This window comes from Leptosomus discolor, chromosome 14 (assembly GCF_034619465.1).
Source record: "Leptosomus discolor isolate bLepDis1 chromosome 14, bLepDis1.hap2, whole genome shotgun sequence".
In the NCBI taxonomy this organism is placed as follows: domain Eukaryota; kingdom Metazoa; phylum Chordata; class Aves; order Leptosomiformes; family Leptosomidae; genus Leptosomus; species Leptosomus discolor.
In genome coordinates, this window is record NC_141404.1 from 1,067,999 (window position 1) to 1,138,945 (window position 70,947).

The 70,947-nt window shown below is 50.4% G+C and overlaps 1 protein-coding gene across 3 annotated transcripts; it reads right to left on the reverse strand.

Moving 5' to 3' along the window:
- Positions 1-1,076: 1,076 nt before the first annotated feature.
- Positions 1,077-31,868, reverse strand: RBBP6 (RB binding protein 6, ubiquitin ligase). Of its 3 annotated transcripts, none has more exons than XM_086473235.1 (18): positions 31,666-31,868; positions 23,987-24,086; positions 22,024-22,062; positions 21,336-21,372; positions 16,473-16,517; positions 14,038-14,126; positions 13,805-13,901; positions 12,843-12,982; positions 11,773-11,945; positions 10,882-10,985; positions 10,091-10,440; positions 9,024-9,120; positions 8,856-8,934; positions 8,708-8,765; positions 7,199-7,561; positions 6,741-6,842; positions 3,569-5,317; positions 1,077-3,076 (listed from the first exon to the last, which is right to left on the reverse strand). In XM_086473235.1, the coding sequence occupies exons 1-18, from the start codon at positions 31,829-31,831 to the stop codon at positions 1,504-1,506; spliced, it is 5,361 nt and encodes a 1,786-aa protein (XP_086329361.1). In that variant the 5' UTR covers positions 31,832-31,868; the 3' UTR covers positions 1,077-1,503. The 3 variants fall into 3 exon arrangements, with proteins under 3 accessions (XP_086329361.1, XP_086329360.1, XP_086329362.1); XM_086473234.1 differs by having other exon boundaries at positions 7,199-7,564; XM_086473236.1 differs by lacking the exons at positions 13,805-13,901; positions 14,038-14,126; positions 16,473-16,517; ... (2 more) ...; positions 23,987-24,086; positions 31,666-31,868 and having other exon boundaries at positions 7,199-7,564; positions 8,856-8,952; positions 12,843-12,946.
- Between the last annotated feature and the right edge of the window lie 39,079 nt (positions 31,869-70,947).

A 70,947-nucleotide genomic window follows, 5' to 3' on the forward strand; every position in this document is an offset into this window, starting at 1 on the left:
ATGAAGAGGTACAAGCCACTGGAAGCGGAATTCAGTACTCGTGCTGGGTTGTTCTTGTTTTAACCACCGGAGTACGGGATGCTCAGTCTCTGCTCCGATATTTGAAACGTGACAGTCACCCCCACCGACAGCAGGACGAATTGCCATTTCACTACCTCGGTACCGCTGAGGACCCCAGAACAGCACCTAAACCCAACACCACACCACCAGAACAGCCTCCACAAGCAGGACACCCTGAAACGCTGCTTTAACGCAGTCCTTTCAAACACAACTCCCAGGCAAATCCCACAAAGCCGAACACTTTCACTACAGGATCCCACCGTTACCTTATGGCCCCAACGCACAGCGAGAAGCATTTCTGACCACGCCGCCTTTCCGACAGCCGAGCACCACCCACCACTGCCACCTTTTTTTTTTTTTTTTTTTTAAATTACAACTATCTTACAATTCCCAAGCTAATTCAAGTTCCATTCTCTAGATCCCTGTCCTCGCTCAAAGCAGAAGCCTGCCTTTCTAGGGGGCTTTCTTCTGCCAACCCCCCCTGCTGAAGCCCACGCTGCGCGGGAGGGCTCATTCCGTACCGCGTGGCACCACCGTATGCAAACACCACCACCAAAGCTGCTGCCTAGAGAAGCACAACCACCTCGGTGACCAGCACCGCCGAGAGAAAACACAGGCTGCGGGGCATCTGAAAGCGGGTGGGTAAGTGTTCGCTGGCCAACGACCACAGCGCTCCAGCGGACGGGGCCGATGTGACAGGTGACAGCTCCTACGCAGCGCGGCCTCGGAGCTACCAGCTGCTCGTAGGGGCCGTACCCGCCGTTCACCACAGAAAACCGACCGGCACAGGGCCCCACCGAGCCTGCCCGGCACAGCGCCCCGGCACGCCCCTTGGCAGCGCCCCTCCCCGTGGTGCCAGTTCAAAAGGCTTAAAGCCCCGCCAGTCCTCTCCGCACTCAGCCTGGGGATGCGCCGTCCAGCCCCGGTGGCTACCAGTGAGCTCCGCAGGGAGCGGCTCCCGCCACGGCTCCTCTCCGCTGGCGTTCAGCTGGCACCGGACACCTCATCACATCGGGTAGTTTACTGAAAACTTTTTATTGTAATCAAAAAGTGACATAACAGGGCTGTAATGTATTCTGCAAATCATTCTGCTGGTACTTTGTAACTGATACCAGCTTCTTCTGCCAGGCAATTAAAAAAAAAAAAATTCAAATGTGAAAATTTTCACAGTACAGTAAACTCCACCCAAACTAATTAACGGTGGTTAAAAATAAGATGCCCCAGCAAAACCTTTCATGTTACATGGTCACAACTCACAATTCTGTACAAAATGTTCACTTTTATAAAGCTCTGATGTAAAAATCAAATAATCAAGCAGCAATATTTTAAGTGCAGCACAGGGTCTTTCATGTCATTATTTACAACGCTTGAATTCGTTTACATTTTAACAAAATTTAATACAGATGACTTAGGAATTAAGTCATTTTTTTATTATCTGTCATTCTATGTAGTGACAGATTTCACTTTTTGGTCATCTTTCTCTTTATCTTTGCTCTTCTTCGATTTTTTCTTCTTGTGTTTGTGTTTTTGGCTCTTTTCCAATTCCGTTTCGTTTCCAACGTGTTTCTTATGCTTCTTGTGTTTCTTATGCTTCTTGTGCTTCTTCTTCTCTTTTTTCTTCTTCTTCTTCTTGCTGTCTTGACTCTCTCCTGAGCTGGCACTGCTGCTGTGGCTTCGGGTCTGACTCTCCGAAGGGCTCTGGCTGCGGCTGCGGCTGACGCTGGGGCTGCTCTGACTTTGACTCCTGCTCGCTTCGGGCTGCTCGGCTGCGGCCGGTGCCGCCGGCTCCTCTTTCACCTTCTCCACGGCCTTTTCTTTCACTTCTTTAGCATTTTTGCCCGCAGCTTCCTCGTCTTTCGCAGACACGTTGCTCTCGCTGTCACTCTCGTTGTAGTCTGGGACAAAGGCAGCCTCGTCGGTCTCTCGCGTCAGATCGGAGGAGAGCCGGGAGGAGCTGCTCGCCTGAGGCTTGGGCTTGGCCACGCTTTTATCGCTCTGCCCCGCCACGCTCTCCTTCTCGTTCTTCACTTCTGGCGATTCCTGTTTCAAAGGGGGTTTGTTACCGCCTGGCTCCTTCTCTTTATTGCTCTTCACTTCGGGGACGTGCTTCTCCTTCTCTTTGCCCGCGTTTTTATCGAGAGGTTTGTGCTCCTCCGGCGCACGCTTGGAGTCGTGAGCAGCTTTGTGGTCGGACTGCTTGCGCTCGCGCGGAGGGCTGTAGTTGCTCCTTTTGGCATCCCCCGCGCCCTTTTTGGACGGCTCTGCTCGTTCCTCTCTCGGCTTACTCTTCTGTACCGACGCGGGCTCTCTGGTTCGAGAGGGGGAGTCTTTTCTCCGCGCCAATTCGCTCTTTTCGTCTCTGCGCTTGGAGCTGGAGTGATCCCTGCTGCCGTCATGGTCAGATTTTTTGTCTCGGTTCGGAGTGAAGTCCTTAGCAGCAGCGGATCCACGGCCAGTATCGTGTTTCTCTGAAGACCTGCTGTCTTTGGAAGATTGAGAAACGTTTTTTGCATTTCCCTGCTCGGCTGCACGTTCCAAGTGCTCTTTTTCTGGCTGAACACTGCTCTTCCTCTTCTCAGAAGCGTCCTTGTCTGACAAAGAATGATCCCGGTCTTTGGTTTTTCCTTTTTCATTCGACGCGGAACTTTTTGAACTTTTTGCATCATGCTGGGAGCTTTCATAACTCGCCTCTTTTGTAGTTTTCTGTGTTTTCTCCAAAGGCTCCGTCTCTTTTTCACTGTGTTTTATGGGGTTTGGTGCCTTAGCACTCACATTTTTTATAACACTAGCAGGTTTCCCTACGTTTGTGGGCACCTGGGTAGATTTAATGTCTTCCTCTTCAGACTCAAAGTCATCTTTATCCCACTTTGACTGAGGGACCTGGATCATAATAATGACATCTTCGGCAGGGGCTGTTATATCATTATTATACTCCTCCATGGTCTTAATGACAGTTCGTTTCGTATCTGGCTTTTCTTCGGCCTTTCTAACGGGGCTTCCTCCCGTAGAACTCGTGCTAAGAGGGAAAAGCACACGTTAGCAACGGGTGACACACACGCGCCGCCATCTTTGTAACGTTCCCTAAACCGGCTTTTGTTTCAATCCTAAATCTTCAGCACTTTTTCAAAAGGTGTTCAATTAAGGGGACAAGAGAAAGGGCAAGTCCACTAGCTCAGATGATGAACAAACAATTAATTTAGTATCTTGCTACTATACACTTAATTAACAAAGACACAAGATTACCAGACTGGGGACTGTCTGATCTGGTAATTCCTTCATGTCCTATTTCTATCCATGGCAGATAAAGCAGATCTACGTTCTTGTTTCAACATGCAAGCAAGCAATTATGGAGAGGTATGCACAGCCCAAGCTCCATCCTCACGTCCCAGCGTTGTTCTCCAGAGAGCACAGATTCACTGTTCCCTTCACTGGTCACCGTTAAGAATTTTAAATTTTTTGGGAGGGGGAGGAAGGAGGAAAGAATAGGAAATAAGAAATGATGAGGTACCTGGTGTAATCCACAAGAGTTGAACTAGATCCATCAGCTGCTGTTACTTTTCTTCTCACTTTTCCCTTTGCTTTTTCTTGTTTAACTTTGCTGCTGCTCGGCTCAGGTTTCTCAACCGGTTCTTTTGTAGGTGGCACATTTTCTCCACTCACAATCTTTTTGCCGGTTTCTCGGTTAAGTTTAATCTTTTTTGCGGGGTTGTTAAGAAAAGCTGATTTATCCTTTTCTGGAGTTCGCTCTCCTTTTTCACCATCAGGCTCAGTCTTCCCCTTGGGGGATGTTTTCGATTCAGCAGTTTCTGGTTTAGAGGCCTTTGCAGAAGCGGCTTCATGTTCTTTATCCACCTTTTCATCTGCTTTTCTTTTTCTTTTTTCAGGTTTCGCATCAGAAGGTTTGCTTTTTTCAGCAGGCTTTTTTGACTTGTCCTCTTTGTTGGAGGGCTTCTCTGACTTGGTTTCTTTTGGATGGTCTTTCTTTGCCTTTTCCTCCTTGGCTGGTCTGGCTTCCGGGTGATCTTTTGTCGCTTTCGGGTGAACTTTCCGCGGGGTACCAAGAGCCTTCTCATCCTTTTGCGAGGAAGATGTTTTAACACTGTCTGTCTTTGGCAACTCTTCCTTCACTTTTTTCACAGGAGGTTCTGTTCGGGGAGATTTTTCACGGTCGGCGTCCACCTTCTCTTGGGAAGCCTTAGCTGGCTTTACCGTATTGTCCTTCTTGGGAGGAACAGCCACTTCGACCTTCCGCTTTGTCTTGTCAACTTTTGCTTTCGGCTTATCCTTCTCTTTTTTCTCCTTTTCAGAGACTGGTTTGAAAGCAATAGAATCTGCTTCCATAGGCTCATCTCTCACAGGGGTGGCATCATCTCTGCTTGGGAGCATGAACAGAGAGTCTGCTTTAACGTCTTCTGTCGTAACGGGCTCCCTCGGTTTTCTCGCACCTTCTAACAGCTCCGCACTGGGAAACCCTTCATTCTCATCCCCTTTCCTTCTCTTCCGGTGCTTTTTATGTTTATTTCCTTTGCCATCTCCCAGTGGATTTTCCACCTCCTTCTCTTTTGATTTTGTAGGATCTTTGATGCCATGGCTCTCCCTTCCAGAAGGTTTTTCAGGGTAATTTCCAGCTATATTACGATTTCGGTGGCTCTGTCCACCAGGATAATCCTCCCTGCGGCCTCGAGCATACGGCGAATTCTCCCGTCTGGTCCCAGGCGGGCCAAACCTATCTGGAGAAAAGTTCTCTCTGTTTACCGGAGGCCGAGGCTGAGCGCCAACAGCATAGCCCTTGTAAAACTTTTCATACCATTCCCTGTAGTTCCTTTCCCATTCTCTGTACCTCTCCTTTTCAAACGGGTCTCTAAAGTCAACAGATCGGCCATAGTAAGCTTTTATATCGTATGGTGGAACTTCTCTGTATCTGTTGAAATACTCCCTCTCTCCTTCCCCTTGAGGTATAGTCCGCTTAGTGGGAGACTGGCCTCTAAATACCGGAGACCTTGACCGTGAATGGTATCTCCTGTACGGGGGTGACCTTGACCTTGACCGGTGGTAACCATGTGACCTTGACCTAGAGCGATAGTTACGACTCTTCCCTTTGCCTCTCCTGGGGTACGGCGGCGATCGCGAGTAGGAACGAGAATGGGAACGACTGAAGGATCGAGAGTAGGAGCGAGAGCGGGAAGAACCTGATCTTGACTTGGAGTAGGTATATGAACTTCTAGAGTAAGATGAAGCACTATAGGGAGACTTGGACCTTAAAAAAGAAAAACAACACAAAAAAAAAAAGAAAGAACTTAATTCAAAACGGTCACTCTCCTCAATTTTTTTTCCTCCCAAATTTGGTTTGGGTTTTTTTTTTTTTCCTCTCCATATGCTTATGTCAAAGCTTCTTTCAGCTGCTGACATAATGCTACTGCAAATTGAAGAACTTGATAACAGGTAAAAGTTTCTGCTTACAAGACAGAACAGCCGCTGCTTTGTTAGTGTAAAAACATACAGGAAGGGTAAGTCTATTTCCACTCACTTCTATCACATCAACTACCGTAGCTATGGATTGATTTAAGGTGGTGTATACTGGCCTCTACTGGTACACAAAACACGCGCATTTTTCTCTAGTCAGCAACTACATGCAGTGCAAATCATTTTTGTTGCAGTAAGATGCAAAAAAAGCAAGTCTTAATGGCTACAGTGCAGTATCAAACATCAAGAAAGCACGATTTAGGCTGAAGACAGCAAAGCTCCACTATAAACTGCCAGCCTAGTCTGTCTAACTTCACTACGGATTTGGCAATTTGCACGGGATGCAAAGTCCTCGTACTGCGATCTTACGTGCAGCCCCGTTAGTCAGCTCTTCTAGCCACATGCCCTAGCAGAATTTTGCACGTACCTCTAGTTCTAACCGATGGTAGCGACTGCATTTCAAGAAAAATCCTATCTAAAAGCTTCTGAACTCAGCCTCTAGTAATACAACTCAACGCCGTTTCTCTGGGAAAGACACTGACAGCGTTACTAAGAGCTACTCAGACTCCTGCCCAGGTGATTTTTTGGGACATCAACTACCCTGAAGTCTTTTTCTTCACAAGTTTTTATTATTTTTTAAAGAACCATTCCACATCATTCTGTGTATGTTCATTAGCATCATTCCTCCTCTCAAAGTCCTTCACCAACTTAAGATTTCCTTAAAAACATGTCTGATCTTTTAATTCCTAAGAAAAATTTAACAATGTCAACAAATACTAGCAAAAGCCACCGGTTTGCAGTCCAGGTTAAAATCTCTCCGTGTACCCACGTGAGATACCCAGAAGAGGAAAGGAAGACCATGTCTCTCCCAGATCTCATCCGAAGCGCTCTGAGGTAACAGTTACAATCAGAATGGGGAGACGCAGAAAACCCAGCAACTGCACCTACCCTGGCCTCCTCACGGCTGGCAGGGGGGCGGGATGTCGCTGCAGAGGCTTTAGCAACAGCAACGCCCGCTCCTCAACAACTGCTGCCCAGTGGTGACTACCCGTCACCTGTAACCTCTGCCACGTGCGAGCTAGTAACCTGCACATGAAACTCCTGTCGCTGCTAATCCCTGGAATCATCCAATCCATCTAACGATAGAGGTGGAGTGGAACTCCTCCTGATTCTTCTAGACAATCTGCTTCTCCATTACGGACATGTAAAGCAGTTACCTGGAAAACGAACGCCTACGCTCCTTTTGAATCTTTTTATATTCCATCAATTCCTTAGCAAAATCATTTGTAAACTCATCAAGTTTGGACTTTTTCTTTTCCCTGTTAAAATAAGTTTGACCTTTATTACAATTATAGTTTGACCTTTATTACAAAAAGACATCAAGAAACAAAACATGGCCAATATGAGAAAATGTATACTGCATGCAATGCAAAAGGTGAACATCCTATTTAAGCAAAAACAGTTCAGAATTCCTACAAGTTTTAGGGAAAGTTTTAGAATTACATTTCTCCCGGTTTCGTTTTGCATGTTTACCATCTGCAACGAAAAAGTATATCGGAAGAAACACTACGTCACTTTTGCTTATGTCAGATGCACTTTACTGTAATCGCAGTCCAACACGCGATCGAAATACAAAACCGAAAAACAGCGCCACTGCATCGAGCCAAATACTTACTCCTCTTTAAGTCTCCGTTGTTCTCTGTAAAACTCCTCCCTAGATAAAGGAGGTGCTTGTGTCGTTGGGATGGTATTTGAATGAGCCGTTGGTACTGCTGTTGGCACCCAAGCCGATGACATGTTTGCAGGAGCTGGGGGATATCCTGGAGGGGGGACAGTGTACCCAGCAGATGGAGGCTGACCAGGTGGAAACTGAGGAGGAAACTGTGGTGGTGGTACCCCCGGAGGAAGAGGAAGTGCATGGGGTGGTGGAGGATACAGGGGAGGTGGAGGCACAGGCACAAAGACCGGTGTCGATGCTGGTAGTGTTGGGGCCTGAGTCCTTTGGGCACGTTCACTGTGCGGGCGTCCTCGATTTGAACTTCTAAAGAAACCCAAAAATACGCGTCACCGTTTGTTACGCTCTGCCCTGACTGCAAAGAGGAAAGCGAAGGCAGCGGGAGCATGGTGGCGAGCACTTTTGTTCCCAACTCAAGCATTTCTCTCCCTGCTTTCTGTTCATCTGAGGCTACACCGACTCCTTGATCCTCACACTCGCCTTCCACATGCCCACCCCCAACCGTTCCGTCCCCTCAGCCTTCTCTCCTCGGACTCAGCTTTGCGCCTGCGGACGGGGGCTGCCCGCGCTCGAGAGATCTCCCACGTGCCCAGCGCCCACCGCTCCTCTGCCGCTCCTGGGTACGCTTCGTACGTCCCACTTCTGATCTTCAACGCACTGCACGGACAGTAACTAATCTTCTCTCAAACTTCTTCGAACTCTCCCACATACATGGGCTTGTTGCCTCATGGCGACGTACTTGGCCTGTTCTTGTCCCTGAATTGTTATCTCTTGCTTACGGAATTTGAGATTTTAGATAATCTGTGGGATGGATCCTCGTTTTTGTTTTATCTTAAAGGTTTTATAAACACAACGCACCCTTACAATCTATTTGTAACAAGTATGTACCAAAAGGAAGGACTAACTTGATACTGCAATAATTCCCACTGAGAGAAAGCAGCTTGGCTGTTTGAGGTGACTGAACTGAAGAAATTAAAAACTATCATAAAATAACAGCATTGACTTCTCCAATAATCTGCTCCATCAGGATCAACTAAGTTTTTAAGGAAAGAATGCTGGAGGCTAATTTCTATTGGGAAATCAATTTCTTCAGCCCTATTCAGCCAGTAATCAGAAGGGTGGCTTTCCATCTGATCTTTTAATTATGTTTCATTTTTGTATGTAATTATGGTGCCCTCAAGAAGTGTTCATTTTTCAGAGTCCTCTTTTCAATTATGTACCGGAGTTTTATTTATATATATTTATTATATATAATCTTACTGTAAACACAGATCCCTTTGTTAAAGCTAATTTGAATTAAGCCAGCTAAAAATTAATTACCACTTGTATTCTCCACAACTATCTGTGCATACTTACTTCATTACAAATCAGCTGTTGTGCGAGTTATGCGTAACAGCCTAATTAACAGGTTACAAGCAGTAATCTACTGAATTTCTGTAGAATACTTACAGCTCCCAGCCTGGTCTGCCACCTGCGGAGCGAATGGTACCGGCTCTCATTGGGTGACCTTTTGGAGTGGGGAAAGGAAAAACCAAAAACAATTTGGTTTATCTGAAGGTAACTTTTTAGAAGAAATTCTAAAGTTACAGTCACTTACCAGTTGTGGGTATTGATTGTCCTTGAGGGCCCAGAAGACTTGGTAATGCTGGCTGTCTCAGGACAGGAACCTGATAGCCCTTGCGGATAAACGCAAACTGTTAGAAAATAAGCTTTGCTGCATTACAAGAAGCACCGCATTAGGTCGATACCTTGAATTAAAACTTACTTTCTCTTCCAATAAACTGCTGATTGACAGAGGGGAAGATTTAGAAAGTTCAGCGGCAGTCACCAGAGCAGCAGGAGGTATAACAGCATCGGCGTCACTACAAAAGAATCGAATTTCTATTATTCAGTGGTTTGAAATGCTATTTTGAAATACAGAGTCCAAGGTGAGAAAAGGCTCATTACTGTAAACGGGAAATTTTTTTCTTAAAAAAAAAAAAAAAAAAAAAGGATCTTCACCAGAATTACAAATGTGAAGTTGGCCGATTCCAAAGGAAGCATGACGAGAAGTCTACTGGGACTACTGGCGTTTAAAGAGAAAGTCATGGGAAAAATGTCTATGGGCTAATTCAGAGGCTGCCCGAGAGGCGCTTTTGAACTGTGATCCTTTGTACCCAACGGCCCAGCTGAGCCCGACAGCCTGCGGACGGAGCGGCTGCTTCCACTCCAGGCACAAAGCTGAAGGGTATAAGCCCTATACGGGGTTTTAATGCGCTTTCATATAACTTCACTGGCTTGCAAACTCAAGACTTTCATGTTTGTAAAGACTTCAGCTGTACAGTGTTTCAGTGTTCGTAACGCATCCCTGACCACACGTGTATTACTGAGGATGACGTTGACCTATCGTAATATCAATGACGGAGATACTGGAGAAAAACCTAATGTGAAAACACCCCATCAATTTTACCTATAATCATGCTTTTACACTTTTCACGAGAATATTATTTCCTCAGTACTGAAGAGAAATTCATGCACCCAAGAGGGTTTGACAACTGCATCATTCCTTCAGGAATTGCTAGCCGCTTAAAGGGATCCTGGGGAAAAAAGTTCCTCTTTCAGGGTGAACCTGTCCTGAATGACTGCTACTTCTGAGAAAACTCCTGCACGAGGCACACTTCCAACTTATCAAAGTGTCCTCATTCAAAGTAAAAACAAAACCCAGAACTTCCACAGTTACCTCAAACTGTCACTAATGATATATAAATCGCGAGCTGAGGAGCTCAAGAAGAAGAATCTCACTTAAGCATTTTGGGGTTTTCAACATTCATGTGGCTCTACAGATTTACTCACCGAAAAGGTCCATCTGGCTTTTCACCACGGAGAGACAAGGACACTGCTGGAGGGAGCTCAGAGACGATGACAGAAGATGGATTTACTGGCAGCCCAGCTGCCTGACCAGGGGCCAAGGATGACAAAGCAGCAGCAGAACGAGAAGCCAGAGAAGCCAATGGAATCATTAGTGGATCCTGCTGTCTGGAAATCGCTGGCCGGAGCAGGGGCTGCAGGTTGCGTGTTATTGTTTGTCTCATGAGGGGTGGTGGCGGTGGAGGTGGCGGTGGCGGCTGCTGCTGCTGTTGCTGCTGAATCTGCTTACGGAGCCTTTTTGTGTAGCCAGTTTCATTTTTGAAGTTGTTCACAGCCTTCAGGCAGAAAAACATTCGCAAAAACGTAACATGAAACTTCAGCAGATAAATGAGCAAAAGCCTCCACAGAATAGAACTACTTGTGTATTCCTGTCAATGCCATTAATCCTAAAATAAATCAGCATCCAGCTAAATGAACACACCACATTTAACATACTAATGACCGGTAACTCAGGGTATCTGCATATAAAGTACTTCAGTGTTAACACCGAGTCTGAAAGCCAGGTGATTGTACTGAACACAAGTGTGACCTGAATTTGCCAGACTGCCTCTGAAGATTTGTAAGCTTCTGAAACAACAGGTAATGTATTTGAAAAGTAAATTTGGCCTTATTCAATTCAGCCTTACTTAAGGAGATGTAAATTAATATTTTCTTCCTTTAGCTTTTTACAAATAGACTTTTGTCACAAACAGTTCAGATAAAAGTAGTTGTGTTACCTGGCGCAGGAACTTGTTGGCAATTAAAGCGTCAGGCGAAACATCCGTCTGATGACAGGTCGGACATGTATGTTCCTCAGATTCCAGTAACGCTGTTCTAATACCTGTGATTAATTAGAATCATCAAGATAGTTTTTAGGTAAACTAAGGAAATTTTTTGGGCTCTAATCAATTATAAAAAACACATATATGTTTCAAAAACCAATCATACATGATTGATAGGTGAATATGGTCTTGAATTGCAAGCATGAAGCTAAGCTATAAACGTTCAATAGGGTAAAAAATTGCTAGCAGACAGCAAATAACTATATAGTTTTGATATTTCACTACTGTAACATCTGAAGATGCAGAGTAGGCTGGGTCCTGATGCTTCAACTGGTCTTTCTTCCACTGTCTAGTACAGTGAGAAGTCACCAACCTTAAAGTTAATGAGTAAAACACATTCCAAAAAACCATCAGCAGGTTTGAGTTCTGAAGGTTTTAACCAGCTCTCCCGTGGAGAACAACGTGGAGGAAATGCCCAGCTATGTGTTTGTTGCAGAGGGCAGTGAGTCACCAGAGCTGGCTGTGGCATTTTGTGTGAGAAAGGGCTGTGGGCCAACGAAACGCTCTCAATATTCGATGCTGTAACACCTGCACGACGACTCTTCTCATACTCGTCCTTCCACGTGTAAAGAGGATTTCACTAGACACGTAAGAAGGGAAAAAAGCTTTCTGCCCTTTTCGTTGTTTCTTTTCTTTTTTCCTTTCTACAAGAGCCGTCCTTTCCTATTCAGGGTACACTGAAGTATTAAACAGAACTGGTAACCAAGTAATTCCGTTATCTCCTACTTCTGCTTTCAGAAAATCAGACGGGATGTTTGAATTGACAAACACGGGAGCCACACTTACATTCGTCACAATAACTGTTGCCACAGCAGGGAATAACAACTGCATCAGTCATTATATCTTTACAAATGAGACATAACAACTCATCTGGAATAGGATCATCTTCTTCTGAGGAGGAGGACGGCTCCTCTGGTAAAAAGGGAGGCTTTTCCTTCTTTCCTATAGCATAAGCTTCCCTGGAAGGAGGGTGGGGAAAGAAAGAGAAGTTAAAGATGAGTAAATGGAAACTTTTCCCAGCTTTGGATTTTATCAGAGGAAGATAATAGATGGAATTCTTCTCACTCCACATCAGCCTTCTAAAACACAGGCACTTAGTTTGAACTACTTTTCTAAAGCCACACAGTAGAAGAGGGAGGGAGGAACAACCTTCCTTCTGCAGAACTCTCCCATTCACTAGATCAACTAAGAAATTAGCTCAGACTAGAGAAATATTTTTTTGACAGCTAGAAATCAGATGAAATTAATCCAATCTCTCCTTTGCCGGAGGGTAAATGTAATTGCAGGCTCAGGACAAAGCTAGTCTCTGAGTAATTACATTTTATAAGTGAAAGCAGCCCATGTTACAGCTTCTACAAAAGATCCAAGACAGAAAACCAGAAGTGCTGCCGAGCACGTTTTAAACCAGCCGCTGCTGTCCGCACGCAGCAGTATTTTCTTAGTTTATAGCCACAGGAAAACTTCAGCCTGTTTCACACATGAGATTTGATAAAACTCGGGGGCGGGGGGGAATATCTCAGCCCAACAGCCATTCGCCAAGACTCAAGCCTTTGAAACAAAATGGAAGCAAACCAAGCTTTCAAAGAGAACGATTCCAACTGTAAATACTACTGAAACGTTGTGCAGAAATAGATTCTTAGGATCCACAAGTTCAACCAACCTCCAGAGGCACGAACAGTAGGACCACCCCGGTTTAGTACCAGAAAGCGCCACAGATTCTAAGGCTGAGACACACCGACAACGCCTCCTCCCCTGCACTGACAGACGCTGGCCAACCTGGCTGCACGGCCGCTCAGGCATTTACACGTGTTTTCCCTCGCTCCCTTTCCGGTCACTCCGCCTAACTCCGTACTTACGCATCAATAGTGGGTATGGCGTACTTCCCGGTGTTAGTCAGCATAGCGCCCTTTGTATTGGGATCTTTCACCTCCATCATGAAACTCCTTGGAATTCCTGTGCTCTTTTTAATTCTGGGAACAGACTCAAAATTTTTGTCCTGTTCAGAAAAGAAATGCAGACACGCCTCATCTTAAGACCCACACTTAAAATGACAGTTCAGTGACTCCTTTAAGCAGCAAAAGCCTTTAACCCTTCCCTTTTACCCAGCACAAGGGTTGCTCCACTAAATACCTATTTCCCTAAAAGACTCTAGCCAGGATGCTCCAAGGGCTTGAGCTGTGTTTTGCAGTCAGTCACCATTCTTTGGCTTAACTTCGGGTTCCCTAAGGGCGAGATACCCCTTTAGCTCACCGTCCACTCCGGGAAGAGACACAAACCTGCTCCTCCTCGGAAGCACAGTTCGGAGGGAGAGCTTAATTCATGAATCAGTGAATCAGTCACCAGAGAAACTGATATTCACCACCTACGTAGGGAGACTGAACGCATACCTCGCACACACGCGTTCAGGGACTAACATCAGATGGCATGAACCCTCACCAGACTCGTGTAATTAAAACATGCAAATACTCAATAGATGAGCTCAACAGAAACATCTTCTTTTTACATGAAATACTAAAAACTGAATGCTGTTAGAAAGAATTAAAACCAGAAAAATTCCCAGTAATATTGAAATAAATAAAATATGCACAGAAGTTCACCGAGAAAGATCTACGGACATAATTAATGTCTGTGACCTAGAAAAAAGAAAATGTCACATTTGTAATTTCACCTTTCCCTTGCATTTTGAAGGGCTTCGCAACATTGCCAGATAACCTCTGTATTTCAGCCCAAGAAAAACAATTCTTAACATGAATATTCATATAGTTGTCACGTAACTGCCCAGGTAAAAAAAAAGAAAAACTAAGTAACACAATCTTACCCCATTTGTTGGGCAGTTCTTTATATAGTGCCCAGGTTTTCCGCAACGAAAGCACGTATACGATGGTGGAGGTGGACCCAAGGGTTTCTTCATGTAACTAAAAGTTTTTTGGGAAAGAAAAACAAAACAAAACAAAAAGAAACAGGTATGCACGTGTCTGTCTTGTTCAAACACACATCTCTACAACGTTTTCATAATCGTCAAAGAACAGATTTGACATTAGCAACACTTACTTGATTGGATCATATTCATGGCCAGACTGTGTCATCATAGCTTTTATTTTATCTTCTTCGGAAGCATTGGCTTCAGCCAGATTGGCAGTCTGTTTAACAGGTAATTATTTGACACACACATTAGAAACACATTTAAGCCCACACAGCCAAAGACAACACCACTCATCCAATCCTGTAAAGAGCAGCACAGCGCTAGCTGAGGTTGCATGAAAACAGCTGCTTATACAAAATACATTTGTCCTGAAGATGTTCTGGGGAGTCCTTACGCCATTACATGATGTTTATGTGCCTGTTCGCCTCCTTGCAAAGAGCACTCTTGGGCACTCAAAACCTTAGGCTCTGTTTGTACCTTACAGGAAGACTTGTGTAACCAATCCAATTTTCTTCAAAGTGGACTGAAGCTACGTGTAGAAAAAAATGCAGTCTTTTTAAACTGATTTTTAAGCTCCAGACTATTTGAAGTAGAAGATAGTCACTGAACATTTAATTGAGAAGTATGCATGCAAGTATCATTATTTACATTTTGCAGCATTAAAAGGACACACAACATAAGAGTCGGGGCAGCTGGTTTTGCTTGCTGAAATTCAGCTTCAGACACAGAAGCCTGAAAAGGAATCAAGCTTTCCGTAATCCCTCAGCAAGACAAGAGAGTCTTTTCAGTAGAAATTTGACCACCATGTGCTGCATGTTCCCCCTAACTTCCTCAGATTAAGTGATTCAACTACAATAAGCAGAACCTGCAGGTTTTTTCCAGTTGACTGTGTCCTTTTAACATACAAATTGTAATATAAACCTTCTGCAGAACTAAATCTTCAAATTATTGAAGCCAGCTGATTTTTTTTAAGAAATATTTGTTAAAATATTTGTATTACACACTAGTCCAGATACAAGCAGGGTCTAAGGGAGTGACTGTAAATCACTTGGGCCTTCAAGCACCTATCATTCAGATCAACCACTCACGTTTCTGGTTTGATATGCATTCATTCACAAAAGCAACCAACTAGTTTCAACATTTTATTAAATGGTTGTTTCATATACACAGTTTTTTCTCAACAGTAACATAATCCAGATCGACATCTATGAAATCATTTCCATTAACAATTACAGAAAACTTTACAGATACTTGACTAATTTGTTTGAACCCAAACGGTTTACAAAACACATCCAAAACCCACAAAACATTAGTAGGAATAGACCAAAATTCAAATATGGCATTTCATACATAGTAATAATAAACCAGAAAACTGTTCACACATTGCCTCCACGCTAAGCCAGTCTGCACTAAAGAGGGTAAAGTAACAGTTTTGAGCTGCTTTATGTTATGTTCCTGCATTTTTCCGAAATACTTAAATTTTCTCGGAAGTGTACACCACTTGGACAGTTTTTTGCATTTTGAAGTAAAACTTCACATGAGGTTACAGAACCAAGGACACGGTTAGGGACAGCACTAATGGAGACAACTTCTTTTGGTGCCACCTTCCAAACTTTTTTTTTTTGCCAAATGTACACAATTTAATTTCTGCAGTGAGAGTGGGAAGAAGTTACCAGTGGGAAGAGATTTCTCTTTCTCAGAAACGAACTCCAGCCTGTATTTTCAGAAGCAAGAACTAGCTACTCTGCGTTAGGCCCTGCCTGCTCTAATCTTCGTAGCTTTAAAAGACTAGTAATTTAATCGGCTAGCACTAGCCTTTTCTCCAAGTGCACTCACTAGTGCTTTCCCAGACAAAGTTACACATTGTTGAGCAAAAAATGCAAGCAGTTCCATAGCAAAACAGGGCATTACAACAGTTTCAGAAGGTCACAGCTGCTAATATGCCACACACACACATTGGTATATTCCTATAAACAATTAGGTACATTTACACAATTTACACAGTCTGCGTTCAAACAAATTAGATCGTGTTGTCCACTGTATAGACACTACAGCTTATGAAATTGTGCAGCATTCAGAGAATAGGTCTGTAACTGTAACGACTAGGCATTCAAAGAGAGCCATGCAATTGTCCATGTTACAGAAACGCTTCTATTTTGGCTGTGGCAAACCCCCCTGAAATGTCCATAACTTACAGCCAATTAAATTCTTCTGTAAAAATTGTGTTAGTTTCCAACGCAAAATTAACGAAACGTATGAAAAACGGTAAACAGCTGCTGAAGTGCTTCTTCTTTGTGTCTTGAAGATGAGTAATACTGCAACATTATGTTGAGGCTGATAAGGTACTCCCCTTCTATCTTCCCAAACTGGGAACTACTCTTTACAGGATAGTATCGAAATATACACACATTTTAAAGTTAAAATAAATACTTTAAAGTATAAAAAATTAAATTAAAAGTTTTGTTCAAATTACAACAGTTATCCAGCTATAGATCACAGTATAAATTTAAAAATAGGAAGCAAACACTTTTTTTTAAAGTATTTGACAAGAATATATATATACCTTAGTAAGCTGGGCCAGAGAAATAGATGCAGAAGAGTCATCAATCTGTTCACAAAAAATTAAACACATATTCAAGTTCTACAATCAAAACATTGCAACAGTTAACCTCTACTGTAGTCTGAAACCCTGCTCTATATCCTGCGAGTGCCACCGCCAGGCATTTCCAACCCAGGGCAATTTGATGTAATTATTCAAAGCAAAGTCCAAATCTATGCCGGCTTACGAGTGCCCGCGTGGTTAATGAGAAGAAACTAAAACAACCAAACCCGCCGAGATTAACTCACTGCTCCAGGGTGCCTCAGAGAGGGACCCCGGTAAATGCTCACGACTGCTTAAAAGTCGAAGGGGTAAGGAAGCTGCCAAGTTTCAACTAAAAAGGATTTTAGAAACATTTATTTGAGAAGGAAGCATCACTACAGGGAACTTATTTTCAGTGGTTTGTAAATGAATCAGCTGACGTCTCATTTGTAAATGCACAGTTTATGCTTTTACGAACACAGCAGCTGCCTGTCAGAATGAAGCACAGGCTTACCCGCCCTGAAACATGAACTCTGCCCCTCCTGTCAGTACGTTTAAAAATGCCAAACTCGCTATACCCTGCAAAACCTAAGTGAGAACATCAGTCCCACCACTTTGTCTAGAGAAAAAACCTGCTTTAAATAAAGGTGTTTATCATGATGGAGTAGCCTATAAAGACTGAGAAAAGAGATTTCTTGTATTTTCTTAGACCACAGGCTACAGTATCCAAATTGGTTTGGGAATGTGAGAATTTAACCTTTTCCTTGCTGTCAGACCAAACCCAATTTTTAATAGTAGCCCAGTACTAAATGAATAAAAGCAAGAAAGTGCCATTAATACTCTTGATGATGAAAACATGGATTCAGACCACAACCCTGTATCTTTTTTTCTCCATTGCAACCACGCTCTTCCCTCCCAGCTGCCCACTGGAGGAGCTTGCAGCAATGAAGTCCCCAGGCCCCTAGCTCGTGACGGACAGCAGCGTTACTGAGAAGTAACACTGAAGCGCAGGTTTTCCCAAGAAGAAGGGTGACTTCTCTAGCTCCTTTTCCAGTATATGGAACTATATTATGCTACAAGCAGCCGTGAAGCTTACACTACCAAAACATTGGCAGAAAGACACTCGAACCACTGCTTACTATGTCTTGGGTTGCTCAAAAAATTAGAATAAAATGTCACAATGTAAACTGAACAGCTCTCTTCAAGAGGTCACTAAACTGATCAGAGGAGAGATTAAAACCCTTCCTTGGAAAAAGCTCTTGCCCTTTATTACCTAAGGGAGTGCGAGAATTCAAGGGAGCAGTTTTAGCAGACTCGGGGGTGGGGGGGTGGGGTGAATAACTACACATGAAAGACGATTCCTCACTCCGGTCAATCATTCCTTCTCTGTATGTTTAGGAAAGCAACACACAACATTACTGTATTACTAAGAAGTTCCTAAAAATGTGCATTTGGAGAGGAACACCCAGATCTGAAGAGAGACCTTCTCTCCATTGCAAGTTATGGAACAGCAGGCTGGAAGGGACCTCAAGGATCATCTAGTCTTAACAGAAGATTCATTTCACCAAAAGATTCATTTTCCTTCTTTTCAGAACATTTTGTAACTAGTTCTGTTAAAAAGCAAGTCTGATCAAGTATTTTGAAGCTTCATGCTCCATATGCCACTTTTTTCATGTGCGGAAAAACAGCCCTATGCTCCCTCACGGCAGGCACAACCACCATCATTCTGTGGGTTCTGAGAAGCAAACAAGAAATTAGGAAAGCTCTCTACTGGAGGCTGGCGTTAAATAGGCTAGTATTGACGAGTAACTGAAACATAACAGTTAACCTATTAATTAGCTCTTGTATTTTTTTTTTTTTTTAGGAAGCAGTTATTACATGGCCTGCAGGCAAGTCTAATTTTTTCAAGGAGGTGATGGCACTCCTTTCTGCTAAAGTTATCAAAAGCAGCGAACAGATAATTAACGTACTACTTAGTACGTCTGCCCAACGGCCATCTTCCAGTGATCCTACATCCTTCTGTCTCTTTTTCCCTTTAAATGTCTACAGAAGTACTTCCTGCTAGTCCCTCCAATCAGTCAAGTAGAAATATCTCCATGAAACCTGTATACCACCCCAAGATAATACTGCGGAGGAATTGGAAAAAAAAAACCCAAACCAGAATCAGCAGCCAACGTACTAACTCGCATTTCATGCAGAAGACTACACAGCAACTCACATACAGCAAGTGGGAAAGGGGGCAGCAACAAGGGGAAAAGGCTGACCTCACTGCCGGAGCGCCAGCTTTAAATTACAGCCGTTCCAAGAGCCACCAGCCTGGCTAAACGAAAAATGCAGCCAGGAGGGATCACGGCTCTCCTCGACGGCCTGACAACAATGGGCATGACTCCCTGCATTTCTGCAGCCTCTACGGACACAGACCAACTAGAGATCCTTGAAACAGTAACACCAAACCAAAAAGGATCCCCTTCCTTGCTTGGGCCACAGTAACAGCAGGACAGCAGCACAAATTTGCAGGTGCAGGATGACAGCTAACGTAAGAGCAAGACAATGAAGAAATATTTGAAGTATAAGCTTTGTGAATCCTGTTTGAAAAAAAATATCTTAACTGATTTTAATTTTGCTGCTTTCCTGTTCAACAACAATGGGCAGCTTTCCAGTGATTTATTCCTACCACACTAAGATCCAGGTTCTGCTTGAAATACGTATAGAAATACGTGTATTTAAAAAACCACAACAAAATCCCCACAGTTTAGACCAAGAGCTGGGTTAGCTTTAAGAATAAAGCAAATTGTGCCTCCAGCACCAGAAGCACCTGAGGCTGCACTGCTTCCACAGCGAGAGGCAGGACTTGTACAGCTACGAGACGCAAGGCTTCCGCACTGCCTATGGCCACCCACAACCCAAATCAGGTACCGTCAGAGCCAACAAGAAGGGAATGTCTTGCTTTGCCTTTCATTTACTTTCATCAGTTCTAACTAACACTAAGTCTTCCCTCCCACTCCAGGATTTTCTTTTTCTTTTTCAAGACATCTATGTTAGCTTATGGTAAGATGCTACTTAGAAATGTAATACAGACATGCCAGGGAACACACGAGGCTAAAAGAATGTTAACTTTATTTATGAACATGTGATTTGTGTTTATACACATGCTAGTAAACAAAAAGAAAAATAACTGTTTTCAAGAAATAAAAACCCATCTGAATTAGATCCAATACTATAAACGTGGTTTACAAAAATGCATTACATTAACTACTAGGGTCACTGGGCCAGTTAAACTAACTCAAAACTCACAATGAGAGGCATTCATGTCCAAAAAGGAATTTGAATCAGTATCAGCAATTGAATTACAGATGCAGATTTAGACTTAGTGCTTTTAGACCTACACACAAAATGTTCTCAATTTTAAGTTGATTGTGTACCATTCCATGAGAATCAGAGGCTGCATTCTTCACAGAACACAGACCCAGAGTTCAGGAATTTCTAGATTAAGTTACCCTAACAGCTTATCAGGTGATCAGATCCAATGATCCAGGGTTAGTGTAATGCCTCACACCATTCTAGTGAAGAAAAAGCAGTTATACTTAAAATAAAGATGAAAAATAAAAAAACACCACATAGTAATTTTTGTACTATAAGGACTACTTTGAAATGCGTAGTTACACACAGCATTTGACCCAAGTGGCAAATCAAGATCTAGACCATTACCAGTCAAGTATTTCCGTGTGTCATTTGTATTTCAGCAGCAGAACGACAGCATTTTCCAACCTGAAGAAAAATGCCGCCCCTTTTCCAAATGTAAATTCAAAGCGGTGGTATACTAAAGAGAGGCTTAACCTTTGGGAAATTAAAGCAGCATCCAACCCTGAAGTCACCGAGATCCAAAAATGCACTGCAGGCAGAAGTTAAGGAAAATGACAGGGATTCTACCCACAAATGCACCAGGCTCTAATCTCGTGCCAAAATTTGTACTAAGATATTTTCATTGCGGACAAACTATTAAACTAAACCACTTCATCAGATAAAGTGGGAAGATTAAATGCAGAACTTTAGAATACCACTTGGTGTAGCAACGATACTTAAATTCAGGGCAATCTATTAAAAGACATTGATGTACTCAGAGGGGCCCAAACAATATCACTTCAATTATACAGCTTTGGGAACAAACACCCAAGTATTTAAGGGCATGAAGGAATCATTCAGCTGCACAGAACTGTCCTCAGAGTGTGTGGGATATGCTGGTTTTGGTATTTGTTTGAACCCCCAAGTCAAAAGTAAGAAACAGTACCAAGTTTAACAATAATGGTTTCTCAGTGGTTTTTGATAACATTTTCAAAAACCATTCGGCAAAAAAAAAAAAAGGTATTTAAAAACAAAAGCTAAGTGATACAATGTGAAAATGGCAAAAAATACACTCCAAACAATTTTTATTGCAAGAAACAAAAAGCACACAACAACCTATACAAACATACATATTACTAGCTATAGACAGACAGATGTAGAACATGGCACCATGTTCAGTTGTGCAAACCTTCAACCTACAGGATCTAAAAACGACCGTACATTATCTGTACAACACAGAGTCATACAGGAAATATTCTAGCATATTCAATATGAAATACAACGCATCACTACGCACAAATACCAGTATTCACATTAGAACTGTGCAAACGATGGCATCACTCAGTTTTTACTATGCTGAATCAAATACATTGTATTTACAACATACACTATGTTTTACTGGAAAACGTATTAAGTTAATGCTTAGAAAGTTAATAAAAGGCTACATTGTTTAGAATTAAGTGCAGTGTGTAGAAAAAAGTGTGAGATTGTGTTTTTACATACTGCTTTTGATGTTCCACTCACTGGCTCAGTTCGACTTCTAGAAGAAGAAATAGAGGTGATCAGAATTCAAAGTAAAGCACTTGTACCCAACACAAAGCAGTGAAAACAGATTATAAACCTGAACACGAAAACATTACGTTCTGACAGTCTAGTAAATGCAGAGTTCATTCGTATACATAAACTGTTCTCTCTTGGTACATACAGTGCGAACAGAAAAACCCCCAAAAAATCACATTTCTACTTTGTCACAAATCACTCTAAGACTTACAGATCTAGAACACAACAGTGCAAGAGGAAGTCCTCAGGTATTTTGTCTCTGCTATGTAAATATCAAAAAGCTGAAGTCTGTACCACAGAAACAATCAACCACCAAAATACAAAGGCAGCTTTAGCCAAGATGTGTACCCCCTGGTATTACAGAGAGGTACGAGATACAGCACTTGAATTTCTAGGACAGAACAGTGATAGCCTGGACACTCTGACGTGCCAGTTTACTTAAGTGAAAAGAATCAGTCATCTGACAAAGGAGTAACATAACAATGTCAGCAGCATAGTCTTTAGAACAGTGTTTCTTTGTGGAAGCCCAAGCACTGTGTTCAGATATCTACTATATTTAGCCATGAACGTGCCAAAATACTAAACGTGTTACATATGCTATATTGACTAAAAATAGTAGTAGAAATGTCACCTGAAAGCAGTTTCTAGGATTTTGTGCGATTTAGGAGTCCTGTGACAGAAAAAAAGTCTTAATTGCCAGAATTTGCTATAAGATAATCTTGAAAATGCTACGATATTTTAGCAATATTTATTACATTTGAAAATGCTGAGATTTGCTGAGATTCCACATACTCATTGATCTGTATCTGCGTGCTACTCATCACGAATCAGACATGCAACCGCTGATAGAGTTAACAGACAACGCATACATCATCCAACATGTCCTGTGAGCAGAGGCAATTCCAAGGCTGCTGTGGAATTTAGGTACAACCAGAAAGGCTCGCGCTTCCTGCCCCTGCTAGGACACCACCCGGCTTGCCATTACAGCCACGTACCTCCTGATGACGAGGAAGTACAGGGAAATACTTTAGATTACCACACAGTGGTTTCTTCCCCCATTTACCTTGGAAGAACAGGCTACAAGGCGAGTAAGGCGTTTCTGAAGCCCCTCCACCATCCCAGCACACATCCAGCGCTCCCAAACACCACCCACTCTACCAGCTGCTTCTGCAGCGCCTCCCGCTGAAGGAGCAGAAAGCGACCGTGCCTGGTTCGTCTTCGGCACCAGAACAGCAGGGCCAGTCTGCCCTTATCCCCACCGAAGGCACCGACCTCACTTTTGATGCCAGCAGCACCTACCCCTCTCCTTTTAGGGCAGCGTTACACACTAGGAGAGGTGCCATCCCACCAGACACGGAGGAGGCACTGACAAGCCAGCACTAAGCACAAGGCCACGTTTATAACCACAACACTGTGGCGTGCAGAGCTACTAGGCAGTGCCTGCAAACAACTACTGCAGTAACATGTCCAAAGTTTATGGACAGAGCCACATAATTTCAGGGGGTTTTGCTTGCAAATGCTTCGTGGGTACCAGGATGCTGCTGTACGTTTGTTTGAGACACACTAACTCACCAGTATCCTTCATTTATCGAGAACCACCGTGAGGAAGACATGGCCAAACCACATGCTAATAATATCTACTAACAGCAGTGGAGAGGCCTCTTTGAGAAGGGTGGAAACTACAGCCAGTCAAACAACACTAACGTAGCTGATCTAGAACTGGACAGTATGAATACACAAGCGACAGCAACAATCCTGGTACTCGGGATTGCATCTGAACATCCATCATTTTAGTCAATACATCCGATTCTGTCCTCCACAAATCTTAGGAATACAGAATTAAAACCTGTAGCACAGGTATCAGCTTCGGGTAAAACCAGTCTTAGCTAACTAGTAACATCTGATAACGTGCTCAACTGCTTACTCGGTTTCCGGTGTGGAAAGGATTAACCATTCCTTCATCGAACTCACACAAAAGGCAACATGCTTTAGTATATTGTTCTTTTCGCCTTGCTTGAAACGGATACTGTCTTTAGGAACCGAACAGGAATCGCTTATGAATGGGACCTCTTGTTTGCATGGTTTGCCAGCTGGCAACCCTTGGCCTTGCCTCTGCAGCTAGCATGCAAAACAAAACCAGGTTTGGGGCATGAGAATACCTGCCACATCCCACCCACCCCCAAATGCAAGAAACAGTCAAACACTGAGAATCAGACTCTTCTGACACGGGAAGAAATCACAAGTTTACACTGCAATGCATATATGTCTTACAAGCAAACACATATAATAAGGAATCTCCCCACACAGAGGAAACAGGATCTACAACTTGGGTCTCAGAAAAATGAACCCCAAGAACAAACTCCACAGAAACACCTTAAAAGTTACCATTGTTGGAGTTTGAACCCCACGTCCCAGCACGCCTACAAGGCTAAGTCGTTGGCACAGATACATTAAAATCTACCCCACTACAACAAAAAACCAAAGCAGCTTTAACAAGACAGACACAACCTGAATGCCTCTGCAAACTAATATCCATTAAGAAGTTCACCCACAGAAACCCCTCACAGAGAATACAATGCTCTATGGATACTCACATAACATATGTTTTGCTGGTAGCTTTAACTCCTCCAATAGGGATTCTTCTAACGATCACAGACGAGTTCTTGGGAATCAGGGCATTATCATCTGTGTATTCTGAAAACAACAGAAATACAGAAAAAAAACATTAGTCAATTTGTAAAAAAACCCCCACAACATTAATATCTAATTACATAGCGCTTCAGAGAATCCCTTTACAGATAGAAGAGCAAAATCTTCTACGTAACATCGCGCTTTTATCATCTCAACACACTAACAGTACATCTCAAGAAATCTTCAGGTTTGATAATCAAAACACAAGCAGCAAAATCTTTTAGTTTTTTAAAATCGTTTGAATGCCAACAGCAAAATGGTCTCACAGGTCACTAAAGGAGAATCTGCTAATGCATGAAGTTCTTTTCTGATGTAGCTTAAGTTGCTTCTGCTTCTATTAGGCTACAAAACCAAGAGATCTTTGGAGAAAAACAAACCACATCAAAGTCTCAGCTGCATAAACCAGATGTTGAAGTCTGACTAGCCCTGGAACACGCAGCTAAAGCACCAAGACCCCACGCCATGCTTCCATCGCTGGTTCCTGAACATCTTCACCTCTGCTGCTCGTGCCCAGGGCTGGCAGAGCACAGGAGAGAGCCCACCATCTCCCTTTCTTGGAGCTCACCCCTCAACAACCACTCTTCTCAGCTGCTCAGTGCTCCACAGTTAAATGGAAACAAAACTGGCAGTGCTAGAATTTGGATCACAGAAACGTGAGGTTTTTTCTGAGCTTGCTTTCACAAGCAGGCAGAATTAGCTCCAACTGAAGCGGTATCTCCTCCCTTAAGCTAATCATCTAGTTTGAATTAACCACAGGGATGTGAATTCTTTTGATTCACTTTTTGCAGAGCAGAGTCTCAAACAAAATTACTTATGAAAATAGCCTTGAGAAGCCTTTCAAAAACTGTGTGTGTCTGAAGCTGTCCATGCTTTGCCTTGGCTTACACCATGTCAGCCTTCTGAAGAGGAAAGCCTTCTGACCTTTTATGTAAGGCCCCAACACACACACCCACACACCCACACACCCCCCACTACGTGGGACACTTTGACCAAGCTTAAAATATAAAGATCTTGCCCTGAAAATGGTTTTTATACTGTACTTAGACAAGCTGGACACGACTGAATATTTTTTAAGCACTATCAGCAGCCATTCCCTGTAATCTGCCCACAGTTTTACATATTAAGAGCCCTTGCCTTTGCAGACTGAATCAGAATGACGGTCTGAAACCCAAAGATGCTGTATATCTAGTCAAGCTCTGTCAGGCTGGTTTGGCTCCGTGATCACACACAAAACAAATATTTCACAATTTATGCTCCGTTTTTTAGTATATTATTCCTACAGGCAGGAACCTCCTTTAGACCAAAACCTGCCTACCAGAAGACATCATTTCAACAGTGTCAGGAAAATATTATTGCTATTTCCAAATGACGGACTGCTTCAGAAAACTAAGAAATCACTTCGCTGAAAGGAATTCCTGACCTTCCCTCCTAGGGGGGAGCAAGGAAGCTTCCTCTGGACTTCAGAATAGCTTCAAACTGTAGGAGAAAGGACTACTACTGACACAACAGAATCTTTTACAGCAGTCGCATATCCTGAAACCAACTCCTAGAGCTCTTCTCAAAAGGCCAATCTAGCCCTTAGACAGGCACCTGCCAAGGGAGGCTGGCACTGGAACCTTTTGGCGGAGAAGGAGCTCCAGCAGCACTGAGGCCCAGGCAAGCACCGGGGAGATCACGCAGCTGCAGTTCCAGCAGCCCACAGCAGCTGTTTCTGCCTGCTGTGCGAGTCGCACAATGTGCTTTCTGCTCCAGGCCACAGAGCCCCGGGCTGAGATGTCAGAGCTGCAGGATAAGCAACAGCAGCTCCACAAAAAGGCAGGAGTTCGCTGCGCCTGTGCCGAACTGAGGACTCTGGTAGTTCTGCAGGAGATCACAAGCGGCAGCACCTGCCTAGAAAGAGACTGCCCGTGTGAGGACAGCAATGATACGGGCCTGCCGAGGTCAATCTGAACAGGGACAACAGGCCCATGACGCAAGAAGAGGAATAAATCCTCTTTCCGTATTTTGTGACAATTCACTGACTGTTAGAAGCACGGACACCTGCCTCCCGAACAGCCTACCCTTGCGTGTACACATACAGAGGTGTTACAGGCCTCTTTTCAGTCCACTTGCTAAGTGCACGGTGAAGGGAGCTCCAGCCACCTAATCACAGGCTGATGCCGAAATGAATTCACCTTAAAAGTCGATCACTACACATTTAAATGGATCAACAGAAGAGCGACGACAGCTTGGTGAAGTAAAGGCTTTATCTGTATAGGACGCTTATCACAGCCCGTATTTGTATTTGGTACTGAAGTGTCCCACCAGCTTGGTCACCGTGCCAGAGAACTTGTGCAAGAGTGTCTACATACAGCAGAGCACATTGCTAAGTTCGCTCTGTGAAGGGACCTGGTATCAGTTGCCTTTAGTGTCTTCATTTTTCCTTTGCCTCAATTAATTGAATTCATTTTGGTGATGAAATTTTATTAAAGTTGAAGTGAAACAATGTAAAACTAAAAAGTTCTGTTTTCTTTTTTTTTAAAATAAGAAAGGATTAAAGCTGCAGTACTCCTCCTGAAGCCCCTGGAAATTTTTGTTTGATCAATTTGAATTTCACGGATGCCAGCTCAGTCTAACAGCTCTCAGACTAAACTGGCATCTCCCAGCAGGAACCTGCTCCCAGCGGGCAGCAACATCCCCAGCAGAGACTCTGCAACCGCCAGGACCTGCAAAGCACCGCAGGGCTCCCCAGCTGCAGAGGGAGCAGTGACATCGCGCTCAACACGGCTACTAGTCACCCGTGTCCAAGCAGAGCTCCCACAGCAAAGCCCAACAAAGCCTGAGGTAACAACGGTGTCCATTCCCGCTCCCTTACAGCACAGAACTTGTTTTACTGCCAGCGATGGCCAGCACGTGGCTGCTGGGCTTTTGCCAACCTGACCTGCGATTAAAAATAAGGATTCCATTAACTCAGAAAGCTTCCAAAAGCAAAAGATTTGAACATCACATTAAAGTCAAGAGCAGAAGAGGCACAACAGTCTAAAACTTGCCATCTATTCTACAAGACAATAGTATGGTTGAATGAGTGAAGGGAAGGAAGTATTCCAGGGAACGGATGAAGGCGGGCAGGCAAACAACAGCCACTCTGCCTGCTGCCTCATACTGACTCAGAAACCCGAAGTCAACAATTGCATTAGCGTCCATGACCTTCTTCCTGCAAAAATGTACAAACAGCTCAAATTATGCTCTGAAGTTCCTACTGCTTTACATCTAATGCACAATTTAAAAATCCCACTTTTAAATGCACCTGTACTTCTGGAAATCTGCTAGTTTTAGTAACTTGTGTGTCATATGTATGCTATACAGAAGTTACTGAAAAAAGCTCCTACTTTATTTGATGGCCTGCTTTAATCCACCATTTTGAGTCGGACAGGGCTGCGAGAGCATCCCTCTGAGCACTACCCAAGAAGTATTTCCACCCAGATGCAACACAGAAGCTCATCAGAACAGAAGTCATTGGAAGTCCAGCCCAGATGTGAAGCTACCCAGAAAAGCCTTTATTAGGCCGAGATGCCTTGGTAACCCGCTGCTGGGGGAAGGACTTACAGCGCAAGAGATGAACATGACTCCTAACTGCCAGACTGTCTCTACCAAAAAACAAAGTAACTCCCAAAAACACATCTTCTCCCTAGCGCGTAACAATATGCTCTCTCATTAGGTGATTATTTCAACCCTGTTCTAATCAACACCACTTGTGCACTTGTGACAAACCAACCATCTCTGTAGCTGGCACTGGAAGCACTGCCTCGAAACATCCCGATTAAGGACTCTGGATTTTCAGCTTCCACCAAAACAGGCATCAATGATCTCACCTACAACTGGTATATCATATTTTCTCAAATTACGTAGTTCAGTAGGCCAAACAGGTCATGGAACTTCCATTTGCACTATTATTATACAGCACTGTGCTCCAAAGGAGCACCTACCTTGTTTTGAAAGGATGAGTCAATAAAAGCTAACACACTTTCAATCATTAATCTGATTACACACCCCACCTGATGCCTCAACATCTTACTGGCACCGCTTGCCATTTCAGCGTGTGTCTGGGCAAGCAAAAGCCATGCTGGAGACAACGTGGTGACAAACCCAACAGAGCCCGCCCCAAGCATCGCCCCGAGGGACATTCACGGAGCCGGCAGCACAGCCCCGAGAGGGCCCAAACCTGCTGGTGGCACAGCCCGAGCAGCTGACTCCCCGACAGGCAGCGCATGAGGAGCTTCACCGTGACAGAACGTTTTCTGAATGGGTACGTGACCTACCCTCGACTCAACCACGGAGACAGGGAACTCCCCATCCCTTCCGAAAGCTCAACAGAACAGCCCTGCACGGCAGCCCAAGAACTAACCGCACCCCGAGGTGTAACCAAAGTAATCCCCCAACCAGCATCGCAACACGAAATGGCCCAGCGAAGGGCGAGGTTTAACAGCTCTTCAACGTCTCCTCTAAAACGTGACATTTGCACAGTGTTGATGACATTCCAGTCGGCAGACAGACGTCAGCCGCGAGGCCAGAGGATTTCATTCAGAGTTGTGTTGAGTTTGTTTTGAAGGCACTGCATCGCGGCAAGTGCGTGCTGCCACACTGAACCCAAGTACCTCCTGAGTTCAAGGGACAGTCTTACAAGAGCACTACTCTGCCTTAAAACTAGTCATCTAGGACCAGTCCAGAGTCCCATTTTGGGGTTTTCTGTTTGGTTGGTTGGGTGGGGTTTTTTTCTATTTTTCCTGGTAAGTCAAACAGCACATTCTCCAAGTATTGCGAGTGGGAATGTCACAGGGCAGGAAAGAGTGCTCCAGAAATCTCAGTTCAGGAGTCTGCAGTGCTTCCACAATATTGCGAAAACATCTGACAGAAAAGACAGCTCAAGAAATTCAGACGAAATTGAAAGGAGGCAAGTTTAAATCATTCTTGAGCACCGGCTTTTTGAAGGGAATCCTGCCTTTCTAGAGCATGCCTCTAGAGGAAGCATGGAAGAGGACACACCCCTCCCCTTTTAAAGCAGGTCCCAACCATCCATTTTGCTTTCCCAGCATCTCGAACAGAGTCCATAATTTTTTCCCGCTGATATTTAAAATCCTGTTTAGTTTCCGCTTAGATTAGCATTGCTTCTATTACTAGATTTCCATCATGAAAAGTGGCAGTTACTGAGCTGCAGAAGGTTAGAGCACTTGGAAAAACCTGAACAAGCAGGCTACCTTCACGCACGGGACACTTCGCTCTTTCCAAGACCATTTTAACATGTAATCGGGGTTCCTGCACAAAGTTACAACCACCCAGTACTTATGTCCACACGTAAGAATTCCAGACATTCCATTTAGGCAGAATATCCTGCTCTAGTTTTTTCCTTTATCTTCTGAAGGTGAGTTTAAGCATCTACAGCTGATTAATAAAAACTGAAATTCACAGTTATGCACATAAACCAAAAACTTGTGGTACATATTACACCAAAATCTATTCTCTAGCTTTGCTCTCAAAACCACTGAGGGATTTTTGTGTTTTCACGCGGAAAACACCCTTATGAAAACTTCCACAAGCGTCTGTGTCATCAATATGCAATTTAAAATTTTGTACCTATTTTACAAAGGTCAAAGTGCAATACGACCTGCCTAGAGGAGGTTCCTGCACCCGTTAAACAAGAGCGATGCTCCTTAAAGTGTGAAAGATGCTCCTTTTTCACTCCACCTTTAGCAGCCCCACAGGTAACGTCATCAAGCAAACCGAACGCTTCACTGCATTCTGACTGGGGGAAAACAAAGCACCGCGCTTGGTAAAACTCGTTACGTGCATCAGAGTAACACTTTATGGGACAACAGATTTATGAGCATCATTTTTTCTTCTAAAGTCTTTGCTTTCTGTTCCTCACCTGCTACAACAGTACCCATGTGTTCGGCCTATTTCAAAACATTTTTTCTTCTGGTGATAACAATCGGGCTCCATCACCATTTGTGACCATCCAACATTCTGGTTTTAAGGCTGCTTTGAACAGACCCAGCCATCACAGGAGTGACATCAGCCAGGTGCCCATTCACCCTGACGGCATTTGTGAAGCCGAAAGCACACTGGCAACTCAAGACTAAACTCAGAGACCCTTTTGCAGCAAAGCCCTTCAAGCAAATTAAACATTTCTCCAAAGCTGTTGATAATTTTATTCAGCGCTACTAGAAAAATTCAAGACTTCTGAAATCTATCTCTAGCTACATACGTCACGCAATGCAATGGCATCCCCAAGAGCCCCAACGTTGTGCTGTTGAGCCTCTTCACAGACATTCTCCTGAAAATAGTTTAAATACCTGTAGATAAACACCAAGCTTTAGGTCCCACCACTTCAAAGGCCAGAGCTGAAGTGAGTTACCGCAGCGTATGTACCATTCTGTTTGTTTTAATATACGAAATAGGAAGAGAAAAAACCACTAGTGCTCATTTTAAAGAAAAGACTGTTGCAAGAGTGTCACAGAACAAAAAAAAAAAAAAAAAAGAAATTAATGTTTGAAGAGAAAACAATGCTTTCTATTTCTGAAAAGTCACATCCCGAAGTCTTTAATCACAGTCAAATTTACCACAGAGGGCAGATTACCAAACTGAAATATTATACTAAGTAATACAAAACCGTTATCATCTCTGAGGATCGAGCACCATTTATCAGAACTAAAAGAATTTATGACTTCTCTAAGAACGCTTCTGATGTGCAGTCACCATCAATGTTCCGCCATAAACCTTCAGGATTGCCCCAATATGGTTAACACGTAGCATCAGGAAAAAAAAACCCGTTAGAAACGAAAGCTGAAGTGATGCTCAATAGCATCTGAATGACATTGTCACTGGTGTACAAAAGAAGTTACATTAACAAGAAATTCCACGTATAAAATTTCGATACAGAGCACACTCGTGTGCAAGACAGCTTCAAAGGGTCTGCCCAGATTACAACTCACAGACACGCTCCTGATGCACAATGTTGCTAGTGAGCAATTTCTGCAATGGGCACACCACCAGTTTTCCAACGACGCGGGGCAAAAGAAGCCCTAAGACAGAATTAAGTCACAAAAGCCACGTTCTTCAAATTAGCCATCTGTTCTATTTCTACCACTTTCAGCTCCCTCCGCCAGATTTCAAAGAAATCTGGCAAGTTTGCCGTTGTAAGATATCCTCCCACATTTCCTTATCATTCTACCTAGAAGAATTCCAGGAAACCAAAACTTTTGTAAGCACTGTATGTCACACACCAACCACACGCTCTTCTACACCCAGCTCCGCGCCTAACGCACAGACCCGAAGGCAGCTATCACAACAGAGGAACAGCTTTGTGAGGCCCCCAACACAAGCCACAGCTACCGACCGCGACCGAAGCGCCCTCTCGCTTCCCTGCCCGCCTCCTCCCCGGCGCCGCCTGCCCTCCCGGTCCCCCCGCACGGCGACGGGACGGACCCTGGGCTGACTCACGCTACGCGGGGACAGCCACAAAGAGCAGGCCGCGGCGGGCACGGCGTGCGCCGCCGCCAGCCGGGCGGGCGGTCCCCGAGGCCCCGCGCCCGCCGCCCCCACGCACCTTCTTTGGTCTGGGCGTTGGTGATCTGCAGGTCGCAGTCGGCCGCCTTCAGCTTCTCGCGGCCCATGATCTGGCGCTTGAGGTCGCACAGGGAGATGTGGAGGCCGTCGAAGGTGACCGTATCATAGTTCAGCTTGGAGGAGAACTTGTAATGGACGCACGACATGGTCGGGGTCAGGCGGTACCCGCTCCGCGCCGGGGCCTACCGCGGCAGGCGGCGTCGCGTCCTCCGCGCCGGGTTAGGGCCCGCGGCGCCGCGGGGAAGGGCCCGCCGAGGGGCCGAGGCAAGCGGCGCGGGCTGAGCTCGAAAGGGCCGGCGGCGCTCAGAGGCCGCGGCGCTCCGCCATGGCCAGGCCCCGCGGCCTCAGGCAGACTGGGCTGGCGAAGGCCTCAGGACTCCATCGCGGCGGCGCTGCGAGGCCCCGGCCCCCGCCCCCGCAACGACTCCGGCCCGCGGCCCTCAGCGATCGAGTTGGGCCGCGGCGGCGCTCGCCCGGCTCCTCCTCGCAGCCCGAGAGGACGATGGGGAGAGGCCCCCCGCGGCCCCCGCCTCGGCCTCCGCTCGCTCTCCCACCCGCCGCGCTCCCAGGCCCGGCCGCTCGCTATGGCGACTCGGGCGCCCCTGCCTCAGCCTGCCGCCGAGGGGTTTCCCGGCCGCCAACCGCACGGGCCACCGCGAGCGCCTCACTGCGCAGGCGCAACGGCACGCCGCGCCCACGCCCCCGTGCCTCACGTGACCCAGCGCAGTATGACAAAAGGCCCCGCGTCACGTGGGCGCGGCGGCGCCGCCCTCCCCGTCCTAACGTCGAGCGCCCCCTATGGGGGAGCGACGGGTACCGGGACGCGTCACCGACCGTCAGCTGAGGGCCCGTCACCCGCGGGCCGCCGGTGTCCCCGCTGCGCCCCGGCCTGTCACCCCCCGAGGGCCTGTCACCCCCCGAGGGCCTGTCACTCCCCGAGGGCCTGTCACCCCCGGGCCGCTGATGTCCCCGCTGCGCCCCAGCCCATCACCCCCTGAGGGCCTGTCACCCCCCCCGGGCCGCCGGTGTCCCTGACTGCCCGGGGTCTGTGGTCGTCGTTTCACCCGAGCTCCCGAAAGGCAGAACCGAGGCCGCGTTCAGCAGCAGACACGGCTTTAGGCGCTCGGGCGCAGGATCGGACCCTCGGGGAAAGTTCCCAGAGCGAGTGGGAAGTTCAGCAGAACCCTCCGCGCGGGGACGTGCCAGGGTTTGCAGAGCTTTGCTTTCGTGGCACCTACGTCGTTATTCGCCCCCTCAACTCCGCCTTTCCTCCACATTTGCATAGCGCTGGCGTCGCAGAGCGGCGCTTGGCGGGCGCGGGGGGCTCGGGTGGTCCTCGGTGGTCGTTCGGGTGAGCACCCCCTGCTCGTTCGGAGGCAAAGCTCACCTCACAGGGCACGGCTGGAGCTGTTGTCCTTGCAGAAAGGCTTTGTGAGCCTCTGTGCATCCTGGACCGCTTCGTTAGCGCGAGTCCTTGCGGCCGTTACCTTAAGAGAAGTTCCTGGGTTGTTCTACAGAGTTTCACCCTCGGTCCCACCAGTGCTCCGGGTGGTGTTTAAAGCTACAAAAGCACACAGGGATGGCTAGGAAATACTTACAGAAGGCAATGTCCGAACACTCTCAGTATCACCCCACTTTGGAAGCCCTGTAGCTGCACTACCAGTCATCTTCAGGGCTACTATTATTTTACATCATCATTATTTCACTGTTAAACAAAGCTTTCATTACAGCTCGGTTCAAACACACAAACAGCGTACTCACTATGATAATGATCACAATTATAATACTTTGCGCCAAACTTGCTAATCATCCTGCTAGAGACCATCTGGTGATTCCTTGAAGAATTTGATTCAGCCAGCTGATTTTGGCCGTTTCTCTTGGGTCTCTCGAGCTGCGTGCCACTGCTTTTATCTTATCCAGTTGCTTAGTCAAATCCTCAGTTACATTGGGGATGTGTATACAGCAATGCTCTTTGTCAAGATTCAAGTATCCACATAACCCGTGTTCCCTGGCCAGTGATAAATCTAAAGCTAATCTGTTTTGCATTGCCATTTCACTATTGGTCTGCACTTGCTTGTTTTCTGTCAGGAGTCCTCTACTAGTTGCATTTGCTAAAGATTCCATCTGCCAGGTCAGATTGTCCGACAACAATCCATTTTGTAAAGCCATTACTCCAGGAGCAAATAGCGCCTCGAGGAACCACGCTGCCTGGGTGGAAGGTGAAGGTCCTTGCCACTGATCCTCAGAATCTCTCTTCACTTTTCCCCAATATACTGGAGTAAGAGGATTCTTTCTCCACAGTGGACATAGAGTTAACACCCCTAAAGTGATTTGATTTACCATCCCCGCAACCGGTAACCGATTGGTCCACGTGCCGTCACTCGCTACCCATACTGTGTATCCTGGGGAAGGTATCGTGACGAGGTTGCACTGGATGGGGTTACCAGGACCCGGAGCAAGGCCTGCTTCTGTTGATAAATTCTTACACAGGCAGCCTATGGTAAATACGTCAAAAACTTGGGAGATATTTTGTAGGAGCCCAAGGTGGGAACAGTTAAACACCTGAGTACAATTCCAATCTTGTCTTATTTTGCCAAACTCTACTTGGGGATTTATCCCCTTATAATTTTGAGTTTCTACTGGGTCAGCTGGTTTATTTCCTGTCCATTGAAAACACCATGAAGTTCCATCAAAATATTGCCAATTATCAGCCATAGGATTCTTCCATAAAGTTTTATCGGGGTTTTGTGGACACTTAACACTTGTACCGTTTACAAAGCCTTGACCTGTTCCGTTCCTTCCCTTTGTACTCCAGCATAGTTTTTCCCCAGTTGGCAGGGACATACCATTTTGACACTCCTCTACAGTCCATTGCAGTTCTTCTCCCCCATCCGGAGCTGTGGTTATTTGGCAAGAGTTATTTTCAGTGGCTTTTTCCAAATCAGATATGGTCCGACTTAGGTTTTGTAATTTTTGTAAATCTAAAGCTAAAATGCCCCATTCGATTGGATTTTTACTAGATTTTGGCAAAGGCAGGCACGTAGTTATACTGGTGGTATTTTGTAATCTACCAAAACCTTGCAGCAATTTTAAAATCAGATTCTCTTCTAAAGGCTGTACCATCGTTCCTAGACTGAGCATTCCCCAAAGAATCAGAACCTTGGTCTCCATGTGACTACAAGATGACAAACAGAACACACACTGTAACAAACAATATTATCCCTCGTGGACAACCTAAATCTGTGTAAGGTGGTCCTTGGTTCCAAGAACAGTTCCTTTGCTATTCTTTTTAATTTTTATTTGTAGTGGTTTGTCCTGTAGAGGAGTTATTGTCCACCTATCTTCAGGTGCGGCTTTCTTGACTCTCATGTAATGAATCCAAGGTCGACTCCTTCAAGCTGTACAGCGAAGTGTGTGGTCAGTAGAACCCGAAAAGGCCCTTCTCACTTTTCTCTTAAAGGTTCATTGTTCCATGTCCACAGATAAACGTAATCCCCGGGTTGGAAAGGATGAACCAGCGAGTTGAGTCCTAGAGGAGCTCTCAGCTGTAAATACCTGTCAAGAGAACATAACACTTTTCCTAAAGATAGTAAATATTCTTTAACAATTTGATTTCCAACTATGGTCCCAGCCATAGGTTCAACACTGTTTACCATGTAAGGTTTCCCATACACGATTTCAAAAGGACTGACCTTTGCTTTTGACCTTGGCGTTACCCTGAACAGCGCTAAGGGTGGGGCATCTAACGACTTCACGTGTGTTTCCTGACAAATGTTGCTAATGTGCAACTTTTTAAAGTCTGATTCATCCTCTCTGCTTTTCCTCTGGATTGTGGCCTCCGAGGGGTGTGTAAGTCCCACTTCATACCCAATCCTTTCACTAATTCTTGTACCACTTTTGCTATGAAATGAGGCTCTCTATCTGATGACATCCCTAAAGATACACCAGGTCTCAAAATGATTTCCTTCTTTCGCCTGGTTGGTACGACACGGCAAGGCCTCAGGCCAGCCCGAGAATGGATCCACCAGCACCAGCAGATACCTGCACCCATTTTGCCACAGTAATTCTGAAAAATCTATTTGCCAACAGTCTCCTGGCATCTCTAGGCAGTGGCCTTGGTTGTATCTTAGGGTTGTTCTTTAAACACAGTTCACATTTTCTGGTAATATTTTTAGCTATACCTAACATTCTGACCCCAAGAATATCAGGTTTTAGCAAGTCCACTAGGGCTTCTGCTCCCACATGCATTTGTTGATGCGTCCTCTGGATAATTTCTTTCATTATTGCTGCTGACACAGTGAGTCGTTTGGCAGGAGTCACCCACCATCCACTTTCTGGTTTAGTTCCTTCAACAGTTGGGCTAACTTGTTGTCTTCTTGCCCATAAGAGAGGGTGACTCCCGTTTCCTGATACTTACCTGGCACCAAAGCTAGTCATTCCTCTGTCTCTGCTGCTCTTTTCGCAGCTTGATCTGCCTTCCGATTTCCAACTGCTTCAGGTGCGTTCTGAAACCTATGGGCTTTACAACGCGTGATTGCTTCCTGGTTGGGTAAATTTATTACTTGTAAGAATTTCAGAATAAGCTCCCCATATTTTATTTAAGTCCTGTCTCTCTCTGAATTGCCCCATATGCGTGTACCACTCCAAATGTGTATTTTGAATCTGTCCAAATGCTTGCAGTCTTTCCTTCAGCAGTGTCCAGGGCTCGGATTAGGGTACAACCTCTGCCTTTTGAGCAGGTCTATTTGCTGGAAGGCATTTTGTTTCTATCTCAGAATTCATGATGACAATTTCATATCTAGCTTTCTGATGCCCCTTTGATATAAAACTACTGCCATCCCCAAACAGCTCCAATTCAGCTTTTCCAAAGGAGTACCTGGCAGATCCAGCCGACCGGAGTACACCTACCTGTTCAGCTGTCTGCAGACAATCATGTGTTGGCGCTTCTTCCCCCAAAACAGGTAACAACGCAGCAGGGTTTAAGGTGTTGGTTATTTTTAATTTAACATCCTGTTGTTCCAAGAGGATGGCCTGATACTGCATCACCCTGCTGGGTGATAACCAATAATGTGCCCTTTGCTCTAGCAGAGTAGTCGCTGCACGAGGCACACATGCCATGATATGTTGACCCAAACTCGATTTCTGAGCTTCCTGGGTTAACCATACTGTTGCCACCACCGCTCGCAGATGGGCAGCCCGTCCTTTACCAACTCGATCAAGCTGTTTAGAGAAATATCTCGCCGGCCTCTTCCATGACCCCGTCTGTTGGGTTACAGCCCCCAAAGCCTGATGGCTCCTTTCACGTACCATAATTCAAAAGGCTTCGCCAGGTTAGGAGCCCTAAGGCGGGGGCGGTCATCAGCTTTTCCTGGAGTTCATCAAAGGCTGATCGACACTGCGGAGTCCAATCCAAAAGTTCTTCTTTAACAGCCTCATGCAAGGGTTTTGCTATCAGTCCAAAATTTGGAATCCCCAGGCGACACCACCCGGCCGTCTTAGAAAGGCCCTCAGTTCCCTTCTGGATGCCGGTGGGGGGATCTGGCAGATCGCCTCTTTGCGATCTGTTCCCAGTTTTCTTTTGGGATTTCAAATCCTAAATAAATGATGCTTTGCCTTGCAACCTGCGCCTTCCCCTGGGACGCTCGCTACCCTGCATTAGTCAAGACATCCAAAAGGCTGGTTGTGAGAGCTTTAGACTGCTCCAGCTCCTCCGTTGCCAAGAGGATGCCGTTCACATACTCCAACAGCGTTATTCCTGGGTGCCCCCTTGCGAATTTTCTAACTCTTTAGCTAGAACATTTCCAAATACGGCAGGGCTATTTTTAAACCAGTGGAAGCACAGTCCAACACTTGAGGTTTTCTCCCTGGTTGTGAGCTTTTCCGTTCAAAGGCGAACAGCTTCTGGCTGCTTTCTTCTAAGAGAATGCGAAAGAAGGCATCTTTCAAATCTGAAACTGTAAACCATTGGTCCGTTTCTTTTATAGCTGTTAATAAGGTATACGGATCGGCCACTACGGGGTGCACATCTTCTACTGTTTGATTTATAACTCTCAGGTCTTGCACTAATTGATATTCATTTGAATGAGGCTTTTTTACAGGTAATATTGGAGTACCGAACTCAGACTGACATTCCTGTAGCAGTCCATATTGCAAACATTTATTTATGAGGGGCTCCAAACCTTTTCGTGCTTCTGTTTTAACGGAGTAGTGTTTTCTCCTTACCGGTTTGGCTCCTGGCTTGAGAGATATCTTTACCGGTTGCACAGCCTTTGCTCTTTCTGGTATCCCTGTAGCCCGTGCAAGAGCGTTGACTGCATTCGTTATGTCCTCAGAGATGGTGTGCGGGCTTTCTTTGTGGTTTTGACTCTGTAAAACAAACACTTGCACCTCCAAGGCGCTTTCCTCTGGAATATGGACACATACATTTTTCCTTTTGGAAACGTAATCCGAGCTCTCAGTTTAGTCAACAAGTCTCTCCCCAATAACGGCAGCAGGCATTCAAGTAGATATAATAATTCACGGGTAATTTCATTTTCCCACCTCACACTGAATGGTTGGAAAAAGGGCTTCACTTCCCGTTGCCCTGTCGTACCAACAACTGGCAATTTGAATTTGCTTAGAGGCCCTTTACAAGAATTTTAAACAGAGTACGTGGCTCCTGTACCTACCAGAAAATCAATTTTCTCATTCCCCAGCTTTATGGTAACCAGGAGCTCTGCTGGGGAGTTTTAATCTGTCCCCAGTCCCCATCAACCTGAGTCTCTATCTTGATCAATCACCAACAAATTGGTGACTTCCAGGATGGAGTTTAATTTTGACCTAGGAGGTCCTGTCTTATTAGGGGACATTCCCTTTTCCAGTGCCCTTCCTGATTCAGTAGGCACACGGGTTCTTCCCTAAGGTGGCTCTAGCTGACCACCCCGGGGATCCTCGGCAGTCCCTGGGCTGTAGACCCTGTGGTCTGGGAGCTGATCTCTGATTCTCCTGAGCCACCACTGCCACTAAGAACTGTGCCTTCCTGGAGTCTTTCTTTACTTCTCCTTTTTCCTGCTTCTTTTTTTTAACTACTTCCTCCCTGTTATTATACACTCTCCAAGCAACCTCTAACAAGTACTTGATCGATCAACTGTTCAGTCCCTCAATCTTCTGGAGTTTCCTTCTGATTTGACTGTCCTATAAACAAGGTAAAACCAAAGATTATCTGATTCCTTTTCTGGATTCAGATCTGTCCATTGTCTAGCTGCTTTACATAATCCTTCAGAAAAGGCCAAAGGAGTCTCTTCTTTTCCGTGTACCACCTGATATAGCTTGGACAAGTTTTTAGGCTTTGGGATCCCATTTTTAATCCCAAACAAGATCAATTGCTGATATCCTGAAATTAATCTCTGGGTGGTATCATTTGGGTTCCAACCCAGATCATTAGCAGGCAAGAGCTCCTCTAATGCTCCATGTTGCTCATGCGACTTTCATTTTCTTCCTTAGCTTTTGCCAGCACTGTTCTCCTTTCTTCATAAGAAAAGAGAGTATTTGTTACTACCTGCAGACCCTGCCAATCAGGATTATGATTCTCAACTACGATTTCAACGGTCCTGGCTACCTTATATCCAGATCTTCCCGATAAGACCCTGCCATTTCTTTCCGGTTCTTAAGGTCTGCTGTAGAAAACGGCACTTTCACGTACACTGGGACCTCTTCTGGCCCCACCACCTATCTAAGGGGGGGCTTCATGATTTTATCCCTCGTTCGTCCAGCAGTTGGACTTACAGGGTTGCTGCTTGCCCTGCTTTCCGTGTTCCTTTCGCTTTCCTCCTCCTCAGATTCTGACTTAGGCATTTCATCCTCTCGGCTGTACCATTTTTTCCTACCCTGGCCGATCCTTTTCTGAGGGGCAACTAACAATTCCACATCCTCTTCCTCCTCCTTCTTAAGCTTTTTACACCTCAACCTGACACTACAAGCTGAGCAACCTTGTGACAATCCTTTCTGCTCTTTCTGATTTTTCTCCATTAATAACACGTTCAAATCTTTCAAAGCTAACCCGCACTTCTTCCAAATTTCATAATTATTTTGTAGTGTGAAAAACTGAACATATGGCACTTCATCCCATTTCCTTTCCCACTTGCAAAACAACATTAATTGCTGGATGGTGTTACAATTAACAGTCCCAAGCTGTGGCCATTTTTCCCCATCATCAGGGTATAAAATGGCCACCAATCATAAATACAGAATCTTTTTATGTCCGAGTAAGGGGATCACCTCCAAACCTATCCCAGTTTCCTAGAATACATCCTAATGGTGAACATTTGGTAATACCACCTTCTGCTGAGGGTGTATTACCCATTTTAACAACACAAATACGAGACACAAGTGAAATAAAAGGTTTTTAACAAGTATCAAAACTACCAAGGGACGCGCCCCCAGCCAGACTCCCTGCACTCTGGGTGTCACCGTAATAGCGTATGAGGAGATTTTCCAAAACACTTTTATTCCTCCAACTTGTGCTAATAAGTACAAATTACTCAAGGAAACCAAAGCTCTTAGTTGCAGTGTCTCTAAGGACTTTGGTCCGTTACTCACCCTCCGGCGGGGACATCACAGCTGGAGTCCCTGGAAAATCCTCTGGTGCGTGCTGGAGTGCAAGCAGGAGAGCTCCCCTGCGGCGGTCTGCAGCGAGTCAAAGTCCGAGCCAAAGAGAGGGTCCCATGTGGGTCATCAGAAAACTGTCGTCGTTTCACCCGAGCTCCCGAAAGGCAGAACCGAGGCCGCGTTCAGCAGCAGACACGGCTTTAGGCGCTCGGGCGCAGAATCGGACCCTCGGGGAAAGTTCCCAGAGCGAGTGGGAAGTTCAGCAGAACCCTCCGCGCGGGGACGTGCCAGGGTTTGCAGAGCTTTGCTTTCGTGGCACCTACGTCGTTATTCGCCCCCTCAACTCCGCCTTTCCTCCACATTTGCATAGCGCTGGCGTCGCAGAGCGGCGCTTGGCGGGCGCGGGGGGCTCGGGTGGTCCTCGGTGGTCGTTCGGGTGAGCACCCCCTGCTCGTTCGGAGGCAAAGCTCACCTCACAGGGCACGGCTGGAGCTGTTGTCCTTGCAGAAAGGCTTTGTGAGCCTCTGTGCATCCTGGACCGCTTCGTTAGCGCGAGTCCTTGCGGCCGTTACCTTAAGAGAAGTTCCTGGGTTGTTCTACAGAGTTTCACCCTCGGTCCCACCAGTGCTCCGGGTGGTGTTTAAAGCTACAAAAGCACACAGGGATGGCTAGGAAATACTTACAGAAGGCAATGTCCGAACACTCTCGGTATCACTGGCACCCCGCCGTGCCGCTGGTGTTCCTGCTGTGCCCCTGGCCTGTAACCACCCAGGGCAGCGAGCTGGCACTCATGAACGGGACACAAACACACCAGAAGAAAATAATACTGTTACGTCTTTGTGTCTGCATCCCCAAATGTCCCATGAAAACATAAATGACTGAATTTACAAAGCAGTTATGCTGCTGACACGCAGCCAAGCATCACCCTGGTATCACAGACCTGGCTGACAGGGTGACTGACAAAACAAATAACAGCAGATTTCAAACGGGCTCGATATGTTCTCTTTTTCAAAGGGAAGAACGGTTAGTCTGGGCTGGAAATGAGAAAGGATTAATTAGAACAGGGAACAGAACTTCAGAGGCAGGAATAAGGAAATTAAATGCTGTGTGTAAACAGCAAAATAAACTGCATGAGGACTGAAAAATCATTATAATTTTGTAGTTTTCATTATGCAGGCAGTCACTGCAACTTAAAATATCTGTTCATGTTTTATTATGCAGATTATTGCTTTTTAGTAAAGGAGCTATTTGTTATTTCCACAAAGCTATGACGCACACTTTACTTTCTTTCCAGGCATCTAAGCTTTTTACAAGATCAATTTATACTGTGCTCATTTCTGTATGAATCCTCATTTTTCCTTTACTAGTTATTTGCTTGCTAATGTACGGCAGAAAATTAAATTATACAATTACTATTAGTCACCTTCCTGTGGATTTCGTGTTTTTATTAATGTCATGATTAAACCCCCAAACGTTTGAAGTTATGTACAGGTTGCACGTCCAACCCATTTATTCAAATTTACAAAGTACAGTCTTTCTCTCTAAAAATAGTTATTTTCTAATCCTCTGGCTGCAAGTCTTTACAGTGAAACCTTCTGAACATCAGCTGGTGCAGCGCTAGCTCAAGCGAACCCATCTGGATACAAGCACATTTTTAAAGCAAAAACAGTGAAAAACCACTTCTCATCTAAAATTTTAGTCTAGGAGGCTTCTGACGGCTGAACCCTTGTTGTGGGTCGGACCCCGCCGGGGACAGGCACCACGGGCGCTCGCTCACCCTGGGTGGGTAGGGAGGAGAGTCGGGAGAAAAGGGTCGGACCCAGCGGGGCGAGGTAAGGACAGTCGAGGGGAAGAGCACGAGGAGAGAAGAAACATCGGGCAGGACAACAGAGCTCGTGAGGTGACGGACACAGCGAGGGATGCAGAACCCACCGCCTGCACCTCGCGCCTTCCCCCCCTCCCGTTACACACTGAGCGCGACGTCAGCACGGTGTGGGGTACCCCGGGCTACTTCGGTTTGGCTGTCCCGGCTCAGCCCCCTCCCAGCTTCTGGAGAAAGTTAGTCCTCGCCTGGCCAAACCCGGGACAACACTACGACTAATGCGTAAGGGTTTCATCCGCCCCAGGGGAAAAAGGATCCGCGTGAACCAGGGGCCCGTCAGGTACTTGGGGTCTCCAAACTGCTCAGGGTCTGCGTACGACAATTTGTCTCCATTAGGGAGCGGGGAAGAGATTGTCCTTGGTCTGGTTTTCAATGATTAGAGAACATCAGCATACCCAGATTGCCGGTTTTTAAACCAGCTCCCACATTGAGCACCAGGTCTGCGCCCTGCGGCTCACCGGCCGTGCCCACTCGTGCCGAATCGGCTGCGGGCACAGCCGTGCCCGTGGGTCAGGCAGGACCCGCCAGGCTGTGTTCACGCTGCCCTTGGGCTTTGCCAGCTGCTGGGCGGCAGAGGATACCTGATCTGGGCAAGGTCTGCTGGGACAAACTTAGGTCTCCAATAACCTTCGGAACAAATTTGTATCAGCAGAGTTTGTGCCGGGTCAGCACATTGCACCGCCTAGTCCCAGCCCTTTTGATCTGGCATTACGTGTCCTAAAAGGAAGGCAATGGCTGCTGAAGCCCGGCCTTGGGATCTGCTCCTGCAGCCAGGAGATAACGTATCCGATGGCTTTACGCCTCCCAGCTCTCCATGGCTCTGCCCAGCCCTGCCCTGCTCAAGATTAATCCCCCTCCAGAGCCCAGCAGAACCTGCTTGGTGGCTCCCTCAAGCGTTTCAGCCAACACGGCCCGACCCGGTGATGATCTGCAGCTCAGGCTGTTCGAGCCGATGCTGCTCGTTTGGACTGAAGCAGGACAGGCTTGCTACCACGAGCATCTGAGCTGCGAGGAGTAGCCTCTGGCAGGAGGGTGCTGAGAGCGGCCAAAGCCGGCAATCCGGGCGGCAGCCACCCGGCTGCACCCAGAGGAGGGCGTGTGACCAGACCCTGACTGCCTGGGAAAGCTGCCGGATCCTTAGACCTCTTACACACGAGGTTTGACGTGCCTGTTCAGTGATGTTTACCGCACTCAATAGAAACGCTCATGTCGTAACAAACAATTAACTTGCTGTTGCAGCACTGAGTATTCGCAGTTACTCACATTCATAACTTGAAAAAACAAATTGGGAACCTCCTAGGGAGGTGAGGAAATACCCTGTGGCTTTCAGGGGCAGCTGGGTTACGTTCTGAAAGTCATTTGAAAAGGAGAGCAGCGTTGAGGCTGGGTGTTCTCTGCACACCTGTTGGCATCAAGATTATTTCTGCAGCTTTAAGTTAGTTCTGTAAGTTTTAACTCTTTTGCTTCCAAACGCATTCAGCAGTAAATCGTTCTCTAAGTTCTGCAAAGCAACCCGAAATGTAAGTTGCCTGAGTTTCGTTGCCACGTTTTTAGGTCACACTCACACATTAGCTAAAAAGGAACAATAAACAGAAAGTATTTGCTTTAAAATGTCATTTCAGCGTTTTACCGTTACAGATTACTAGGAGCTGTGTAGGGAACTTCATCTCATTTACCACTTTATGGCTTTAGGAGCAGTTTATCTGCGCACAGTTCTGCTGTGCTGTACTGAGCCCTTTCGCTGAGCGGGGCTGTCCGTCCTGCTTCGATTCTGAACTACATGAGCGCTTGGACCAAGGGCTGAGACAGAAATGTCCCTGAGCACGTGCAAAGTACCCAGTGCACAACTGAACAGCAGAATAACACCACATACCCCCCAAAACCAGGAAAGTTTTGCATTGCCATGAGCACTCGGGGCTGGAGCTATCCAGAGCCCAGAGCACCTCCCGCAGAGCCGAGGGCCCCCGTGGCCAGCTCTGCCGGAACACCCACAGTGCTCTCTAAGTCACGGTGCCACAGCTTGGTGTCACCAGTCCAGCTTCTGAGGCAGCACAGCTGCTGTGGGCAGGCACTGGTTAAAGCTGAGCTTTAATTAGGAACGACAATGTCATTAATACACTTGAAAAAACCAAACCAAAACCAACGCCAAAACTCTGATTCTCGTCTGCTCCTTCTCTCCGAGCTCCTCTGCGCCCCACGTGCGATCACTGCAGACGCACCAAACCGTGTCTCATCACCACATCGCACCGACTTATTACCACTGATAAATTATTACATTTTGAGCACAACGATCAAAATTTGGAGCCTAGAGAGTGGTAAACGAAGGCATCTAATTGGACAAGAGGAATATCATGCAAATGCCTGCACATTTGCATCGCTGAATGAAGGAAGAAAGCAGATCTTGGAACCAGCACGCCGACATCTGTACACAGTCAGCAAGCACATTAGGGATGGCAACACATCACGTTCACCACATTTCTGTTGTAGTCTTTACATCCACAGACCATTTATGTTTATTACCATAAACAAATGTACCTCCCAAGCGCGGCACACCCACAGCTGCCTGAACTCTCGCTGTCTTCACTCAAAAGTTCACAGACTTCAAGAACAAGCAGCAGATCGTCATAATTTAGCATAAGGCTCTGCTCACCGCATTAAAGCTCAGAGCGGTGGGTGAATCGTGGATGATCTTGACCACATTCCTCCACCTCCGAGTCCGGTCCCTTGGGCGTGATGAGGACACTTCAAAGGCTCCACAAGGTTTCGGCGCTGCTGCTGTCTGCCACCAAAGCCAGCACTGGGATATGGTGCTGTGGTCTTGTGTGAGGAGGTCCTCACTTGAGCTGTGTCCGCCCGTTGCTGGTTCCAGTTCCGTATTGTAGCTGTGGGATTTGGTTTCTGAACAATTCTGTTGGTTTTCCCTCTCACCCACAAGCTTAAACGCCTGATCACTCTGGATCTAAGCCAGCCTCGGGCAGCCAGGATCTCCCCCAGGCAGCAGGAGTCGCCAGCTGGCCGTGCAGCACACCTTTCCAGCTACAGAGCATCCAGGCAGGCAGAATTGGATCTTTCTGGGTTTGTTCAGGACTTTTAAAAACTATTTTTTGAACGGAGAAAGGGAAGGGGATTTTGTCCAATAAAAGACAAACAACTGGGTCACGCTTTGCTGATGAGAGCAGCAGGAAGGGTAAGCTATTTGCAGAGGGCTCCGAGCACGGCAGAGCCCCTATCACCCTCTTGCACTTCGTTTGGGCACCTTTCTGGGTTAGAAAGGAGGGCGAGATTCTCAATGGGCATTTTTTAACCCTTAAGAAGTTTTCCAGGAGGAGTGGCTGAAGCTTTCTAACTTCTGGCTTCGTGATTCCCAAAGCTTCCCAAGAGAGAATTGCCTTTGCGAGGGCAGAAGAAGAATCCCAAGTGCCAGTGCAGCATGCAGGAGATGGGGGTGCACGCCTCGTGAGAGCACCCCTGGGCTACCCACCCCTCCGGATAGCTTGCCTTAGGGGATAATATCAGCTGAGAAAGAAATCCAGACTTTTCCTTATCTTTGCCACCTTAGCTAGAAGGAGCTTTGTCAGAAACAGACCAAAGCTAATCGGAGCACATCCTCTTGTTTCTATTAAATAGCCTGAGCCATTGTTCTGATTCAAGACTGAAAAATAGAGTTTTGGGCACCGCCTGGCAAATGCATGTGACATGTTCTGGCCTGATAGCCCAGCTGGGGAGCTGTGAATCCTCCAGTTATTCTCAGAACAATACAGAATAATTATGGGATGAAGAAGTAGAATTCTCTTATTTTGTGCTCTGCCAACATCCCTAATTGAATCATTGGCCCTTCTGCTGGGAGAGTGAAGAAGGAGCTTGGTTGGGACATTTGTACCCGTGCCTGGGAACCAGAGAAAGCCCGCCAGCTCCTTTTATCCCATGGCTGCCCAGTCAATTACCCAGTTTGGCCATTATCCGCTTGTCTGAGTTTAAACTAGTTACCCAGATGTGGAAGCTGGTTTTGTTAAAGCTCCTCAGAGCCTTCTCACCCACCAGTATCTGCCTGCCCTCACGTAAACTGTCCAGTCACTTTTTCATGAAAAAACCCATTACAGTTCCAGGACGATCCATTAAAGATTAGGATCCACCTGACTCGTTCGTCATGGTCAGGGCTGCACCACCAGGCGGCCATCTATAACCGGAGCGATGGCCCCGCGCGGAGCTCTGCATCAGGGCGCCAGCGCTCGGGTGATGTATCGGCCTCGTACACCGTCGCCCTACCAGTGCTCTGCTGATGGATGGCTTCTGGGGTGGCACTGGCCGGGACGAATGGGCCCAGGGGCCCAAGCAAGGTGTTATATATTATCTTAAATGCTAATAAATATTACAGATGTCTGTGAGGAACCGTTCTGCCGTTTATGAAGTGAAAGGGGGAAGAAATAATTAACAGGCGGAGGAGAAGGACCTAGAGATCCCAAGACACTGAATAGCAGTTTGATGTCGCAAGACGGTCTTTGGTCTTTTTGGCAACGCCACATGTATTTCCCGAGATTAATGAGGGACTCAACTCTCCCCTGGTACTGCTTTTGCAGATCATCAAAAGTGCTCAGATGTTTCAGGATCGCTTGTCCATTAACCTCCTTTGCAATGTAGCGTGGGAACAAATACACAACGCCTCTGGGAAGAAAGCGTCGTGTGGGTGTCGTCCTGTCAGCGCGGAGGCACACGGGAGCTGGACGGCAGCAGACCCTCATTTCAGCCCTGCTGTGTTTGCACGGGCAGACCACAGCCCTGCTGCAGCCTCTGCCCTTGCCCAACACCCCCCTGCGGCAGGAGCTTGCACTCTAATGCAAGAGTGCCACCAGAACGCATCCAGCAAGGCACCGGTGCGGGTCAGGCCTCTTCCTGACCACCCTGGTCATTGGCATCGTTACACATTTGCGCTTTTCATCTGTAAACTGCTTCTACAAACATTAATTAAGCCTTGAAGGGCAGCCGAAGACAGGAAAGTCTGTCACTCCAGAGCTGCTGAGGGCACGGGTGTAAGATGGCAGCCCCAGACAGTTTCAGAGGGTTCCAGGCTCCAGATCGTGCCTCCCTCAGCCTATAAACTGGGGCTCCCAGTTCCCTGCCACCCTGCACGGCACTGGTACCTTATATCTGTGCAAAACAGCCCCTGGATGCAGAGGAAACGACACCTTTCATCCCCCTGCTGCTCCCGCTTGGCTTCCCCAGGACTCGCCTCGGCAGCCTCTCCCTTCCCAGCCCCGACCCCTTTCATCCAGGCAGCGTTAACGGCTGAAAGGAAACCCACCAGCTGGAGGGTGCAGTGAGCAAGTGGCCCAGTCTCCATCCCCAGCTGGGCACAGGTTGACCAGCGGTGGAAACCTGACCACAACAGCCATCTGGGTGGTAGTGTCCTGGCACACTGGGAAATTCAGCACAATTCTGCAAGCGCTGGCACAGCCCATCTGCTTTGTTTCCTCAGTCATTTGCCAAGGACCTCTTGCAATTTGCAGCCCACTTCAAGTGTCTGTTTGCCAGCTCCCTTAGGTTTGAGGGACTCAGACTCGAGGGAAGCTGCAAAAGCTGTGCTGAAATACAGAAAGCGAATCCAGAAACCTGCTTTTACGTCATGGTAAACAAACAAACAAGGAAGTAAACAAGCAAAACCCCAGCCTGTAATTACCAGGAGAGCCTTTAGGTCCTGGGAGCCGCTCCCTCCGACACGCCACAAATCCTACACGCCCGTGTAGAACACCAGTGGAGTTGTGTTGACCCAGTTTTCAATGGATCTCGAAGCTGGGCAGCCCTGCTGCAGGCGGGAGGAGCGGTGGTGCAGCTGCCTGGGCAGACGATGCCATCGCTCAGCCCCGGGTACCAGCACAGCCCCGCTCCCCCGCACCCTGCCAGTTCTGGGCCAAGCCTGCCTGAGCCCAGGCGAGCCCTGGGGGAACGATGCCTCTGTGTTCACAGGAATACAGGAGCATAAAAGCCCTAAATGTGAGCCATGACAGATCAAAGTGAAACGGTGCATCTCTGCGGTGCAAGGGCCAGCAGTTTTCGATCTGGGCATCCTTTGTCATGAATTTACACGGGTGTCTGAATTCATTACCCTTTGCACCAAGGAGAAGAAAATTGACCCGATCAACTAGTCAGAAAGAAGATGACAGCTTGTTCCTTGGCAGGGTTTTGCCATCGTCACAAAATGAGTCAGGAGAGGTATAGCAGGACAAACAATTCCTCCCTGCATGACCAGTATTCTGAAGTAAAAGTAACTCTTTCTATAATAGCCAGAGGTAATTTATCCAAGAAGTCACAAAGACCATATAAAGAACCTCATCAGTAAGTTTCCCCCTAATGAGCCTGCCCTGGGACCGCTGCCGCTCACGCCTGCAAGACTCACAGTCACCCCACAACAGAGCCCGTCCTCTTGGGGACAGTGCTCTCCCCGGGTTGTGACCCCAACTTTGAGTGAGATCTCCTCTGCAGAGGTTTTTCCTTTGATCCTACCCCGAAATGACGCCATGGGATGAGCCCACCTCTGGGTCTGGCGTTGCAGCACAGACCTCTGCGACCTGACCACCAGACAAGCAGCAGAGCAGAGGACTCCGACTGGAAGCAAGCACACCAGGAGGCTGGCAGAGTCCAGCCCTCCCACCAGCTCGTTACACCCGGGATCGCGGGCGCAGAGAGGGCTCACGCTGCTGGCAGGGTCACCTCCCCCTCCTCCAGGGAATCCACTGGCTCCTGGGGAGACACCGGCTCATTATCTTGCCATCACTGACACTGCTCAGCACCACCCCCGAATCCATCCCTCCTCTCAGCGTGGAGAACGCCAGGGGCGACCTTGCTGCTGGATGAATCTCAAGTCACTAATTTATTCTGCCCAGAGGAAGAAAAAACTAACTCGCCATTGCTACCTCGTGAAAGAAGGAGCCCGACGCCTTTCAGCAATGGCAGCAGCACAAAAAGGGTCTGGGGGCTCGCAGCCCCACTGAGCCCAGAGGATGGTGGCCCACAACCAGGAGGAGAGGACCTTCGCTCCGGGTCTGCCCCTGCTCCAAACGCTGGCAGCAGCAGAAGGGGAATGTCTCTGGACCCTCCATGGGCTGGGGTTTGGGTTTACCTCTCACTCCAGGGTTTTGCCCACCTACCTCCTCTTTGCCCTGGTGCAGGACCTCTGCCTCTTCAGCTGCACATGGAGCTTTGCCGTGGCTCTGGCAGGGGGGAACCCCCACCGGGTGGGCAGTGGTGTGCTAATGAAGGTCTCTCCTGGGCATGCAGGAGCCTAGAGGTCCAGAGTGCGGGTTCCTGGGCTCCTCCCATAAAGGACCATTACAATGTGCCGTTCAGAGATGGAGACAGACACCCAGAGTGTCCTCAGCGTGAGCTGGCCAGACCTGCTGCCTTCAGCCCCATAGCCGTGGTGGCAACCCAGAGCCCTCGGTTCAGTCTGAGACTCAGGGCTGCCGTGATGCTGGGAAGAGGGACAGGCAAAGGGGTCGGCACTTCCACGGTGATCACGGAGTAACGCGAAATATCCGACACCCTTCAGTTCAGAGTCTGCACTCTTGAGCAGGGGCTCTTGCCTGCCTCCTGCATGGACAAAGTCCCTTCTGCCCCCAGTGAGGGCGGCGGTGGAGGCACCAGAGGAAGGACGGAGCTGTGCCGCCACCACGCTGCTGGGCAATACGGCTCTTGTGGCACTCGTGCCTGCGCTGGGACACGTGGCAGCTCTTCCCTTCACCTCATCTTTGCTGGCATCTCAGCAGTCTTGGGCAAGGACTTTTGCAACCGCCCGAAGCCAAGTTTGGGGAATACCAGGCAGGCCCCAGAGGAGATGGTGCCTAACCGCCTCCTTCTCCTGCCGCCCTGCCTGCCAGGGGCCTGGCTGGCAGGAGGGAGCCGGGCAGTCTTACCCAGAACAGGCTGATGCTAGCCCAGCAGATAAATGTACGCCACAATGCTCCTCAGCAAAGCAACCAACAGCCAGCCCCCACCGCTGACAGCGCCATCAGTAGGCTCCAGAGTCACCACGGGGCAAAGATGAGCCATGGTTTACACAGCTGGTGTTTCTGTAGGTCCCAAACCTGGGCAGCGGGAGAATTCCTACAGCAGTGGAGAAGGGGGTGGCGCTTGGCTTTTTTTTTTTTTAAAAAAAAAAAAAAAAAAAAGAAAACGGACCTTCCTTCCCCGCCGCCACTCCAGCCTCCCCCTCTCCGGGGCCACCTCACCGCGGGCCGGCTCCGGTCCCGCCTGCCACTAGAGGTCATTTTAGCACCGGGAGAGGGACCGGCGGCGGCAGCTCCGGTGCCCCGGGCCCCACCGCAGGGGCTCAGGGGCTCAGCATCCAGCGAAGCGCCGTTTCCAGCCGCAGGAGCCCCCAGGCTCCGGGTGGGAGTTTGCCCCTGGGTGACCCACGGGGTCTCAGTTTGCTGGAGACCCGCATCCCTCGGCGAACGCCGCTGATGGCACCAAGCGTGGGGCGAGGGCAGGGGGTCGGCAGCCACCGGTGGTCCCTGCAGCGGCCGCCCTTGCGATCACGGCTGCGAGACGCCCCGCTGCCTGCTGCGGGTGGCTGTTCCCCTCAGGAAGGGCAGGGATCGTCCCCTTGGGAACACACAGAGTCACATCCATCAGCAAAATCGATAACGGTTTGTGCGCAACGCAGCCCCCCACACGCGGCCTTTCCCAGTGCCCTCGTCCCAGCGAGCGCAGCGGGCGCCAGAGTCCCGGAGGCACGGAGCAGCCGGCGCCTCGCCACATCGGAGCCCCCTGCACAGGGAGCAAACGCCGCTGGGCCACGACCGACCGGGGACTCGGCAGCTTCTGCACCGTTCCCCAGTGCCACCGCGCTCCTCTCCAGTGGGAGCACCCACAGCCCTGTCCCCGTCGGTGCTCATCAGCCCCTTCTGCTCCCAAGTCCTTGCCTCAAAACTTTCCTGCCTCCCTGTGTGCAGGATCTCGGTCACATCCACCCATGCACATCAAAGCAACCCCAGCTTTCCTCCTAATTCTTAGCTTCATAATACATTTTCAATCAGAGTTAATTAGAGGGATCAAAGGCCCCTTCTCTATATCCTCTCAGCTCTCCTTTCCCAGCCCCGGCCGGGCCTGGCTGCCCGGGCACAGCCGCTATCACAAGATGCAGGCACCAAGTTTCAGGAGATGGAGAGCCAAACAGAGCACTTTTCCTCTGCAAACTCCCTGCACGGCTGTGCTAATCACTCAGGAGACGGTGCTGAGTTTGTGGAATTGGCTGATGATGGGACCGTGGTGGTTGACTTTATCCCTCGGATGCTGCCTCTCTTTGAGTCATCTCAGTCCTGAGTCACCAGCAGCCGTTAATCCCTTAGAGATAACGGCCTCATCCAGCTCTTTCTACGCAGGTACTTTTCCCTCTGCGCTTACACTTCAAAAAAAGGAATAAACATGTGCGAGCCGAGGTCCTGGCGGGAGCACTCCAGGACACGTGGCAGGGTCGCCCGTCACACCAGCACCCGTGTCACCTTGTGGAGCCAGCACCGCCAGAGCCCTGCTCCCCCCAGACACGCGGGTCTCCTCCTCCCCCAGCACGGCTCTGCACCACCAGAAGCAGGACGGCTCCGCGCGGCCCCACGAGCCTCGCCCGCGGTTGCTACACCAGCCTCAGTAAGGGTGAGCCGAAATCAAGTGTTATTTGTGGCCTTCACTTTAAAACCTTCAGTAGGTTGTCCCCAGATTAGTTTAACCCTTTGTTAAAGTGCTTCAATCTGTGAAATGGCTTGTTTTGCCACCCGTTGTCGAAAATTTCCACAGACAACAGTTACTGGGAGACCACAATCGAGCGATCTTTTGACCCCCTCTTTGACAAGCTGCATAGGCTCACCTCTTTCATCTTTCACTCCGTGGCAGATTTTCAGACCTTGAGCCACACTCATAGCTCCTGCCAGGACTCTGCAGCTCCTTAACACCTTGCTGGGAGCGTGGACACCAGCACCGGCCACGCGACGTTACTGGTCTGACTGATGCTGTACAGAGACGACAGCCTCTCCGTGGATGTGGCTTCGGTGTTTCCCTGTTGGTACCCAGGAATCCCACTAGCCGCCGCATCTCACTGGGATCATGCACAGCTGGTACCTGCCCTGTGCCCCAGGGCCGTTCGCAGTCACCCCTCTCCGGGACATGCTCCCCTGGCCACATGGCCTCACCCCTCCGCTGCACCGACCGCAGAGCACAGCCTGCGAGGCAGCCCCTGCCTTGCACCCAGCGTGGGTGCAGGGGCTGCTGACCCCTGGGAGATGCTCCTCGGCTCCCTCTTTTTTTGTACCTGCAGTTGTAACGAAGCTTCTGCTCTTTCCAGGAGAAGCATCTCTCTTTCCCGTCTCACCCGTGACCCAGCTGCAGGAGAAAGGGCTGCAGCCTCTGTTGCAGTAAGGCACGTCTGAGCATCGAGCGCTGTCTGATCTGATCCCAGCCCGCCTGCGCTCCCCTCACACCCCAGCGATGCTGCTCGGCCAGTCCCCAGCCTGGCGGCGCAGCCTGGAGGGTGGCAGAGCCTCCCTTGCTGGGGCTGCTCTGCACCAGCCTCCCTGGAGCTCAGCCAGGCTGCGTTGGCCTCACCCGTTCTCAGGGATGGCTTCTCCTCCTGTGTCACTCTCTAATCCAGGGAGCAGAAGCCACATTTGTATGCAGAGTTTAAGAGCTACTGGGCAATTAAATTGAATTCTAATTATTGTATATCACATATTAGCAATTTCTACTATGCTAATATTAATTGCTAACAAGACGATAAGACGTATCAGGCAGTCACGTTGGAGCAGGCATTTGCTTGCTCGGGAGAGATGTGGGGAAGCAGAGTGGAGCGAGGTGCACAAATCGCTGCAGACGTGGACAACCCACAGCTGGAAGCCGTTGCCTGGCCTGGAAGTGCCAGGGTTTGGCACAAGCCTTCAGCCTCCCCAGGGCTGGAGCTCAAAGCAGGCTGAGATTTCCAGTTCTCAGGCTTGACTTCCTCAGGAAACAGGAACCTTTGCAAGGCCACACCACATGCAGCTACAGACGGGTTCTGTTGAAGATGTGCACGGGCCCTCCCCCCCGTCTCAGGGTGTTTGAGTGTATCTTGTGGCAATTATGGGAAGTTCAGTCAAAGAAGCTGATGACCAGTTGGTTCTTGAGATGCAGCTCCCTCATCCCTGTCTGGAGCCGCTCTCTCAAGCCCCCACAGAGATGTTCTTCCAGACAGTGACAGGGGGGTGGCAGGATGGGTATGGGGCAGGAGACCGAGCTCTTTGCTGTGCCTATCACATTTGAGGCACTCGCTGTAGCGACCTTCACCTCTGTGTCACAATTAAAATGCCACCAGTGGCCATGGGGGTGGGCACAGATGCCCAGCTTCAGCCGAGTGGTTGGGCTGCTGTTCTGGTTTAGCAGGACCTGCTCTGAGCTTGCCACAGACGTCCTGGCAGGCGTGGGGCTGCCAGAAACTCCTCGCCCTGTCATGTCCGACGAGCTACATCACGCAGGAGAACCAAAGAGACCAAAGCCGAGGCAGCTGGAACAGCCTCTGTGGATAAGTCCATCCCTTGGGAGAGCTGCTCAAGGACAGGATGAGCCCCAGCAGCTGTGAACAACCCAAACGAGTCTTGAAAGGGCCTGTGGGAGCTGGGAGCTGCTGGCTTGGCAGGGAAACCCTTCCCAAGGAGACAGGCTTGGCTGCTGCCGGTCCCTCGGTGCCCCGGGCAGTGGTCAGCCCCGGGGCTGGGCTCATGGGGGCTTCGGGGAGGAAAGCCAGCCAGCCGGGAGCACGGGGATGGCCCCGATGGCCAGAGCAGCGTCTGCTTTAAATTCCTCAGCATGTTTCTGTGCCAGGAGGGAGGAGCTGCTCTGGAGGCAGATGGAGAGGGCTGTTGTGCAGGGGATGGTGCCAGGGCGAGGGTCGGCGGGCAGGAGAAGGGCACGGGCTCCTCCGAGCATCCCCTCCAGGACCTGCATTTCCATGTCACTCAGCCTGGGCCCTTCCTGCCCGGAGGGGGCTGCCGAGGGCAGGGTCTGTCCACCTGGAACAATAACAATTTAGTATCAGTTTCCTTTCAATGAGGTAATTTTGTCCCGAGGGTTATTCATCTGTCTATTAAAAAAAAAAAAAAAGCCCTGTGTGAGTCAGACAGTCTGCACTACAAACCCATGATAAATTACACTTGGACATATGCTAAATGACATTTACCAATAAATTTATGCAGATTTCTCCTGTAATCCTTCTCCTCCATCAAAAGTAGTAATACTTTCTCTGATGCAAATGCAGTGCTAGAGCCTCGCCACATCAAACAGGAGCTGTGCTGAATTGTTAAGAATTCTAAGTGATAATCTTCATTGTGCTCATGAATAACCATGTCCTATAGATGATTATTTAACAATGCCTTGGAAGAGCCTGATGGCTCACGCCTGAGCCTCCTTCAAGGTACGGCTGCTCCGGCTGCCCAGCCCCATCAGCTCTGACGAACCTCACAACCAGATTTCACGCTCGTTTCCCTTCTCGCTTTGTGCGTTACTTGTGGGCAGGACGTTTAACGGGCTCCACTAACGAGCCCAGGAGGGAGCAGAGCAGTGTGCTCCGGGCTGCCGCAGCAGATCCACGGTCGTGCTGGGTCTTGGGCCAACCTCTCCTCTCCCTCCAGCCACAGCTGCAGCCCCCGCTACCGAACCTTCCCTCGCAAACCCAGCCCAGCTCGCGGGGCTCCGTGTGGGCTCCATCACGGGATCAATTAAGGCTGAGAGGCTCCAACACCCGGCTCAAACCACAGCCACCGCCTCCGTGTTCTTGACCAAAACTTCTGACTTTTTCTGAAGACGCTGCAAAAAACGCAGCAGCAGCTGCTTCAGCCTCTAACTCCATCGCGTGCGCGTCGGTTGTGTTACAAGGAAAGGCTCCCGCTCCCCAGTCCCTTCTCGGAGCTGCTTTTCCAGAGAGGGCAGGTGGAAAGGTCAGAGCACCAGACAGGGTCTGGAGGCTCGGTGACATCTCAAGCATCCAGGCTTGAAAGCAACTACCCCGTCAAGAGACAGGGTGTCTGTGGGTTGGACAGCCCAGGCATCACAGTGAAAGCCACAGGGTGCCGGTGGGTGGCACGCTGGAAGCGCAAAGCCCTTTGCCACTTCTTATCAGTGGGGTTTATATTTTTCATCATTTTTAAAGATGATTACATTTTGAGCAGCAATGATCTAAGCTAATGAGCAGCCTGCCACTTTGCGGCTCGGCAGGAAAAGTCATGTTGCTGGAGCTGTGGGTTTTTTCCCTTCAATCCGAAACACAGACATTATGGAAATAAATGATTTCTTTTCACAGTTGTTTAATATAGTTTTCTCTGTGCTGGGTTTTATGAGATGCTGCAGCTCATTAAAATAATGATCAGACCTAGGAATAGGACGCAGACGCTGAACAGCAGCTGCAGCAAGTCCTGTGCGTGTCACATCGGTTTTACAGAGAGGCTTTGGCTCTCGCTGCTCAGCGCTTCTGTCACCGGAGCTCTCCTGCCCCTGGGACACGGGACGCTGGGCCGGGCACGGAGGCATCCCTGCCGCACGGGGAGCGGGGGAGCAGCCCCAGCTCTGAGCGGGGTGCATGCAGGACCAGCCACCCCGCACGCACTGGTGTGGGGGGCTGTAACTCCTGCCAGTCCACAGCTCAGCCCCCTGCCTTGGGCTCTGGTGCCAGTCAGTGGGTGACTTGGCTCTTGGAAAGAACAGAATAAGCTGCTGCTCTGTCATGCTGGTGGTGGAAGGAACCAGGACTCTCCTGTTTCCTTGGTGCCCATGTTTAGCCTGTACCTGGGGCAAAACTCTAACAGTCCCTTTATCACCTGACAACCCCTCACCAGCCAGGGAGGGGAACTGGGAAAAAGGAGAGCAGACCCATGGGTGGAAGTGAAACAGATTCAGTGAAATCCCACCAGGACCAACAGAGACATAGAGAGTTATACTCAGCCAAACGAATAGCCAGACATCACAACCGACCAGAGAGCAGTCCTCAGGAGAAACCAAAGGCAGAGCAGCAGGAACAGCAGCAGCAGGAACCCCACAGGAGCTCCTGCTCCTCAGCAAACCTCCCCCCTTTATAACAACCATGACACTATGGTGTGGGCTGCACCTGTAGCTCACTCAGCTCAGCTGCCCTGGCTGGCTTGAGCCTGCCCAGCATGACTGGGCTGTGGTTCTATCCCAGCCAAACCAGGACACTTGGTCTCTTTCTTGTCTTGTTTCCCCGAGAAACTGTTCTTTGTGGGAGAGCTCAGGGACCAACCCAGGAGCAGCAACGTGCAGGACAGCGGTGTGCCCAGCCCCTGGGAAAAGCGCTAACAGAACAACTAGACTGAAACCACGGCAAACGTCCGGGCTGCAGCACAGCAGCAGAGACACCTCTCTCAGGCAACAAACATTAATTGTGGGCCATAAAGACACAATTCATTGTTATCCACAGAAGTTTCAGAGTCAGTCTCTGCTGCCAGAACAGCCTAAGGAGCACCGCTGGGGGGGTGCTGCCGGTGGAGGGGCTGGGGGTGCTGAGCCAGGCTGGGCTCACGCGCTCGAGGAGCTCCTCCTCGGGCTCTCTGTGCAACCCCTCCGCTCCCCCGGGCTGCAGACCCTGAGGTTTGCAGCCTCTTGGTCTCTGCCAGTTCTGTCCCAAGGGGTGAAGACAAGTGGTGCTCGTTGCAGAGGCTGAAGGCTGATAACTGCCATCACTATGGGTGGCTTTTCATGGCTTTGCGTCCGAGCTTCGCAGCCAGAGCCCCAGAGCCTCTGTGGCACGTGTCCCTCGGGTGCCAGCGCTCCTGGACCATGCTGTGACTCCAGCCAGAGGGGACCGGGAGGGCGAGGGGCTGCTGCGCTCAGCGGGACCCAGCTATCGCCCGTAAGGATGGGTGCCGAGGGAGGCTCTGCCACAGAGGCAGCACAATAGTCAGTCTTCCCAAATTTGCCTTTTTCTCTGAAGCAGCAGCCTAAATACACCCAGCCTGGGAAATCAGCCTCGTGCTTTAGGAGCACGTAAGTTAAGGACATGACAGGATTTGCAAAGAGCACCTCCTCCTCCCACTGCAGGCAAAGCCAGACGCCTGCCTGCTCGGCACGGCGCTCTGCCTGCTCGCTGCCCCGACGTGGCCGCTTTGGTATCCCTGTATGGCTGCAAGCACCGTCGTGGCATGTCCTCACCGTCCTGGCATCCAGGGGGTCTCAGTTAACCCAGGGCAAGGGGCAGCTCCAGCACCTCGGAAAGGCTCCTGATGCCCGAACCAGCGGGGAGGAACGTTTCTCCCCTGGTACGGCGCGGCTGCAGCAGAGGATGCTGAAGGGACCGGCTGGGTCCTGGGCAGAGGTGCCTGGGCAGAGTGACTGCAGCCTCGCCAGTGGGCACCCCCTTCCTCTTTCCTTCCTAGGCTGAGAAAAACTGCCCAAAAAGCGCCTTTTCGAGCCCAGAGGCACAGGCTGCAGATCTGACCTGCTGCTCAATGCCTGTTCCCATCTGTAGGGGAACTGGGACTTTTACCTTCCTTGGTGTCTAAAAAGAACATGCTTTATAAAATGCACTTCATCCCTCCTTTCAGGATGCTTAACCAGCACCAAAGGTGATGCTGTGTTCCCCAGGCAGCCTACATTGAGGGTTTGCAGCTTGGTTTTGGCCTGTGAAACACTTGAAGACCTCACGATAGCAAGGCAGAGAGTTCCTGCAGGGTTTCCGTGATCCGAGAGGTTAAAAGGCACTTGAACCCCGAGGTGAGAGCCTCTGGGATGCACTCTGAGAGTGATTTATAGCTTCTCCACCTGCCCAGAGCCAGCTCGCTTCCCTTCTTCTGCTTCTATTTATTTTTCTTGTTACTGCTGTGAAATAAATATGAAGAGGATTTAAAATTCAGACTCCTGCCCCAGATCTTGCTGCCGCAGGGCACGCCACAATGCCTGGGCTGGCTTAGAGGCCTGTGATTTTACAGCTTCCCAAATCAGGAGATGTTTTCATATTACCTGCTCTGCAAGGTAAGCTCCCACCTGCCGTAATTGGATGAAAAATAAGCTTGGAACCGTGCAAAAACACCCCAGGAGAGCTGGGGAAAGGGAGAGCCCAGCAGGTATCTGCATTTTCTCAAAGCAGCTTGAAAGTTTGGAGTCTTGGCTTCCTTTCCCACTCCCACGGTGGGGGGGCACACCGTGTGCAGGGGGAAGCGAACCCCCAAGGGCCGAGGTGGCCGTGGGGTGGAGGGGAGCGGGCGATGGTGCCCGTCCCGGCCCCAGGGGCAGCGGGATGCACGGGCAGGGGGATGCCAGCCCCGCTGCTGCGGGGTGAGGCAGGCGGGGGCTGCCTGGGGGCTGGTTTCCATTCCCCTGCCAGCCACCCACGAGGGGTCCCCAGCTCCCCCAGCGCCAAGCTCCCCGACTGCAGAGTGCTGGGCTCTGGGATCAGCTTGGCACCTTCCAGCCTTCTGCTGGGGCTGGGGTGAGCGGCCAGCGCTGCGCTGGCCAGGGCTGCGGTCACCCCCCACAGCCTGAGCACCCACAGGGCACCCGGGAAAGCCAACAGCAAACCTCAACGGCAGCAAAGGCAGAATACTACTACTAATAAAAAAAAAGCCACAACAAAGAACAAACCAACCCAAACCTGTGAAGGCAGCGAGACGAGTCGCCGGCCTGGGGGAGCAGCGCTGCAGTGAATCTGCAGAGGAGCAGAGCTGGCACAAATCAAAGCAGCCCTCGGAGCGCTTTGAACTGACCGAGTTCACATCTCCGGAGTTCAGCCAAGCCCTGCTCCCCCGGGAGCCCGGACGAGTGCTGAGCTAGCCACACTAGCCCTGAAGATCTCCCACTGCAGATTTACTGCTGCTCATGCAAGAAACCATCCCCAGCATCCCCAGAGCTTCCGGAGCACCCGTGGGGCGGGTACCCCCAGCGCCAAGCTCACCACCCAGGGCTGAGCTGCTGGGACACGCCGGACGCCCTCGGGGGCAGCTCCAGTGGCCTCTTGCCTCTGGAGGAGGGTGTGGAGACGTCCCCAGACCCACAGAGGTGGCTGCAAACAGCTGAGGGACAATGGGGCCGAGCTGGGGCACATCCCAGCACCGTGCCAGTGATGAGTTGTTTCTTCCTCGTGCGGTGTCTGTGGAAGCCCAGGCTGCCTCGGCCAGGAGCCACCTTGGCCACCCCGGCTGGCCCTGGCGGTGGCTCGGCCCTGGGAGGAGCTGCATCGCCTGACGCTGTCCTGCACCCTCCGGGTGTGATGGCTGGGTGAGGGCTTTCCTGCTACGGAGATCCTGGGGCTGCTCGGGGTGCTCCAGCCTCCCACGCGCTGCTCTGACACACTGGGACATGGTGCCCCACCATCCCACCGCTGTCCCCAGTCCCAGCCTCGCCCGGAGAGCCACAGCTGGCATCTACCCAGTGACAACTGAACCCGTGCTGCTGCTGTCTTCAGAAAGGAAGTTTCTAAAGATGCAGGCTATGAAGTCTTGGCCTTTGTATAAACATTTTAATTACAAGTTTCCAGCACTTCTTTCCTAAGATAAACACATTTTAATTGCAAATTGCTTCTGCTGTCTTCAACCATCCCCTAATACTGAGAGCAGCTGTTGTTTTTAATGTTTAATGAAATTGTCTTTGGGATGGGCTGGGATGTGGCGGCAGCCCCGCTCTGCCAGCCCGGGGGTGGGCTCCTCCGCAGGCAGCGGGGAGCTGGGTGACACCAGAGTGCCCTGAGCTTGCACTGGGTGAGCCCCAGTGACAGTCTGGGATGCAGGAGAGGGGCAGCTCCTTCCTCCTGCAGAGCCACCCGCTGCCAGGGGGTGACCCTGGCGCGAGATCCCTGGCTCTCACTGCACGGTAGCTGAGACACGTACCGCTGCCGAAAGGGACGGGGTCACGGGCAGCCAGCCGTACCCCACCCAGCGGGGCTCGGGGACTCCTCTGCTTGCAAAGCCCACTACCAGCATTTCTGCACCCACCTTGCCGAGCAGCAGCTCACACTCCCCGTGCCCCTCCAGTGCTGGGAAGCTCTTCCCAACCTGCCATGTGTGTGCTCAGGGGCACGGAGTGCTGCTGGAGACCTGTCCAGCCTGCGGTGGAGGGACTGGCTCCAGCCCCGACACTCAGCTGGGTGCTGGGGGGCTCCGGGCAGCCCATGGGCTCAGCCACGGCCACCCACAGCAGAGGGGTTGGGCTCAGCCGCCTCCCACCGAGCGGCATCGCAGCGGCAAGCGGCCACGAGCAGTGGCACCGCGTCCCCTGTGCCACCCTGCCCGTCCCCGGAGCAGCCCCGCGACGAGGAAATGCAATTAAATGCTGTTAACGGGCGGCGTTTCACGTGCCACCGCTTGTAGGTCAGGTCTCTGCGGCGCGAGGCTCAGCCTGCCAGATCCGGGCCTGAATCCTCGTCTCTCGCAGCCATCAGATTAGCGCAGAAAATTGATCCAGCAGCGACGAGGGCTGCCGCCGGCTCCGGATGGGGAGCCACGAGGGCTGGGGGCTGTCAGACACCCAATGTCATTTTTAAGCGCTAAATCTCTCAGGGCTGAGCAGGCTGCACAGGAGAGATGTCCCTGGCCCAGGCAGGGTGCTCTCCCCACCCTGTGCCAGCACCAGTGCTGTGGGTGCCTGCCCTCATCCCCGTCCCATCCCCTCCTGTCCCCTCCCGGCCAGCACCGTGCCTGCTCATCCTCGCACCGAGCCGCTCCAGCCGTGCCCCGACCCGCATCCCACCGGTACCCAGCCCCTCCGACCCCACACCCTGGATGCCTGAAGGGTGGGCAGATGTAGAAGTGTGGGGCCAACGCCACCGCCTTGCCCCAGAGCTCACTCAGTTTGCCCTGGGCAACTTCCCTGCTGCCTTCAACAGCCCCTTGGTACCAGCCACGGGCTTTGCATGACTGGGGTGACACCAAACCTCGCCCCAAATCCCTGGGGCTGCGGGGTGCTGGGACAGGAGCCTTGCAGCTGGACTGGGACACGCTGGGGCTGTTCCCGTGGTGAGGACAGGGGACATCACTGTGGTCACAGCTACGGACAGCAAAGGACACAGGCGGAAGGTGCTGCCGTTGCAGCGCTGCCCAGGCAGTGAGGGCTCTGCCAGCAGTAAAAGGAACGGGCTGCTGCCTATTGCTGACCAGGGGCAGGCAACAGAGGCTAATTAAGACCGGGAAGCGAAAGGAAATCACCTACCTCCTTTGGGCTCCAGGCTGCACGAGAAAAAAAGCGCCCCATTAAAAAAGAAAGAAAGGTAAGGAAAAAAAAAAAAAAAAGTCTGCAGTTTTAAATATTTGCTGTTTACTTGGAGGTTAGAGGACACTCGTTAGCCTTTTCAATTATTTTTGCCGGTCTGCTGCTAGGTTAACCGGCTTGAAATTCTCTGTGAAGATATGTGATGCATTTAAAGAGTCTCTGAAAAGCTCGTCTCCGCTCGCCGGGGCGCTGGGGAGAGCGCGCTCCTCACTCACCCCGGCTGGTGATGGTGCTGCTCGCTGTGCTCGCGCGTTCTCCCCCATTTTACGGGCTCAAACAGCGACGCTTCACCTGCCGCCGAGCTCAGCCGGCCCGTTCTGCTCAGCCGTGGCCCTGGCAGGGGCAGCGCTCGCAGGGCTCGCAGCGGAGCGGGCGACCTGGGACGAGGGGTGCTGCTGAGGGCACGGGGGCACCCGAGGGGCTGGTCCCGAGGGGCTGCAGCAAGCTCGGCTGGGGCATGGGCCCGCGGGGCAGGAGCAGGTCCCACAGCCCCGCCGTGGCCCCGGCCCCTCGGTGCAGCGGCAGCCGACGCCGCCCACCCTGGTGCTGCCATTCCTGCGTGTCGGGGGGTGGTGCCAGGCCCAGGGGGCACCCGCATGGTGACCCCAGGACAGACTCCTGCCACGCTTTGGCTGCGTGGACATCCCATGCACAGGCTGTCCCGGGAGTCTGGCGAACACCCCTGTCCCACGGACCGTGGCCATGCTGGCAGCCACCGGCGTGGCACAGGGCAAACTGCAGGCAGCTCCCCACACCCCCAAGCCCTCCGAGTGACGGGCCACCCCGCAGTCCTCCAGAGCAGCACCCTTGGGCCACCCCGACCCCTTATCCCGGCTGCTGCCTTGTCCCGGGAACTGGCTGCGAGGCTGGAAACTGCCCCTCAGCGGCCGGCGAGCGCCTGCCGGGCTGCTCCTGGGTGACAGCCCTCCCTAGGGCCAAGAGCTGCTGGGACACACATTTAGCGAGACGGTCACTAGTGCCACCCACATCTGCCCAGCTGCTCCCATCGTCCTGTGTTTCCCCCGCACCGTCACCTCCCGGTGCTGGCTGCCGGTCCCCAGGGCTCTCACAGGCTGTGGGATCGCTGCTCGACTCCCGTTCACCTGCAGAATTTATACGTGAGTGTCGGGAACTCCTGCCAAGCTTCATTACGACATACGCTCCGTTTTTTAATGCTGGTAATAAAACTCAGCGGTCATAGTTCACATGGATGTGCAGGGGACATCCCCGTCACACAGAACTGGGCTCCTGGGGAGGCTCTTCTCAGCTGTTTGGTCTGTTCCTCAGTGCTGTTCACGAGGAGCTGCAGCTGGAGCCGGCGGGATTGCTCCATCCCCGCAGGCTGCCGAGGCGTGCAGAGGGACGGGCAGCGGGTACGCGCTCGGCAGCACAGCACCGGCTCCCCGGGGAAGCCACCGAAGCCCTGCGCTCCCTTAGGGAATGGCCATGGGTACTCACCACCCTCCATGGGCCTCAGCGAGACTTTAAAGTCTCATTGGAGCATTTACCACTATTTTTAATTGGTGAAAATGGATGAGCCTGCATTCAGAGCTCCGATGGCATTTATTGCAAGCCTACTAACTACGCTGGCATTGCTATGAGCCACTGGGACAGAGCCAGTGATTAAAGGATAATAACCACTTGCACGTTTATAAATTATGCCCTTGATGTGGAAGAGGAATAGTTTTAGGTTGGAAGTCGATGCCATGAGCTCTGGCGCAGGAAGGGCTCCGCTCCTCCGAAGGCAGCATCCCGCAGCAATCACCCCTTTGCCAACGCACAGGAGGGGCTGGCAGCGGGGATCCCACCCCGTGAGGCGCTGGTGGCTGCTCTCGGTGGCCACCTGGGCAGCGCTGGGGTCACATACCTTGACCCCCCAGAGCTTTGCGCCCTCAGACCCGCCGGGCTGTGCAAGCACTGGATGGACACACGCTGCCAGCTCCCGTGGTCCGGGCAGCCGCCCTCCCGCAGCAGGTCCCGCAGGGACAGGGAGTTTATCACCTGTGAGGTGCCGGCGTGGCTTCTCCTGTGACACACGGGGGTGAAGTCGGCAGCTGGGCAGAGCTCGGGGTGTGCATCTGCAAGGGGCCATGTCACCGCTGTGCCATGGGGGAGCGCGGGGTGAAGCCCCCGATGCCGCCCCGGACACCCCCCTGCGAGACGGTGCTCCGGCAGCGCGGCCAGCCCCCGCTGCAGCCAGCCCCCCGCCTCGCTCGGGCCGCACAGCCCCTTCGCCGACTTGTTTTGCTTCAAACCCAACCTGCGCAGCCCCGCGGGCACCGGGCTCTGGTGCAGGAAACCCGCTGAGCGCTCCCGGCCGCTCTGCTCGGGAGGCAGTGGCCGCGTGCTGTCTTTTTTTCCTTTGCCTTTTTTGTTTCCCCCTCCCTTTCTCTCTTCAAATCTTCCTTTGAAACCAAAACTTCCTGTAGGTTGAAATGGACAATCAGGCCGCTCCGGCAGCTGCAGCCCGAGAGCTTCAGCTCTTGGCAGGAGGATCAGAACTACAAAACTATTTCTTTGAGGCAAATTATGCATTCATCTAGCTCATTTGAAACAAAATATGATTTGCAATTTAACTTTCCATAATGAGCTCCTGCTATTATACCGTTTCCATAATGGCTGGTTTCATTGGAACAGATTGTTGGTGCACATGGTTTACAAAACATTTTCAATGCAAGCCCCGTTTTTTCTTATTTTAAATAGCAACAGCTGCTAAGCATGATAATTATTGTATTTCATCAAAATAAACTTACCAAGTTGCTTCTTAATGCTACTCATTGCAGTTTTCCAATGGACCTACAGGTTATTAAAGAAGCTGAAACTTTAGTTCTCCAAAGCGAGAGCAGCACCGCAGACGTGAACCTGGACCCTGAAGGCTCGGGGCAGGCAGGAGCCAAGTTCTCCCCTGGGAAAGGCAGAGGCTTCACTGCCCCTGTCCCCGGGGTGCCCCCTGTCCCGCTCTGCCAGTTCCTGCTGCGTCACCTGCCGCCGTCCTTGCCAGGGTTCCCAGCACCAGGGGCATTCCCACGCTGCCCTCGCCCACCCTTGAGCGCCTGACTCGGCGCCGTGTCCCAACCCACCGCTAACTGGTGCTTGACGTGTCCCACCGAGCAGCAGCTGACGGCACCAGCTCAGGCATCTGCCGCTGCAGGGGCCGGCACTTTGGCATCTCCCCTGCGGCTGCGGCTCATCCCCGTGGCTGCAAAGGACGCGGCTCCGTCCCCGCACACCCGCTGAGGCTGCCGAGAGCCACGTCCGTCACCGCCGGCTGGGCGGCCACACGGATGCCCTGGGTTCATCCTGCCCACGCTGCTCCCGTCCCGCCCGGGTGCCTGTGCCCAGGGCTGGGGAGCCAGGGGCTCCCAGGGCTCCTCCTTTTCCTCCTCTGCTTCCAAACGGCTTCTCAGCTCCCAGGAGAACCGCACATCTCCCCCCTCCCCAATTCGCCATCACAGGCCAGAGATCCAGAAACCCACTAATTAGCTCCCGGGCTGGTTGCTGGAGCCAACGGCCCAACACAAGGGGGGCAGTGCTGTGAGGGTCCCACGCTCCCGGGGGGCAGCACCCGGCCCTGCCCGCCCTCGCGGACGTGCTCTGCTGGAGGGAACACACGGAAAGCAACAGCACCCAGCGGAAAAGCCGAGCCAGCGCGGAGCCACGCGTGGTGTCCCGGCCACCGCCGCGCACTGCCGAGGGCACAGCCTTCGCCGGGCAGCTCCAGCCGCCGCTGCTCTCGGAGAGGCGACGCACGTCCCCACAGAGGCAGAGGGTCGGCAGAGCCGGCGCTGGTGCAGCACCCCTGGGAACGCCGGCTGGGTGACAGCCCTCCGGACCCCCAGGCTCTGTCTAGAGACGTTACCTCCCCGGGTAGCGCTGTGCCAAGGCAGATGGGGACACGGATGCTCGCCCCTCGGCGTCTCGGCAGGTGGGTCTCCAGGCAAGGGGACACTCCAGGCTGGCGTGGCTGCCCCTGCGGGGTCCGGCTCTCCTGCTGGCGGCGGTTGGCACCGCTCGAGCCGCTGATGGCGCGGGAGGGAGCCGGCGCTGTGACAGTGGTGTGAATGCTAATGAGGCTGGAAGGAACGAGAGTAACTAAGGAAACCAGCGAGGATGGAAAGAAAGTTGCTTAATAGGAGAGCCAAAACCCACTGCAAACGGATAAAAGGAGAGCCGAAAGGTGCCGCCCGTCGGCCTTAGGGAGGAGGTTCATACGAGCGAGGACACGGAGTCTTCCGCTCGCTTCAGTTACTGGTAAATTTGATCCTCTGTTCATTTAGATACAAACTTTGCAAATCAGATCATCTGTACCACATATAACGCAAATTCCTGTCCTTTCTTGCCCCCACGGCTCGGCGCGTGGTTGCTTCAGGCCGATGGCCCTGGACGCTGCCGAGCCTGGTGCCAGGAGGCTGCAGAACCGACAGAGACCGTCAAAAATTGTGATGACAAACCCCCAAAAAGACAGAGAGGGAGGACAGTTTGTGCAATCCTGACGCTATCTGTGGTCAGCCTTGTCCTGCACTGAGCAGGGTGAGAGCAAGCCTCAAATAACGCACATCCCTGGCAGGCTCCTTTTGACCAGTGACAGGAACCGGCTTGTCAAGGAAAAGGGGAAGACTCTGCTTGATTTAAAAAAACCCATCATGGTTGGCATCTGTGCGAGGCGGCAGCTCAGGGGAGTGGCACACAGAATGCTCCTGTAAATCTGCTCCCTCTGATGCTGCCTGCGGACCTGTCACCAGGGTCACCAACGCCAGTAACTCCCTCCCATGCGTCATCACGGCTCTGCAGCATCGCCTGCGCTGGGCTCCCGGCAGGGCGAGATGGGGTTTGGCAGGTCCCCACCGGCAGACACCAGCCAACACACGGCTGGACCATTTGTCCCCTCCAGGAGCGCACACCCACCTGACGGGACCTCAAGGGGGTTCCTGCAGCATCGCCATCACCATGGGCTGCCCAGCAGCGTGCGATAGCCGCAGGGGCCGGTGCTTTATTTGGGGCTGTTACCTGAAAGATTCGACCTCCTGGAAGACCCCGAGGCCACGAAGAACCTGCGCGAGGGACGTGGCACAGAGCGCAGCGAGAGCCCCGTCACCAGCCCTCGGCCCCGCGCTGGGCTTCGCCGTAGCTGAGGACTTGCAGGTCTACAACGAACATCAGCCGCCCTCCCCGAGCACGGGGGCTGCCAGCTCACCCGGGGGCAGGCAATGCGAATGAGCAACAATTAATTCCTCATTGCACTTACCTGCATCACCGTTTCGCATGGCCTTCCCAGGGTACCCATCAGGAAGCACCCCGGGGGGGTTCCCCTGGTGCCGGGGCAGCTCCAGACATGCAGCTGCAGGCACACAGCACCCGTCCCCCACCCTCCTAAAACACCCCCAGCTCACAACGACCTTCTCTAAGACAAACTCAGGTGGGCCAAGGAGGATTTTCTCCGCTGGTGACTAGAGGGCGGTTAATGACAGAGGGACGAGAGTTTGTGAGCCAAGAGACCTCGCTGAGCAAGCAAGTGAAAGTCTTATTTGTTGAAAATCTTCTGGGGAACTTCTAAGAGCTGGGTTTAGGGCTGTAGTCAGCTGAAGATCTACGGGTGCGCAGGCACTCACGGTGGATTTTAATGAAGCTATTCCAGCCCCTGAATGAAAGGCTGCCCTTTAAAGCATCTCAGCATTTGGATTTAGATGACTTATAGTAATGGCACCACAGAAATCATTACTGTCCCTCAAGTAAATAATAAACATGTGATATAAATTGCTTGGACTTACCTAGGCTTTCACGAGCTATTGCAAATGGTAAAAAAACCCCAACAAATCAAAGCGAGAAAGGGCAAAGCACAACGTTGAGGAAGGATCAGCCGAAGAGGCGGCTCCTCTGCAGGCACGCGGACGGAGGGAGCTTCCCTGGCAGCAAAGCGTGGGGGTGTCTGTGTGTTTGTCCTGGTGTAGGTCTGGACTTGGGAAAAACGGTACCTGCTGCGGACACGATCCTGCTGACACCTCCCGTCCGCGGCTCTGTGTGCGAGTGCCAGCGCCTGCAGGCTGACAGCAGCCGCGTCGCCGTTGGGCGTCTGTCTAGTGCAGCACCAACACAGCGATGAAAAACCTCCCCTCGGAGGTAAACAGGAACGTAAGCCCACGACGGCCAGCGAACGAAGGCCCCAGCAATGACTGGAAAGGCATCTCCTGCCCCCCTCCTATAGCTGGGTCCCTCTGCACCCGCAGGGCGGCACCCAGCCCCCATCGGGGCGGCACCCAGCCCCCAGCCATGCGTGCCTCCCGCGCAAAGCAGAGTCCTGGTTTACCCACAGCGCGTAACCCACGGCGACAGCCACGACTGCATTGACATTGAAGCACGGGGCGCTGACCTTAACGGGCACGTTTGCTCCAGCACCGTAACTGGATAGATGGGCTGTGTTTTTCCCATCCAGCAAGATCGCTCCAAGGGCAATGACTAAATTACCTGAAGTCTTTCGCTCCGGCCAGACGAGCTTGAGCTTGTGCTCATGTTGCTCTATTTACAGTGATCACGCGATGACCTAGAGCTGCATAAAGGCGTCGCAGGATAAAGACAGAGCGCTGCAGCGCCCTTAAATCAGGCTGCTCAGAAGCAAGGGGAGGATTGGGTCCGTTTGTGTGGTGTGGGGCCGCTGGGACTCAGAGAAGGGGGAGCAGATGCATCTGCATGAGACACCCGGCCGCTTTGTCACCACCCCGGGCCACCACCAGCCACGATGGAGGTGGCTCTGGGCGTTGGCATAGGGATCCACGCCCCGGCTTGTCCTCGCTTGCAGGATGGCACGGCTGGTGCCGGGAACGGCGCTGGGCAAGGCGCCGGGAGCCACGCGGGGACGACGAGCTGTCATACTGTTTATCGAGGTCTGGCGGAAAGAAAACAAGGTAACGGGGCATTTGCTGATTCAATTCGTTGAATTTGAACGCATCTTTTTAATCTTCCTCCCCGAAGGATTGGAAAGGTCAGGAAATAGGCAGAATGTGCACTTTCAGGTATTGAAATTAAACTTGTTAAGAAATCCATATTGATTTGCACTTCTCTGAAAAACACTGAAGCCTCCAGATCGAGCCTGGCTATTGATTTTCTCTTCCAGGGGAAAGACATCGGCACGAAGGAAAGATATTACACGTGGCAGTAAACACCTTCAATCACCGCCCGCCCGCTCTCCCTTCACAAACAAACGGCCCCGCTGCGCCCGGGGAGGCTGCAGACGGCTGCGGCACGGGCAGCTCCGCAGCTGCAGCCACCCCGGGCCACCGAGCTGCCGGCCCCCGGCCAGCGGGGCCCCTGCCGCCGCTCCCTCCCCTCTCCCCAAGCCGGTGTTCGACACTTTGCCCGGCTCGGCTGTGTGCTGTCGTGGAACAGTCTGACGACGCGCGCCGCCGTCCTGGCTGTGTCTCGCCCGGCCCCTCGGTCCCCTCCACGCGTGGGGCCACGGTGCTCTGCAGCTTCCGAGGAGCGGACGTGGCGAGGGAGGTGCTGGTCCTTTCTCCCTGGTATCCAGGAACAGGACGCCTGGGAACGGTGCAAAGCTGCACCAGGGGAGGTTCAGACTGGACACGAGGAAGCATTTCTTTACCAAGAGGGTGGTCAGACCCTGGAGCAGCCTTCCTAGAGGCGCGACCGCTGCCCTGAGCCTGTCGGTGTCTAAAAGGCGTTTGGACGATGCTCTTAATACCATGCTTCCACTTTTGGTCAGCCCCGAAGCAGCTGGGCAGTTGGACCAGGTGATCGTTGTAGGTCCCTTCTAACTGAAACCTTCCGTTCTCTTCCACTCCATTCCACTCCAACAGCGCTCTCCAGGAGCTCCTCACGCAGGTGCTGTACAGGTAGCCCAACGCCAAAGGCACCACCGATGCAGCAGCTCTACGAGTCTCCTCCCCGCTCGCTCATCTGACCCCCCCTAGAGGTACGTTACGCCACCAGCCCTGCAGCGAGCCGGCTGCGGGACCAAGACGAGCCACAGAGGTTGGAACCAAAGGGTAACGGCACTAGAAGGAGCAGTGGCCGGAGGCACGCTGCCTCGGAGACAATCAGCATCAGGTCATGAATTTAGCCTCAAGTTAGAGCAAACTGTCTGCTGTGTGACCCTCCGGCACCCGCCTGCCTCGTGGCACCCGGCAGGGCGCAGGGGAAGGTGCCAGCCAGCACACGGCCTGGGCACCTCCTGCTGCTTTTCAACTACTTGGTTAACTTCAGGAAACCAATCCTCTCTTTGAAACAAAGCAAAATCCTTTCACAACCCACCTGCTGCCTCACTGGCCATCAAGGAATACCCTGGCACCACAGATTGCCCTGAAGGTGGCTGGAAGGACACCTGAAGGCGGCTGGAAGGATACCTGAAGGCACCACAGGACGTGGCACAGCAGCCCCTGACGAACGGCCGCTCCGATTTGCTGCCACGATAGCAATAAATGTACGACGGCGGCAGTATCGGCAGCGCTGGCAACGCCGGCAGCGATCGCCCCCGCTTGCCCTGCCGCAGGAGTTAACTTATCTGCAGCTGGTCAGGCACCTCCCTGGGAGCTACGGCGCCCAATGCCAGGAGCCAGCCCTGGCATCCCAGGGACGGGACGGCCTCCCGTCCTGCCGAGCAGGGCTCAAACCATGGCGGGCACCGCGCTGCTGCGGGGCGAGGCCCAGCACCCAGAAAGGGACATCCCGCACGGCCGGGGCTTTGCTGCTGCCGCTGTGGGGGTTGGTTTTAATTAAGAAATGACCCTGTTCATACCCTTTGCTCTGCCTGAGAGAGACAAGCAGGGCTCCTTACCTGCGGCAGCCGGTGACTCAGCTGGAGCCCACTTTCTGAAGAACTAATTCTGAAAAAAAAAAAATAAAAATACAACTTTCCTTTAAGCCACAAAGCACATGTGTGTATAAAACCCAGAGGCTGGTGCTGCCTCTGCAGCCGGGCAGGGCTCTCACACCACCACGGCTGCCACACTCTGGGCAGGGGCTGCTCAGCCCCGTGTTGGAGCCGCCGGAGGAAGGCTCCTGCCCAGGCACCATAACCCGTCCCAGGGCTGGCACCACTGTGGGTAACACGGCCAGCACGGCGGGGAGGGTAAACGAAGGTCTCGGTGTGGCTTTCACCCTCAGCGCCTCTAAGGACCTGCTTGAAGGTGCCGCTCCGGTGCATCGATCCCGGCAGTCAGCCCATCAGCGTCCCCTCCGCGCATCCCTCCTTCCCCTCGCCTGGCGGGAACCCCCCGTCCCAGGCCAGCTGCCCACCGCTCCCCTCCGCAGAGCTCCCTAGCAAGACTGCCGGGTGATCGGTAGGGATTTCCTTTCAGATCTTTGTCGAGGGCGGTCGGAGCTCTGGGGCGCGTTGACACCTTAATCAAGCAAACCCCGTGCTGGCTCAGGCGCTGTTTTCGCAGGGCAAGCCCCTGGTGAAAGAGGCTGCGGGAGGGAGAGGGGCAGGAGCCCCGGCCAGGCCGGCAGCCACACGCCAGGTAAGCTAAAATGCAGTTTATTCCATATTTTACACTGCCAGTCCTTTGACTACTTTGTTTTTAAATATTTCCCTAAGATCGGAGTGCTACACTTCTTTGACTG

Excerpts from the sequence above, each read along its gene's own strand:
- RBBP6 (XM_086473234.1), bottom strand. The coding sequence starts at position 31,831 with ATGTCGTGCGTCCATTACAAGTTCTCCTCCAAGCTGAACTATGATACG. Across the intron at positions 24,087-31,665 it reads CAACGCCCAGACCAAAGAAG|AATACACAGATGATAATGCC; the intron begins GTGCGTGGGGGC and ends TGTTGTTTTCAG. Across the intron at positions 12,983-13,804 it reads AGAACTGCCCAACAAATGGG|GACAAAAATTTTGAGTCTGT; the intron begins GTAAGATTGTGT and ends TTTTCTGAACAG.